This window comes from Cavia porcellus, unplaced genomic scaffold (genome assembly GCF_034190915.1).
Source record: "Cavia porcellus strain 051 isolate PalLab524CR breed Dunkin Hartley unplaced genomic scaffold, mCavPor4.1 scaffold_4, whole genome shotgun sequence".
Lineage (NCBI taxonomy): Eukaryota > Metazoa > Chordata > Mammalia > Rodentia > Caviidae > Cavia > Cavia porcellus.
This window is the reverse complement of record NW_026947487.1, coordinates 90,413,122-90,485,210: the sequence shown is the minus strand read 5'-3', so window position 1 is coordinate 90,485,210 and position 72,089 is coordinate 90,413,122.

Genomic DNA, 72,089 nt, shown 5'->3' with positions numbered 1-72,089 from the left:
TTTAAGGTAGCAAGAGGCATTATGGTAACCATTGTTGATGACCTGGTATTCTGTTTTTACATCATGTACTATGTCCATCTTTTTGATTTGACTGACTGTTTTGTTTTGTCACATTTAGTTTCATTCTCTTAAAAATGAAGTAATAAGAACTGTGGGAGTAATAAAACCCAAAATGTGTAATTGTTACTGTTAAAAAGAGAGGGAAAGAAAGTGCTCTAAAGGATATAACTGCATGTATATTTAAGTTTATAAGATGGAGAGCCATATTACAGAGTTTTGTTGGATCATTGAACAGAACTGTTTGCAGTCTCACTGTTTGAATATCGTTTGTATGCTTTAATTTTGCAACTTGAACATCTATTTCTAAGATGACAATCTGTAGTCTATTAACTAATGATTTCTTACTGTTTATTTTTTTGAAATTCTGTATTACTTGTACACTTTTTTTCTTTTTCTCTTTAAATAAAATAAAAAAAAATAAAAGAAATGTAGTATGAAGTTTTGAAAAAGTTGAAACCAAAACCAATACTGGTTCTTTTAGTAGGTATTGATGATCTCCTGGTTTTTTTAGGATCTGTTGTGATCTAATCCTTTTTATTCATAATTGCTTGAATTTGTGTTTTTCTTTCATCCTTTTCATGAGGGTCACTGTTGGTTTATGATTATTATTGACTCTTTCAAAGAACTAAATTTTTCCTATTGTGTTTTGTATTTTTTAGTCTTAATTGCATTAATTTCTGCTCTTATTTTTGTAATTTCCTCTCATATGAGTTTGGAGTTCAATTTGTTCTTTTTATAAAAATTTGAGATTCAATAATAGATCTTTTTATTTGAATTTTTACTGTTTTTCTGCCATGAGTGTCTATCATTATAAATTTCCTCTTAGGACTGCTTTCATAGCATCCCATAAATTTTAATATGTTGTACCAGCGCTACTGTTTAATTGTATATACTGTGTAATTTTATGTTAATTTCCTCTGTGACCCATTCATTTTTCAGAAGTGTCTCGTTTAATCTTCATGTATTGTGTAGTTTTGTGATTTCTTTTGTTGTTGATTTCCAGTTTCATTACACTATGTTCAGATAGTACACAAGGAATTATTTCATTTCCTCTCCATTTATTTAAACATGTTTTTTTTTTGTTTGTTTGTTTGTTTGTTTGTTTTTGGCAAGGAAAGAGCAACTAGGTTTAATTATTTTTTTTATTTAAAGAGAAAAAAAGAAAGGACATGAAAAAACAAAGGACATGAAAAAAAGAAAGGACATGAAAATACAAGTAATAGAGAATTTCAAGAAAAATAATATACAGTAAGAAATCACCAGTTAATAGGTTACATATTATATTCCCAGAAACAGTTGTCCAAATTACAAAACTAAGGCATATAAAGTGGACATTCATACAGTGACAATGTAGACAGTTCCATTCAATGATCTAACAAAAGTTCAATATTATGCTTTTCCATCCTACACACTTGAACATATCTGCGGTTATATCCCTTAGTCCACCTTCCTTTCCTCTCTTTTTTACAATAACAATTATACTTTTTGAGTTTGCTTACTCCCATGGTTCTTATTAGGTTTTTTTTTTTTTTTTTTAAGAGAATAAAACTAAACGCGACTAAGCAAAACAGAGTCAGTTAGAACAAAAGGGTAGGCATAGTACATGATGCAAAAATAGAATACCAGGTGATCAAAAGTGGTTACCATTGTGCCTCTTGCTATTTTTAAATTGAGTTGGCTATATCATCAGGTATAATAGAATTGATCAAAGCAGTACAGCACAAGACCAATAAAACCTACACTGGAGACCTTACAGGACTTCAAAAAAAGGATAATAGTCAAACCATAATGGGCATCATAACCACTTTGAAGGCAATAAGATAAACATGTTTTGTTGGCCAGTATGTAGTCTACTTTGGAGGACTTGTGTGCAGTTGAAAAGAATGTATATACCGATATTTTGGTGTGGAACATTTTGTAGACTCTACCAAATTCATTTGTTCACAGACTTGGTTTAATTCTGATATTTCTTTGACCATTTTTTGTTTATTTGATCTACTGAGAGAGTATGGTACTAAGGTTCATCATTACAATTCTGTCAGGGATTAATTGATTTTTCACATCTGTTAAAATTTGTTTTATGTAGTTGGGTACACTAGTGTTTGATGCAGCATTTTTCTACTCAGTAGAGTGAGTTTACCCTGTTGTGGAGGAGTTAAGAGGGGTAGGAAGAAGACCAGAGAGGCAAATGCGGTTAGATATAGTAGGAATAAATTCGGTGGGCAAAGGATGATCATCTGAGTTTTGGGTAATTGTAGGATACAAGAAGAAGTTGGAAGAAAAAGTACAGAAGTATTGAAATGGACCAAAAAGGAAAGAGACAATGTTTACCCACATGAAAGTTTCCTAAAGTCAAGTGAGATAGCTGATGAAAGTGAGGAAGAAGGTGAGTAGAATAATATAAAGTGAAATTACCTTATAGAAATCTAAATTATAAACAAAAGGGAAAAGAGAAGCCAGAAAAATAGAGGAGAAACAAAGAACAGGCAAAACCATGAAACCAAAGTAATGACACACTGAAAATAAAATAACAAATACATAGAAAGAAAAGCAAAACAGGCAAAATATAATGGAGAGAAAAGGAGAAAACAAGAGAAAAAAACACAAGTGAACAGCAACAATAACAACAAAATAACAATAAACAGAGCAAGACACATTAGCACAGGAGACTGCCAGGAGGAAAAACTATAAGATGGAGAAGAATAAGAAGAGAGATTCCTCTAGTGTCTACAGTTCTGTGTGGGCCCAAGATTACATTCTCCAGCCAAGATTGCAAGTGGGTTGGTGCTGGGTTGGAGAATGTGTTTAATTTTCTGTAACTGGAGCTCTCCCTGGTCATTTCAAAAAGAAAAAAAAGAATGAAAGAGAGAGAGAGAGAGAGAGAGAGAGAGAGAGAGAGAGAGAGAGAGAGAGAGAGAGAGAGAGAAGAAAGAAAGAAAGAAAGAAAGAAAGAAAGAAAGAAAGAAAGAAAGAAAGAAAGAAAGAGAAGGCATCATTACCTGCTCATTTCTATTCCGTGTGTCTTTGTCCCTAAGCACAAGGCTGGTCCACCTGGCTTACCACCTACTGGCTCATACTGTTACTGTTGCTTCAGAATTTTCCGCCTGTCTATCTTGTGTGTACTAGCTGGAGTTCTACAGTGTAGCTGGTTTCCTGCTGCTGCCTGTCCCTCAGTCCCAGCGATGGAGGGAGCAGGATCCTATCGTGGACTCCTTCTTGCCAGTTGTAGTAGCTTTTGGTCCGGTTTTAACATTTTCTTGGATTGCATTCTTAATCGACACAATTTTATGGGTGAAATGTGATAGTTTGATTCACATACGCACTGTATAGTGAGCATGTGGGGGAAAGCACATTCATCACTTCAAATATTTATCAGATTTGTGTGTGTGTGTGATGAAAACATTTACATTCATCTCTTCCAGATATTTTGAAATACACATTGCTTTATTGTCAAAGATAGTCACCCTGCTGTGCCTTAGGGCGCCAGAACTTCTACTTCCTGTGTAACTGACACATTGCCCTCATGGTCCCACTTCTCACACCTCACATCTCACTTCCTGCCCTGCCCAGCCTCCTATTACACTCTGTGAGCTCTATTTCTTAAAGCTTCCACACATGAATATGATCAAATTGCATTTGTAATTCTGTGCCTGATTTAATTCTATTAACCGAGTATCCTTCAGGTGCATCCATGTTATTGTAAAATATATGATTTCATTAATTTTTGTTGGATGTAAAGTATCTACCATATGTATAATATTAAATTATTTCACCTATTCATTTGTTCATGAAATTGTGAAACTGAAGTGATATCTATCTACACTTCCTGTGTTTACTGACCAGAACTATAACAGTCAAGATACAGACTCAGAAAAGGTATTATATATTGTTTTATTCTAATATGAAAAAAATAGGAACAATGTAAAATAGGAAACAATTTGAATCAATATGAACACATGGAAAAAGTAAAAATCTTATTTCATTTACCTAAATTATCTGTTGGAAGATACAAATTTAAATTTAACGACTCATGCAAGAACTTTCTGCAAATATCAGAGGTTGGTCTTCAAAGAATTTCACTAATCCTTGAAACTCTAATCTGACAAAACAAAACAAAACAAAAAAAGACTACAGCACAGTTAAGAAGATATACCAAATAAAACCAAAGCTCTCTCCAGATTTTTTCTGAGGAGTTTCTAAATTACAAAAATTTTGGGAAAAGGCTTTTTAGGAGTGCCTGCAACAGTGTGTGCCACTGATAAAGACAAATTAGGGGACACATCAAAGAATTGCAACATGATTAAAAGGAGTTACTCCTGTAGACAATATATTTTCCTTCAAGTTTCAAATTTTAGTGTTATATTCTTCTTTATTGTGTTACTGGCAAAATAACCATGATTCTCATTAACAGTGAGTCTCCCTCCTCCGACAGATGTGCATCTTAGAATCAATGATCTTGCATTCTCAGACAACAAGAAGACCTGGGGACTGCTTCTCAGCTCTTGCAATATTAGAAGTAGGGAGAAATCAACTCTCCCTTCTGATTATCTATTGTGATCAACAAGCTACTACATCACAAATTTATGACTCCAAGCATCACCTTATTGTAGTGAGGCCTCAATACCTTTTGGGAAAGGACACATCTTGCCTGGGGTGGCTGGAAGGTGGGGTGATATAAATACCTCACCTTGGTATATCTCCTATGTCTGCCTCAGCCTCTGTCTCTCTCTTTTTTTCTTTCCTTTTTCACGTGTGGCCTCTCCTTCAGGTTAGGCTGGGCTTTGTCACAACATGATAGATGCAGAGCAGTCAGACTATTCCCACATGTTCAGCTGAGATTTTCCATGGATGGAACGGAAGCTGAGAAGGTCAGCATCTGCACTCACAGGTCAGCTCAGGCGTATCCCACACGTCAGTGCAGAAAGTGCCATGGTTTTTGTGGCCATTTGTTTACTACCATACTCTTGCTTCAAGCTAATTCTTATTTAGAATAAATGCCAAATATATTTTCAAAACGTTCTCTTCAAATATTGCTCTTTTACAAGATTTGGTGAGGGAAAGAAAGGAGTAAAGAGAGAGGAGAGAAAGTATCAGCAAATGAAATAAAACCACTTATATGGGATTAACTTCATTGAAGTCGTTTGACTTTGATTTTTCTATCAATCAGTCTTTATGCTTTGAGTTCTTGTAGGTACACTGACCATCATTTCTGCTATTACCATGACGTTTATGTAAGTACCGCTGTTACATGTTTTTGTCTTGGTTTCCATTGAAATAACTTAGATTCTAAGTTTCACTCAGAATCAGGCACTGATGGATATTTGCTTGATCAAATTGTGATTTCATATGTGGAAAATTCTAAAAATACATGTACCGATCTCCCAAGAAATTTCATGAAAATTTGCTGAATAATTTTGTGACCTGTAATACAAAGTGTCCACTAGCAATTTCCAAATGTTTTGTGAATGTAGGATGATGAAACACATATGAATTAAGCCTTTTGGTGGTTGTGATAGATAATTGACTGTGTCAACTTAAGCAAGCAATGCTAAACTAAATTGATTCAGCATACTTGTAGGTGTGAAAAGCCCACCCTTGTGAGGAATGTTGTCACCACAGTGGCATACAAGGAATAGAAGAAGGATGGTTTTTTTCTGTTCATTTGGAGGAGCTCCAGTGTTCACCTCACCATGAACATCATCTCCTGCCTTCCAGCACAGGTTCTTTACTTTCCTAATACAGACTTGCAAGTACACCGTATTGAGCTCCAAGCCTTTGACTGGACCCTTCAAATCTCCAGTGTACAGAGAGACCTTCTGCACTCTTTCATACCTCGCTCTGTGAATGGTCACTGTAAGCCAAAGTTGTAAAGTATATATATATATATATATATATATATATATATATATATATATATCCAATACAGAGGTGTAAATGAATAAACAAGGAACAATACTTATCTTTCCCACTTACCCTATTTTTTAACCTTGCTAATAGCATTTATTCTCATAGTATAACTATCAGTTTTATGCTGTAGCTATTAAATTTTCCTCTCCATTGCAGATATACTGTTTATTGTTTAACTCCAGATTGGGGTATACAAAAATTTTTTAAACTTTATATGTCCAACATTCAATTTATGTCCTGAGAATTTTTTAAACTTCATGGTTTGATCATGTAATCCCAAAAACAGGGCACTGTACAGAGCACCAGAAATAAAAAAAAAAAGATGAGAAAAAACAAGGAGGGTCAGAGAGAAAGAGAGAGAGAGAGAGAGAGAGAGAGAGAGAGAGAGAGAGAACATTTCTATAACATTATCTGCCAAAATATCCTATTAAATATATCCTACTAAATATTTTACATCTAATTTCAGATTTGAATATGTTCATTTGTAGCTAAAAAGATATTTCATATATGTAGAGTTTAAATTGTTTAATCAATTAAAGTATGAGTGATTTTTACAGCCAACAAAGAAAATTTAATTAGAATATGAGCAATTTTGGCATTAAATATAATGCTCTACAGTGAGCTGCCTTCTGTAGATTATTTTTCACATAGAATTCTTGCCCTTTCATGCACAGTTTTAGCACTTTAATGGTCAAATATCTATTCATGGGAGAATATTATTTAGTCTATTATCTGTATCTTTTTTCTAGATACTAGATATATAAAACAAACAAAAAAGGTAATATCTTCATTTAGGCGATTATACAAAACAATATACAATAAATGAGCTGGGTGAAGTGGGCAAGCTTTGAGGAATGGATTTGTTACATCAGTGATGCTTATTTTAGAGTGCCTGAGTCACCCATTATTTAGGAATTTCAGGGTAATCATTTAGTGCAATCCTCAAGTGAACAGGCAGAATCTCTGTAATTCAGTCCTGCTTCTGCCAGTTACTATCACATTAGGAAAATTATAGCACCTCTCTAAGGCTCAGTTAGACATCTGAGAACACATATGCTGTGAACATTAAATGACATAATACAATAAAAGTCACAGGCAAATGCCATGCATGGTGAATAGTCTGATGTCACGCAAAATTAAAAGACAGAGAGTGAGATGGGAGTTGGGAGAATATTCAATGAGGACTTTGTAAACTCTGTAGAGAAATACAGACTTTAATATGCAAATGGATGGATGCCTTTGGAAGGTTTTCAGCACAAGATTGCCATTCCTGGGAGTAGATATAAGAAAATATATGACACCTTCCAGGAACAAAGGTAGCTTTACTCAGAACCTTCTAACCAGCCACCTCGCCTCATATGGAAACATGGTTTGTTGGAACAATTAAACTCTTGGCAGAAGTCTCTTCTTTCCATTATATAAAACTTTCCACAATCTTGAGTTTTTAAATATCTATTTTGAGATTAAGTCTGAAAGGACCTTCCATACTTGTACATTCTCCAGGTGTGGATATGACAACCTGATTGTATGCTTTGGATTTCGAGTACAGAACCAGATTTGGAAACACTTTCTAATTATAAGGAATGCATAGTCCAGGTTACATTTTTTTCCTTATTCAAAAAGAAAGGTCCACTTTGTGTATTCAATTATGACTATTCCCTTGCAAAACAAACAAGAAAATTTCCCTCCATTTTTTTTGTGTAGCCTATAAGTATTTTTTATGAATTCGCTTAGAAAATTAAATAGAAGCACTTGTCTATGTAAAATGAACTTAATTTATTTTATGTTCTACACAATTAAATTATTTTGACTACTAAACTCAAAATCTAAGGTGTGCTATAAACCCAAGTAAGTGTCCCAATTCTTGTCATGTTATAAAATGAGAGCGTTTATAGAGTGTCAGAGAATCATGTTTCCCATCCTCAGATCATTCCTTGTAAATAAGTGCATAACGGTCTGAGAGTCTAACCAGGTGAAACTCACATCATCTCTTCTTGGGTAGAAGAGATTCAAATTTAGGAGAGTAAACATCCAGCTGCTGTAGATTTAATGAGATACAAACAAAAACAGGTAATTGTGGTTGTGTATCCAACACACAGGCTGTGGAGAGCATGCATGACTGAACAAGAAAAACTGTGACTTTTACCTGGCAAATGACAAGACTGCCAGACAAGTGTGATGCAAGCAATTTACACATGAAATTCGATTACAAATCAAAGGATTCCCTTTCTTCCCATGCATGTTATGTGCGGAAAAATCACGAGTGGTTTTAATTAAAAATAATCAGCAGCTGATTGGCAGTTGGGCATTAGGTTGAAAACTGGCAGCAGCTAACAGGAGAGGAGATGGAGAATTAATTTCAAATGAAAGCATCTGAAAAAAAGGACTAGGTGCCGCCTGTCAGTCATCCATCATGTGCTGCCACAATCGGCAATTCTGGAGACACAGCCTGCTCCGCTGACTTCTGCAGGGAGGCAATCAATATCACTCTTCTCTAACGTGGTCTCAAGCGATCATGGGCTTTGGCAATGGTACGCAGGTGTGGATAAGGCAGAACTTCAACTTCCCTTATTACCAAATGATTCAGTCTTCTCTACCTTTATATTTTTCATGAGAAGCCACTCTAACAAAACTATTATCACGTTGCTACTGTGATTGTGAGGAAGAGGAAGAATTTGAAGATGATAAGGATGATTAGTAAAAGTTTCCTGAAACATTTTAAAAGTCAGACAATGCTTTTACTAGTCTGTTTTTTAAATTAAACTTTGTGTGATCCAAGATGAATTTTAGATAAAAATGAAAAAGACTAAATACAAATAATCTGAAAGTATATCATTAGGAATAAATATTAACACAGGAATGAGAAGAAATGATACATTAACATTTTTCTTCCCGTATTCTATTGCACACACATACATGATCATGCAAGATAATCTCAGTGAGATTTGTGCTTTCAGTCTTATTTTGTGGATTTAAAAAAACTGAGAAAGAGCAGTATTAAAAATTATGTAAAATCTCCCTAATCAATTTCAGAATTAAAGAAATGAGACTAAGATTGACAACTCAGAATAATGCAAATATTTATGTAACTAATGATTGAAGATTACATTATCTTTCTCTAATATGAGTAGAAAAATAAAATGGGGCCAGCTGCTAAGAGGTGACTTAAGAGTGTAGCTACAGTTAAAACTACTGTAAGAACAGGCCTGAAGGGATTTCAATCAACAACACCAGAATATCAAACCTGCTTTTGTATTACCTTGTGCTAATATATAAATTTCTTTATAGATCTTTAGTTTCTTTCTTGACTTTCATATTTCTGTCATATAAAATCATATTCTGGGCTTTCTGAGGGCTTCTGTTATTTAGGAATATAAGAGGAAATACATTCAATAAGAGAGGATATTACCAACCAGTAGAATTTCTTTAATAACTTTTCTGAATGCCTCAATGGCTGCATCACTGAAATCTTCCTAGGGAGTATCTGTGAGGGAGGTTTTAGCTGAGGATGTAGTTCAGAGGTACAAGCACCTGCCTGGCAAGTGCAAGGTCCGAAGTTGATTCCTGGTACCAAAAAAAAAAAAAAAATAAATAAATAAATAAATAAATGAATAAAAAATAGAGAAAGAATGAGATAAAATTTTCAAATATGAAATAAAACTTACAATATCCAAATTGTTTGTATAAATTCACTGAGGTTCAACTAGTCATGAATATGAATTATCCAATTCTATTTCACTAAGGGTAGAGAATAAAATAAAGAATTCATATGAATAAATAATGAATCATTCAGAAATAAAAATGGTGCTTAGAAAAAAAGTTATGCAAGATGAATGGATGGTGGCTTTAATTCGTACCTAGACCTTCTTTTGTAGAGTGAAGGAACACCTTTGGGTCTCCATAACAGTCTGCAAGTGCCTTAGATCAGTGGTCTTTAACACGTTTGGCACCAGGGCTGATTCTGGTAGAAGATAATGCTTCCAACTCTTGGAGAGATGGCTTTTTTCCCCTTAGTTTCTCTTTTAAATTAGTATGTGTTGGCAAGACATAGTGATTACATTTCCTAGTAGTATTAGCATCATTGCCTGACCCGCATAAGATTCCCTTCACATGCACATTACACAGCAGGGTTGGTGCCCTACAAGAACCTAATGCAGTGCTGATCTGACAGTGGAGCTCATTGAGCAGTGAGGATCAGTTATAAACACAGAAGATCTTCCTTGACTGCCTGACATTCACTTCCTCTGCTGTGACCAGCTTCCTAAGAGGTCATGAACCACTGGAGATTGACGACTCTGCCTTTGAATTACACGACACCTCAACCTGTAAAACAGAACTTCTCTCATTGTCTTCTTAGGCCTCTACTTTTTCTTCCGTGATATTATTTTTCCCTTCCCCTTCTTTCTGCCTTTTAATTTTTGTTTTCTTATCTCTCTCACTCCTCACCTGAAAAATAAGCACTATTAGTCAGTTTAAGAAAAATGGAAACTTTTAATGGGAAGAGAAACTACATTTCACTTAGTGAATGACATAGCTGGTACTTTTACCCAGCTTGCTCTGCAACCAAGCCCCACATTCCAAAATATTTCTTCACTACTCAGATTTAGCCTGCTTCCCAATTTAGTCATTTTATGGATGGAGTTATCAAACTCTGGTTACTGAATTACTGAATAGTACAATAGTTTCACTTGGAGAATTGCTGACATATGAGCGTAAATATTTTACAAACCTTACTGCCAATGCATCAAAGTAACCTTTAATAAAACAGTATTTTATTTTTCTTACATAATTCTTTGGGGATAGCAATTTATGTGAAACAAATTCACAGGTTTCTCGTCTCTGTATCTGTATTGGGCAGCTTTTCCATCACTGAGACACAATACTTGACACCTACAATTTAAAGGAGGAAAAATTTATCTAATTCACAGTTTCAGAAGAGGCTGTACATGTTCAGCAGACTCTAAGGGAGACACGGGACTGGGCAAAACAGCAGAACAGTGCCAGAAAAGAAAGGCTAGGGGACCGCCTGCATTACACCAGGTCACGGCTCCAGCAGCTTCCCAGACCCTCCAGTAACATGCTTTACTGATTTGATGGGCATTTCTTAATATGATAAAATTGATATATCAGGATTAACAATCACATTGTCTATGTTTTTCCTTCTGAAGCCGTCTAGAGGATTTTCTTATAGAAGTACAACACAACCATTTTGACTGCAGCCTTATCCATTTATTTATTTATTGTTTGTTGGTTTGTTTGTCTGTTGTCTGTTTCAGTTTGTTTATTTATTTATTTATTTTGGGTACTGGGGATTGAACGCACAACCTTGCGCTTGCCAGACAGGCACTTACCCTGCTAAGTTAAACCCCCAGCCCTTTCCTTTTGTTTCAGTTTTTGGCACAGGATCTCCCTACGTGTTCCTCATTGACCTGAACTCACTCTGCAGTCCAGACTGGCCGTGACCCTCCCCTCAGCGATCCTACTGTCTCAGGCTCCCAAGTGTTAGGAGTACAGATGTGGCCCACCTCACCTGACTCAGTGCACTGTATTCTTCTGAGGATAATACCTTCTCTCATTTCTAACTTCCCTGCTTTCCTCCTCCTTCCCCTCATTTCTCCTCCGCCTCCCCTCCCTTCTCTTCCCATCTTCTCCTTCCCTCCTGTCCTACCACTCTATTCTTTCTTTATTTTTTTTAATCCTTTCCTTACCACTTATCACAATTGTTACTGCTTTTTCTGGATCTGCAAAATAGAGCCAGATATGGTCACCGAAGACCTGACTTCATAGCATCTCTACTTTCAAAAACAAATCCTCATTGAGCACTATCATTCAGGGTTCCAAATTCTTGAGAAGAACATGAGGAAGACTCTTTGGAGTAAGTTTTGTCTCCGATCCCACCGTAAGTGATGGGGATTCCTGTGACCTTCCGCACACTCACCTGAGCCTTCCGTAGCCCTCTTAAGATGGTGCTGAGGAACTGCAGCGTACATGGTTACCTTTTTAGGTCCAATGTTGTCAGAAAAGGAGGCTAGAAGGAAGATCCTAAGAGCTCACCAAGTTACTTCCAGTCCAGCGGAAGACTGGAAGGAACTAAAACATAAAGCTGAACAAATATATTTATAATTTACCTTGAAAATGTTTTTCATCCCTTGTCCTGTCTCATCAAATTAATTTCTGAGGAATAATGAGAAAGAATAGAATGACAGAAACAAATCAGGTATTATGAGTTTGGATATGTACATGAAAGGAAAACAGAAGCTAAAATGAAGTATAAAACACAACCAAGTGGTGAGAAAGAGTGAGGGAGGAAAAACCTAGAGTAGACAGGAATGCAAACCCTCAGATGAATGCAGGGACAGAGAGGAAATGATCATGGTGCTGACTCTGACTTTTCTGAGGAAGGTGAGGATCATTTGGATGAACTATGCTACCACCAATACTGAGGGTTCTGGAGCCAGCATCTCCTATAAAGGTGACAAAAGGAAGTTGCCCTGGGAATTTTCAAATGTGTTGAAGGAACAATGTCTGAATGAAAGTCAACTACATCAAAAACATTGCTTATTTTTACTTGCTCCTTGCAGTTTACTGATGAGCATTCTAAAGAAGCTGGTTATGTTAGTGATGGGAAAGGAGAGGAGTTGGGGGACGGGAAACATTAAGCCTCTTCCCCATACCCAAAGGGTAATTGCACCTTTCATGCAGTTAATTCTTCCCAAATCCCTCTGGGATATTTAACCCCCTTTTTGGATGAGGAACGGAGGCTCACCAATGCTATATCCTGCAGCTCTTAAGTGACTAGAAATTAACTGAAATCTACCGAATTCCAAAAGTCATGGCTACCCCAGTTTACTATTTTTCCCCTAAGGCATAGGAAAAAAAAATCAGATTTGCTTGTTGGGTCGTTTTCATTCAATGTAAATATATAATTAGTCAAAACTTGGTTTCTTGCTTACATAGTTATTTGTGTAGCAATGCTGTGAGCTAGGGATTATGATTTATATTCACACAAATTCTACCTTAGATCATAAATCTAGCTACAACAGAAAACTTTATAGATCTCAGACATTCTTAGGTCTTGACTTCTATATTTGAAACAGAAACCCCTATTCTAAGTTATATAAATAGAAAGTTTATGGGAATTATTATTTTTTTTTTGTAAAGCTAGACACCTTGGTGTAGATTCCAAATGGAAAATTTTCACATGTGTTGAGATCCTTATGGAGTCTCTTTTCCTTTCAAGAAGTAAAAGCACCAAGTCTCACAAGAGGCTAGTGTTTTTTTTGGGAACAGTTTAGTGAGTTTTAGAGCAAAGTTGAAATAACTGAGTCAAAAGCTTTAGAAAGGAATTTACCAAACAGAAATTTTGAAATCATGAAATTTAGAGTTATGTTTTTAAAAATTAGAGCCCGCAAGCTTTATGACTTCTCTGTAACTGACCTTAAGCAGGTGATAACTTACCTTGCTTTCATTTTCTCATCTGAAAAGACATCATTATTATTATTATTATTATTATTATTATTATATGAAATTTAGTTGGTTTATAGAGCTCAAATGCACTGACACCCAATCAGGCACATAGTAAAGACTCTCTAACATAACCTATTATCTTCATTCTGTTGTGTTATTTTTCCTCTTCACATTTTCATTCTTTTCTTGTTTTCTCAAGAGATTCTCCAGAAACTGGAGGCGGCAAGAATCCAATCAGTCAGAGGAGGTGGTGACGGAACTTGCAATCAAGTGTTGGACAAAGTAGTTGCGGAAGTCACGTAGAGGCGATGGGAGATATAATAAGATTCAAACAGACTTATTTGGGTTCCTGAGGACCTGGGGAGAGGAGCAATTGGAAAGAAGGGAAATAAAGAAGAAACCAAGAGTAGGAAAAATGGAGAAACCTGACAATAGTATGAAGGAACTCTAAGTCTTCAGAGACTGCATGCTGAGTCAGCATGTCCCCCTGACAGGTAGTGACAGTGATTTAGAAATGAGACACGTGGCATATATTTTGTACTTTTACTGTGTTTAGGGGGGACTCAGTTAAACTTCAAGCCCATTCTTTAATAGATAATATTGATTAGGATAAGATGAAAATATTTCTCGCTAAAATTAAGAGAAAATATGGAATCCAATTATAGAACAAAAGTTGAATTCAGATGATTATTTTATGAAACATCCAGAGGTTAAGATAATTTCTCAACAGTCACACAGGTTGAATTTTGATTCTTGTACTGCCCTTTCTTGGTGGTATAAGTGTACTTCTTACTTTACCTCCCAAAGTCTCTGAGTTCTGAATACAATTTGCATGCAGAGTAAAATAATATATTTAGTCTGAATATAATTAATTTGTTAGCTGTGAGGATTAAGAGGTTCATGCATTTAAGGCTTATGACAAGTTCCCAGTCTTTTCCTATCGTTACCCATTGAAGTCTTCCTTCTGCTCCCCAGAGGGGAAAAAATAAAGAAAACCTCTTGCCAAATCATGTTAAGGCAATTTTGTGACTGTCAATTTACAAAAAAAGCATTCTCCTCAGGTCAGAGCTGCCTGGAGAAAACTTTCCGTGGCTGCTGAGAAACTTCCCCTCCCAGCTGGATGTTAAGGGCAACTCCTGTGCTGCACAGACAAACCAGGTCAAGCCACCCCCTGCTCAGAAGGTGCAATCTATTGCCCTCCTGACATAGGCAATGGCCTTGGTGAACCTGGAGGATTTGCTTCTCTCCACAAGTCCACAGTTTGTGGAAGCTCTGCTTTCAGTCACTGCTTGACTTACAAATGAGCAGGAGCCCCAGTGTGCTTCTCTTATAATCATGGCTAGAGAACAGTTCTCAATATCCCTGCCTGGGGCCTGGCAGTGTCCAGTCCAACCCATTTCCTCCAGCTTGAAATGATGATGATGACATTTGAGTCATTTGCCCACAGTTCCTGTGGATCTGGGATTGACATTAAAATATGTTTTCTGTATTTTCCACACTTTATTGAGATTATCACCATGTTTGTGAGGTCACTAAAGCCTCAAAACTCCCGTATTTTTCCCTTAGTTAACACTATGTTTAATGATACATTGAAAATGTTTTTAAAAAAATCTTTGTATTTCATGTTTTATATTTCACCAAACTCTAGGATATGATATTATGTAAACAATTATGTTGTGTTTTTGAGTACTAAAAAAACAAAATTGGTGACATATAAAACATATAAAGAAATACTGTCTTATGGAGTCATATTAAACTTAGGCACTTATAAGAAAGAGATATGTGATATAAAAATCAATGAGTATAAATATGGTATCTTTTATTCAAGCATTTGTATAGAAGCTAGAAATTATATCTATGTTTGATTGATTGAAAGATCTGCTTTTCTACCTTGACACAGACTGTATTAAGTCTCAAAGCTCTGTCTAGATTATTTGCCATGTGTTCATATAATCAAGTGGTATAAATCTCAGGAAAAATAAGACACACAAACATACAGTGACTTGACTGATTACAAACATATCTGGACTCCCAGTGGTGTCATACTTTTGAAAAACACTGAACATTGTTATATTTCTGAGTTAAAAAAAAAAAAGTGAGAAAAAGTCAGTCATCATTTAGTCCAAACTTCGTGGTTCTGTTGGCTTAAACATTGCTCAAGAACTGACACTTTTAGTACCACTACAAAACTGAAGCCAGTGGTCAGGCCCAGAGCCACCATTCTCAACATTAGCCTCTAAGCAGTGGTTTCAGCTACTATGGTGTATTTCTTGATTTTACCCCAAAGCTCAGGTGCTCGTAGGTATGACTTTTGGGAGGTGCCTGGATCAGACGTGTGTGATAGAGTACTAACCTGGCCCACTCATCAGTTCATAGGTGGATATAATTTTGTAGTGGGAAGCCTGGTAGAAGAGGTGAGCCATGGTGAGCATGGCCTAGAAGGATATATGCATCCCTTCTCCTCCCTTAATGACTTTGCTTCTGTTCACCATCACATAAATTGTTTCTCCTCTGCTATGTTGCCCTACTTTGGAATCAGCAGGTTGTGAACTCAAATCTCGATAAACTTTGGGTCAAAATAAGCGTTTCCTCCTTTAACACTTAGGTGATGGATACTTCTTTAGTTTCTCAGCAGTAAGAAAAGAACTAAGATATAGCATCTCTCATGGCTTTCTCAGGCTATACCCCAAACGGCTTGAATCAGAAATTAGAAGGCCATGGGCCCCCAAACCTGAGTTTTTCCCATTTCTCTATATTATTTTTAAGCCTCATAAAGTTTGATACCATTAACTGATAATATAAAGATCAACAGAATTAGAAGAAGAAAAGAGATCCATTCTTTCCTGAAATGTAGTGTCTTGGTACCAGTAAAGCAAACCCAAGCAAATGTCTTGCTCCTCTTTGACTTCCTAAACCAAGGAGAAAATGCTACTGTGTTGGTTTGTCCATTTTGGGATCTATCTCATCCTTCTCCACAGTGTCACTGGTATTGCATTTCATATGTATCATAAGGAAGGCGCATCAGAGCAAAAGGAGTCAATTACACCGTCATTAGCAGGTCTGCTTTCTACCAGTCTGCAAAGACATGGATCAAAGGAGAAAAGAGGATCTGATTGTGGTGCTGCAAAAATGTGAGTCTTTGAATTGATTTGTGTTTGAGTTTGACTCAGTCACTCAGGGTAGTGGTCTGGTTAAACTGACGTCTCTGAGTTATTACAAAGCACAGGTGCCATCCTCATCGTTTCTGCAGCAGTGTTTTTTTTTTTTTTTTTTTTTTCCAGAGACAGGCCTTACTGTGCCAAGAAGGGAGCACCAGGGATGTCTGTGACAGAGCTTCTCGTTCACCTTGTTTGCCACAGTCAGCAGTAAAGAGTGCTGGTCTTGGCCAACAAGATGTTCAACGTGACTTCTCAAGAGAACCTTTATGACCTCTTCTTTCACGTTACACACACACATTATTCTCTGATGAAAAATCACATGAAGCATGTCTAAATATGTACAGAAAAAGGAAAGAAAAGCTAGGAAAGGAAATTGTTGAGCCTACTCATTTAATCATTTATGCTGGATAAATGATGGTGGATGGAAGAATATCCAACCTCATATTTTAGAACTTCTGGAGGTTTTCTATAAGGATAATGTCCCATCTCTTTTATTCCTCTAGTTTCCTCATTTTTATCATCTTTCCTCAATGCTCTTGTATTCAAAATATTTTCTCTGCTTTTTTTTTCCAGAGACTCAACCTCTCTTAGGCTGAGAAAAAGAAAAAACAAAAGCTCAGCCATCTATAAATCTTTCAATCAGATACCTGATGCTGCCTCCAGCTTTAACAAAATGTACTGGAGCATTTGTTCTGCTCAGTATTCAGAGGCATTGAAAAGAACAGTTCTGCATGGTGAGAAGAATTCAGAAGCTTTATATCTCATCAAGTATCTGCTCATCTACAGCTGTGGTCAGATTCTTCCTCTAAAAGTTATAAAGAGATCAGTCTATCCAGAATGAATATTTTGATTCAGGCACAATATGGTCTTTTTCAATTTTAATTTTAATTTTTTATTAAGTTTATTGGTACAATTTGGATACAGTGTTCTTCCAAATGTACAAAGTATATCTGTGCTATTAGTGTAATTTTGACTACTTTTATTTCTTGACAGATGATTAACTCTAGAATTGTGAAATTATTCTCATTGTATCTCACAACCAGTAGTGTTATTTAACCAGTGTTATTTAAAACCTCCACCCTCCTTAACATGCATGAACCAAATCAGAATTACTGGAGATTGGGTCTGAACCATTGATGCTGAAAATTTTAGAAATTTCAATCATACAAACAGCTTCTATGGCATGAGTGCCATAGGTTTGACACTACTGGTCTGATCATTAGGTATTTAAAAAGCTCCCCAAGTAATCAGTATGAAGCAGATGTTGGGAATCTGTTAAAGGAATAGAGTGTTTGGCACCTTCCTAGTATGCCTTTGTTAGTCAGCATTCAAAGGGTACTTAGAATTCCTGATTAATGCATTGCTCACTGGGTCCATTCTTTCTGATAAACAAAATTTATCAGAGAGAAAGATAACATGGATAAATATCAAACCTTCCACTGATCATTCAAAGTAAGAGAATTAGTCTTACTGGGGAAACCACCTCCAATATCTTGCACAGAGCTGATGTTTAACAAATGCGTAAATATGTCTTTGCCTTTTATCTTCTAGATTTTCATAAGACAAAAAAGAAAACAAGTTGGCAATAACATATTCCCAGTACAAGGACTGTGAAGGTGTTTCAGGATTGTATTAAAATTCGTACTATGTTTACCTTCCCAAAAGTCAGTTTCCTGGTGGGAAGAAAACTTCAACAAATCTGTTTTATGGGATTTAGTGAGAAAATATACTGAAAATTCTCAGCATTCAGGAGGAGATCAGCAAAAATTGGTGACCCCATCTTCTACGCCCCATCTTTAGCACAAGCTTCCTGCTAAACTGCCTGAAAGAGTCAATGTTAAGACTTCCATTTTCTATAGATTTAACATCACCCACAGCTCTAACAAATGTCAGTTCCCCCTGCTTATTTGTGGTGGCTCTAATTCTTGCTTATCTAAGCTGCCAGCTAGTGCTTTTAGCACTTACTAATAATCACAACCTTCACATCCCCATTAAGGGTTCTGAAATGGCTGTTCCCTTCCTCCTAACTGTGCTTGCTTTACAGGTTGCTAACTCAGTCTACACAGAGCAGGGTGAGGGGGTGAGCTTCATACTCAAATTTTCTAACTCACTTTGTCATATTACAGTCCACATTCCAAATAAAGATCTTTATTAACAAGCTTTCATTTTGCTTATGCCAAAGAACCACTTCCCTAAGGACACTGATCTAATCAAATAGAATCTAAGAATCCACCAGGTCATTCACTCCAGTTTATATTCTTATTTCTACTCTGACAGTTGACTCTAAATCCTGATTGTTTGCAGTGGTGCTTGCAACAGCCAGGAAGAAGTTAAATTGAAAATGTTGTTTCAGGGCCTGGGGATTTAGATGAGTGGCTCAAGCGCTTGCCTGACAAGTGCAAGGGTGTGGGTTGGAACCCCAGTACCAAAATAAATAGTTTTGATACATTTTAGGTTTCATTTTCTTCACTTCTCAGATTATTCCTCATTTTCCCTTCAAGTTATGATTCAGTTTTTCACAAGTTATTCAAGACCTTGTGACTTTTTTTTTTGTCAGCATATAATCCAATTCCACATGTATCCAGGAATCTCCGGGATTGGAAGCATTCTACACTTCCATCTAAACCATTGCAATCATGATAATTTTTTAAGACCCTCATCATTTGTATCCTAAAGCACTTCCTCTTAGTTTCTGGTCAGCTATCCCTCATCGCCCTTCTCTAATTACATTCTTGTCCTAGGTCTATTCTATACTCATTCACTCTACAGTTGTTAGATGCCAGCTTATATTCCAGACTAACTTGGGGAACCTTAGGCTGAGATAATGCCTAATAATTTATTACTCATCTGCTAAAGATCCTATCATTTCATCTCTAAGATTTTAAGAGACTACTTTCCTCTTGTATTTTTATAAATTTCTTAGATTTTTTGATTTACCCTTGTTATTTGCTTTACTTTCTAATGTCACTAAAGCCTCTTGTCATGCTTTAAATTCTATCTATCTATCTATCTATCTATCTATCTATCTATCTATAATTTACAAACCTAATTTTCTAGCCTACAAATCTCTGAAAAAGAAAACTATTCTAGGGCCTAAATAGATTAGATACTCACTGAAGTTATATATATATATATATATATATATATTTTACTAGGTGAATGAATAATTACTAAAATATATATCTAGTATTAGGAAATTGAAAAAAAATCAGTTGAAAATTCAAACATTCTTGAGAGCAGCATTACACAGTAGAAACAACTCAAATGACACTTTATTTTAGACTTTTCTAGGAAAAACATGCATAAAGCAAAATAAATCCATAAAATTAATTTTATTAGTATTATCCTAACTCATATCAAAGATATTATCAATTTAATTTGAAATCAATATGAACCATTAATAGGATGATATTTACATCTTTTATTACAAGCTTTTGGCATACAATGTACCCCCCCCCCCGGGAACATTTTGCCCTGACAGTTCCCCTAGGTTCAGTTTTTCAGTTAGGCTAATTACGTTTCTATTGCTAGTTTGCCATATGTGACAAGGGATAACAGCAGTTACACCGGACTATCCCAGTGCATGGGAGCCACTCAAGGTCCTTCAGCAAGAAACAATACAAGAAGATGAGCATTTTGAAGTAAGATAAGGATATTTGCTGGTACCATTAATCTTTTCCATTTTCTTAAACAGACATTGAGTTATCTTTTTGCAACACAGGAAAAAGGCTGCTGCACCAACAGGAGAAAATGGTGATCATTAAATGATACGAAAACTTTTAAAAAATTACTAAAGGCTTGGTCAGTTTGAAATGCATTTTCATCATGAACTTAAATATCAGATTTTGTTCTTCTAGTCCACTATGTCCATTTGGCCTTTGTGTTTTATTTCCATCTTGATGTGTATGATGCACTATAGTAAGAATTGGTCTTTCTTCTTTAATTAAAGCCATTTCTTATTTTTCCTCCACTCATGGTCATTGTCTATAACATCCTATAAGGGTTTATGGAGTGGAAACTGAGAAGCAATATGAATTGATCTGATCTGATAATGAAGTGTTATATTGCAGTTTAAAACTATTAAGAGGAAAACCGTACCATCGAAAGTGTGTTTCATGTTAGATGTGCTGCCATACAACCTTGATAAAAATAGCATTTTTCATTTGCTAAATAGTGCTGGGATTGAGTCAATGGCTCAGAATCATGCTGAGACTCTTTCCTAGTTTACTACACTAGTCAAAATGCCTCCAGCTTTGAGCTTACCTTGCTGTTTTTGACCTTGGCTTTGTCCTCACTTCCACATGTCAGATCAAGAAAGCCAGGCAACAGCTTGACTGGGCCACAGTGTTTAATACAAACACAATGAAATCTCTGCCCAGATAGCTCCTATGGATCCTCTGGGGCTTTAAGCCACGCCACATTGAGTCTTACCTTTTTTTTCTCCCTAAGAAAACTGACTGTTCATAGATTTTAGTGGATTTATATGGCCTTTGCAATCCACTAGGATACCAATTAAGAAAGTACTAATGCAATGTAAGATCGAGTGCCCTGAAATAATTAATGCAGCTCTGTGAAGGCCTAAATCCTCAGCAACATTATCCTCCAGAAACAGCCAGCTTGTGCAAGGTTCTGGGCCCCCTGAAACTGTGAGGGAGAAACAGGAAGGGGACTCCTTTTCTTCTGCCCCCTCCCCCAGTGTTCCCTTGTATCCTTTTGAATATCAGTCACCTTTTCCTATTGTTGATGAATGTGGGAAAAGAGAGATGGTATGATTTTCAGAGAGGGATCTGAGCACAGAGGAGAAGAAGGAGCGCAATCTGATCTTTTGAAATTCTATCAAGTAAAGGAAATATTCCGTTTCATTTGATTAATTGCCATTGCATTAACCGATACTGAAATTTGGTCATAGCTCCCTCATTCCTGAGAAGAAACTTCACATAAAAAATAGTATCTTCCATACTTATATGGGTCTAGAAATAGTCTGATTTCCTTCTAGATGGACAAAGTAAATGGGGAAAAGACTAGGAAAAAAAGATAAAAAGTATTTGGGGTTAGGGTGATTATTATTATTATCTGAAGAACAATAATAGGATTTACCAGAGATTTTGAGAGCAGCCATTAAAGAGAGAGATGTGAAGGCAGGTTTTGTATTCCACCCTTATTGAAAATTAAAAACTATGGGGCTGGGGATTTAGCTCAGCGGTATAAGCACCTGCCTTGCAAGCAAGCACTCAAGAGTTCGATCCCTGGTACCGATAAAAATGAAACAGACCAAAAAAAAAAAAAAAAAAAAAAATTAAAATTAAAAACTGCCTTAAAGGAGGGATGTTAATGTAATCTTTCCAAAAAGGATTAGACACCCATACATGGGAACTCTTAGAGGGAATTTAGCATCATGAGGACTATACAATAAAAAAAAAAAAAAAAAAAAAAAAAAATTAGTCTCTTCTAAGCCTGGAATTATGAGCTTATGTGTTTACAGAGACTGTGGCTATCAGCAATCACAAACAAACCTATTTTGAATTGATTGAGGAAGAAAATGCACTGGTGAGTGAATGGAAGCATGTGTGCCACCATCCCCACTGGGAAGAGGCTATCAAGGACAGTGCCATATGACAGGGCTGAGCACATCAGGGTTATGCTTACTAAATCTCTGAACCTGGGACAAATTAAAGGAAAATCATCAGGTGACTCTCAGAAATTGCCCTGCACTGTTAAAATTTCCTAGTGCAAAAAATAATTATGTGGTCTGAAATGGCACAGCAATAGCACTATGAGTGGGCCCTGCATGCAAGTTAAGCAGAACAGATTAAGGTTGGCAGTGGGAGACAAGCCTTTTCTAGAGCCATCAGCATCTGCTCAATCAGATGACCTAATAAAAACAACACACAGATGTATTTTATGGCCTAGGGGTATTTTCTGGGGAATGGATTAGATGCAGCTAATGAAGGCCAGGCAGCCAGCTTAATGCCTAGGCTGGCCCTGAGTGGTATGCCTGGCCAAGAAAAGCTCAATAACTAAATGACAAAGCAAACAGATGAGTCTTGTAATTGGTAAAAGAGGGCAGCAATAGGGTTGGCTGAGTTGGGTAATACAAATTTTAGTGTAATCTTTCTTATATACCCTGTGGTGCTAGGCTTCAATAGAGTGATGTTAGGTTACACTTCATCAGAATGTTAGCACTGGGTAACATACAGTCCAAATACCCACTCCATTGCTGAATTAATTTACAAAATATCCCTGACAAATAGCTCAATACATGCATGAAGACATGTGTCAGTGTTCAATTTTGAATCTATCAGCTCCATATGCAGTGTTTGCTATGAGTCAGACCTGACCTAGGAAGTAGGGGTGTATATAATTAAGACCATTTCTTATTCCTTAAGTGTGTCTGAATGATGAAGACAAAAACTAAACAAATACAATACAGATACTAACCAGTCAACCAATAAACATCTATAATAATTTCAAAGAGATCTAAGAATTGTGAAAGGCTGTTTAGAATAGAGAATGAGATTTGCTGCCCTTTGAACTTAGTTCATACTCTTTTAGGGATTGTGTATGACAGATCAGTGCTAATGATGTACACTTCTATGTGTGAGAAGGTTCATTTCTGTTTTTTCCTTCTCAGACTTTCTTTCACCTTTATATTCTATGCATAAGTCCAGTGGTCAGAAGAAACCGTTGCTTTCAAGGAATTTCAGTCCACTTTTGAAAAAGACAGAAACATCAACAAATGTCATGCATTGTTATATACCCAATAGTAGAATTTTGCATCAGGTACATATTTAATATAGTTGATGATGACATTCGTTTGTGTCTTGGAACTTATTAGAAAGACTACCAGAAAATGTGCAGGAGAGCAATAAGGAGGGAGTGCAGCTATGTCTGCAGAAATACGCAAACTTGGGATAGCAAGGGATTTCAAAGAGAACTGTGAGAGATGTGAGGACAAGTTAAGTACAAAATGAGAGAAATGGAAAAAAGGAAGATTTAAGAAAGAGGAAGTGTCAGTAGTCACGCATCAAAATGATATGTAAATGGCTTGGAATTTGTCTTATAAGTGATGTGAGGGTTTTAGAAAGTTTAAGATAAGACAGTGAAATAGTAGCAGTAACAACATGAAGAAAAAAGAAAAAAAAGAGAAAGGAGGGAAGGAAAGAAGAAAATGGAGAAAAAGGAGGAGGATTGGAAAAATAAAAAGGAATCATTTTTGCAGCTTTAGTATATTGGCAGATCATTCCATGAGAATATCACTTAATATTCACTCAGGTATTGCAAAAAATCATTTGAAGAATACTCATCATAGAGAAATTTTTAAAAACATTCTTGATCACATAACTTATCAGGGACAAAAAGCCTTAATTTAGAGTCTCTACCTTGTGCAATTCTGTTACAGTACCCATAGGAACCTGCCATTCTGTGTTTAAGAGCCATTTTATGCAGTAATCTTGCCCAGTGCATATTGATGAATAGCAGTAATGATTATGTCAAAGGTGGGGGCACAAGGACTCTGCAAGACATGAACAATGGGTCCAGAATATAAAGGAAGCTTGCTTCCTTTATCAACTCTAGTGAACCCCATTATACTGTGCACTTTTATTTCTCTAGGCTGCCGATAGTGAAAACATACTTCCTCCCTGTGTTTTTCTCCAAAATCTGTTGTTTTAGATTTGTGGGGGATCCCCAAACTTGATGTATTTGGGAGGTGATTAAATTGGGGGTGATATACTTCTCGGTGAATTAGTGCAGCGATGAGTTTACAGCTAACTTGCAGTTGGGCGGTGAGGTCTGGATGGCAGAGGTGGGTCACTGGGCATGTGATATGGAAGAACACATCCCCCACTGTGAAAGGATAGTTTTGTCTATTTCAACTGTCAAACTGTAGTACCTCCTTAGCTCAAGAATGTTTATCAGACCATTCTAGAATATCTTACATTTTCACATTGAATGTACTTTCTTCCTATCAAATTTACCACAAAGATTTTTGAGTTACATAAGTAAATTCTTCATTTTATAGCACAATGTCATGCAGTATCTTAGTTCTCTTGTTGCAGAGGCAAATATCAATATCCAAAATTGCAGAAGTAAAGATTTATTTGGTTCATAATAGAAGTTTCACTTCATAATAGATTGATTCCAAAACTGGGTGGCAAAGCATCAAAGAAGAGAAACAGTTCAATGCAAGCAGAAAGCAACAAGATAGCAAAGTATTGAGGCGGCAAGCAGTACGTGACAATAGCCACAGCAGCCCTCTTTCTGTTCACTATATTCTATCCAGGATTCTTTGAAGAGGGCAATATTCACACTCAGGGTGGGGGTGGCTTTCCAATTATGCCCTCCCAAAACTGTGCCAATCCAATCAATGAACTAATTTAGTACTCTTCCATCTATTAATGATCCCAGCATCACAGACACATAATCCTAGCATCACACACTCTTGATCCAACCACCACTGAAAAGTCCCACCTATAACTGCCTAAGGCTTTGTGGGAGATATCTAGACACAAACAGTAACATCCAGCCTTTTGATTGCTCCTATGTATAGTTTAAAGACTCTTGTGAGCTCTCCGGATGCAATATAAAATTTCTACATGGCACAATGTCATCAACTGGAATTAGGGACTCAGAATATCTCTACCCATCGTTGTTTTCTTGATTATGCTTTTATAAGATCATCTTCTTCTTAGCAAAATAATCCTTTTATTTGTTGGAAAGGATTGCAGCCAATATCCGTAAATCTACAATATCCATAATGCTACAAGTAAAATTGCTACAAAAAATTTCCAAATTGAAAAGGAAAAGTAACAAAAGATATTTATGTATGGGATTTCACAAGATATTTAATCCATGACCCTTTATCCCTAGCAGCATGTTTAAATTAAGGAAACTTTTGTAAAGTACAAAATTACGTCTACATGAATGTTCATATTTTCTGTGATAGATAAAATCAGGATGAAAAGGTTCATCAGCAGTAGAATATATTAATAAATTTTAGAATAACTATATAGGATTGAAATGAATAAATGTAACTACCTATAACAAATTAATAATGTTATTTACATTTAATTGAGCACTAGAAGGGGATTATAAAGAATAAACCTATTGAAAAAGAATACTAGTTAAATTTATAAATATGTATCTCTTATAGTTAATATAAGTGAAATATAATGTTTGCTTGCACTAAAACTCTAAATAAAATATAAATGATTATCATTAATGACATGATAAGATTGCCTTTTGCAGAAATAAATCTTCTGTTGGTTTAAAATATGTAGGGACTTTTGCAATGCTGTCAATGATGAATCATTAACTTGAATAACACAGAGGATTCATTACAACTGTTTTTAGTTACAAGTATGTTTATTCATGTTGTTCTGTGTCATGTTAATTGGGTAACATTTGGCAAATTGTTTTACTTCTTTGCTTGTAATTTGCTTTATCACATAATTGAGATAGTAAAATAATGGTGGTATTAAAAATAACCATAAAAATGGTAATAACTAAACAAATACATTAATGGAGTTCACAAAGTTCTTAGGTCATATGTGATTATGCATGAGAAAATAGATAATAATTTTACATTCACACTTAGTATTCAATGGAGTACAACAATATCTGTACTCTTTTTTACTGATTATTACAATAGGGAAAGGTTTGCTAAATATATGTCTCTGCCCTTTCTCTTATCACTAGGAGCCTTCCGATTATTTAAGTTAAAAAATAAAATTACTTATTTATGCATCTATAATATACCAACTGTGTTCAATGTTGCAGGTCAGATATTATGAAATACAATGCTAGTGTAAAATTTTTGCTGTACAGTTTGGCGTTTTTGTATCTCTGTTAGAGTATCTTTGTGCATATTATCACATGGCCCTATGATCTTGAAAATGTTTTAATGTGAGGATATTAAGTCCACAATTTTTGAGAATATCTTTACCTGTTTGAACATGTCTGGTACTATAATTTAACTCATGTCAAATGTCAAGAAAATGGTTATGGATATTGTTGCCATTCTGCTAAGGGGAAGTAGAATTGAGACGATATTTATATGTAGATAAATTAGAGTTTTGTGACTTACCATTATATCTAAATCAATTACGTGTTTTTTATTTCATTTTTATGTTATAGAACAAGCTCCCAAGAATATTCAAAACACAAATTTTGCTGACTCTCTAACATCATGGAACAAAGTAGGGACATATACCATTTTCTAATGTGAATGTATCATATATATATGTTATTAACTGAGTAAGAAACAATGTTTGCAATATGCAGAGTTTGAAGATAAACTAGTAATATTAAGTCACTGAAAATATCATAAGGCCTAACTGTAAGTTCAAAATTTAATTCTCATCAATTCCTAGTTAAATCAGATCACTTTCTTATCAAGAATATACCAGGTATCTCGTACATAGCATAAATATATAAAATAATAGATAAATGTTCTAATATAAATCACTTGGCGTGTATTATATCTCTTGGATTAGTATAGCATGTTATTTAAAATATTGCATGAAAAAAAGATTTATACCTAGGGTTTGGTATTTTAGCCACTTGAAATATTAATTAAAGAGAAATTACATTAAATAGACTAGAGCAGTTAATTGCTATATGTAGTCTTTCAATATATAATATATTAAAAGTTTGGTATCTGAATAGGTTTACATCTAAAAAGAATATACACATCACCAATCAGCAAATATAAAGTGCACAATACCATTAGCTGTTAAGAAAATTCAAATCAAAACCACAAGAAGATGAAGAGGTATGAAGAAAATGTATGGGCAATAGGAGACATCATTAAAAGAGAATTATTCAGATCATTAGTGCTCAAAATAGACTTGAGAATGTCAAAGATTTAAAAATTTTAATCAAAAAGTTAATGCCAGAAGACTTCCCAAGGCTACAGGTATGGTAACATCAGTTATCATCAGTGATATGTAACTGAACCAAATCTACCCTCAAATATAGTGTGAGCAAGCTCTTAAAGTAGAAATATAATGAGAAGATTTTCAAGACTTCAAGAGAAAAGAAACAAAACATAAAGTGATATCATAATTTGCTTGACAGCAGACTTCTTGGCAGAGGCCATATAAGACAGGAGAGAGGTGGGAGATCCACACGGTAAGAAAGACAGGACGCTCTGATAACAAAGGTACTGTCCCTAGCAAAGCCATCACTTGGCAATGAGATATAAAAACATTTCCAGACAAAAATTTCCCTTAAAAAGTGTTGAAGAAGATGCTGCAAGAAAGGAAGAGACAAGAATAAAAATAAACATCAGAAGGTATAAACTCCATAGTAATTATACCAACAAATTCATTTGGACTACTGTGACATTATAAAGATACTACATAGACCATTCACATTTTTAGCATGAAGACTGAAAAACAACAAATGTAAAATAATAAACTACATTAAAGTTCAAAACAATAAGCAATATTAAAATTGAAACATTGGGAAGAAATAATATAACTGCAGAATATTTTATTAGTATTTTTGTTCGTTTTAAAAGTAATATTATATTGCTATCATTTCAAAATATTTTTTGTGAGAAGCAAAATACAACTTTAAACCTAATAGAAACTATAAAGCAAAATCAGTAACAAAAAACCCCAGCATAATAAACAAGGAATTAAAATATTTTGCAAATTATATAATCACAAAGGAAGATATAGAAAGAAAAAAGAAAACTACCATAATTTTACAAAATGACAGTAGAAAGGCTTTATCTTAATTTAACTGTAAATGAATTAAATTGTTAAATTAAAAATCAAAATAACTAAATGACTAAAACTCAAGACCCATCTATATGCAGCTTATAGAAACTTGTTTCAGATGAAGGATACACCTACAGTGAAAGCTAATTGAAGAAAAAAAAATTCTATACAAATGCAAATCAAAAGAAAGCAATGGTAGTGGTATAAAACAATAGACATTAAATCAAAAGCAGCAGAAAAGAAATAAGGTAGGTCATTATAAATGAACGTTGATATATTATATATATATATATATATATATATATATATATATATATTCCATATCAGATCATTTAAGCCCTAAAACACCAGATGAACACTAACAACAAATGGGGGGAATAGCATAATCAAATATGCAGAAGATTTTAACACCCCACTTCCAGTAATAAAAAGGCATGCATGAGAAAAACAGCAAAGAAATAGCAAAGTTAAAATTGTACCGAAGAAAAAGAAATCTATGGGGCATTGCATTTAACAATTTCAGAATGCATACATATGCTTCTCAACAGCCTTTAGGCAGTGTTGCACTATACAACAAACTACAAAATAAATCTAAATTATTTAAAATATTGAAATATTTATCATCATTTCTAACTATAGTGTTAAAACTAGAAATCAAATAGGGAAAAATGGATATTAAACAATATACACCTTAACATTCAATGAATAATGAATGAAATTAATAAAAAACTTAAAAGATTTCTTCAAACAAATAAAACCAAAAACACGACACACCAAAATTCATGGCATGCAACAAAACATTACTAAGAGAGAAGTTTATTGCAATAGAAAACTTAAAGAAAAATACAGAAAGACAAATAATTTATAATCACATCTTAAAGAACTGGGAAAAAAGGAAAATTTGTCTTAGGACAAAAATCAATGAAAAGTAAACTAACAAAAAAAGAATTCAAAAGATCTGTTTCTTTGAAAAAGATAAGCATAAATTGTCAAGTACTTAGATTAAGAAAAATAAAGAATGCAAATAAAATCAGAAATGCAAAAGGAGACATTACAACTGACACAACAAAACACAACAAAAATATGGGTCACTAAAGAGCATTGTAGACAACTGTACAATAATAAATTTGATAACCTGGGGGAAATGTAAAAATTCCTGGACACTTACGACATACCGAGATTCAATCATGAAAAACAGAAAGCCAGAGGAGACCAAAAATAACTAGTAAGACTGAATTAGTAACAAAACTCGTATTAAAGAAAAGCCCATGTGGCGTTGTTACTGAAAGCTAGCAAATATTTAAAGAAAAATACCAATCTTGAACTAATTCCAGTGAATTGACAAGGAGAGAATTCCCCCAAACTCACCAGGTCAGAAATATGCTGACACCAAACTTAAGACAAGTGAACAGCAAATTAAGAAAGGCTCACAATAGCGAGGTGAAATTTATTCTTGGTATGGAAAGATGTTTCAGAAAACACAAATTATGCAGCAGGAATAATGCTATACATTAACAGAATTAATTCTTCAATTAATAATACTAAAATTCATATAGAGTTGCAAACAATTCAAATCAAAGCAATGTTGAGCATAAAAAATAAAACAATGTGCATTATAATAATAGATTTTAAAATATATTACAAAGCCGTAGTACTCCAAATGTAGCAGTATTGGTATTAAAACTTACTCATAAATGAATAAAGTAAAAATATAGAAGTATACTCACATACTTACAACCAGCAGAATTTTGATAAAGTAGTTAAAAACCAAAGAAGAAAATGTCTTTTCATTAAACAGTCACATAAAAATTGAATATCTACATAGAGAAGGAATATAGACTCTTATATATATATATATATATATATATATATATGCATATATCTTAAATTTGATGTTTTAAATGTTTGTTCAGTAATAAAGGCTGTGTACTTATACCTGAGCACCGTAAGGATGGTAAGTGACCGATAATGCTTTTTTAAGAAACTTATACTTTCCTATTTGTTTCTTTAAAATATTTTAACTTTATTATTATTAATACATATTTGTCTTATATGCTGATTGCATTCATCATGGGGAATTGAATCTGCATTAATTATTTTTCCCTTTCTATTGCATCAGTTCAACAAATTAACTCAAAATGGATTAAAGCCTTAAATATAAGACTTGAACATGTGAAAAGTAAAAAAAAAAAAAAAAAAAAAAAGGTAAATCATTCTGGATATTGTAATGGATAAGAATTTTCTCTCTTTTACTTATTTGTTTATTTACCAGATCACAGAATATGAGAGAAAAAATAAGCAAGCAGAATTACCACAAATTAAAATACTAATATGATGTAAAGGCACAAATTCCCTATGATGAATATCATCATTATGTATATCTAAAATGTACCAATAAAATAATATTTTAGTAAAAATAAAATACTTCTGCATAGCAAAGGAAGCAATACATGAAGAGATACCTTGTTAAAAATAAGACAATACTTACAAATCTTGCATTTGGAGAGTTACTGTCCAGCTTTTGTGAGGAATTTAAAATACTCAATAGCAAATAAAATAAAATAAAATAAATCCCTATTACCTCTTTGGAAAATGGGCAATAGGACCCTAAACAGTCACTTCTGACAAGAAGACACACAAATGACCAAGACCTAGGAGAAAAACGCCAAATGCCATTAATCACCAATGAAACAGAAATCAAAACAACAGTGAGATAAATGACAATTACATAATGAATGAATAAAGAAAATATACATATTTACAGTGCAAAACTATTCTGCCATAACAAATATGAATCCCTGTCAGTTGTAACAACATGGATGGAAGTGGGAATTGCCATGATAAATGAAGTAAGCCAGACATGGAACACTACTACTGTATGATTTCATTCTCATAAGGTATCCAAACAACCTGACTGGACAGAAGTTCAGAATTGCAAGCTGGGGAGGGCAGGAGGAAAGCAAGGATGATGAGAAACTGAATAAAGGGCGTTAAGTTATAGTTACATGGAGGTAAGACAATCCAGTGTGCTGTTACATAGGAAGGCGACTACAAAAATTATGATGTAGAGTACTTGATATTTCAAATATCTAGAAAAAGCATTTTGAATATTTTAACTTAAACACATGAGAAATGTATGAGAATAAATTCTTAACTAAATTTAAATATTACAGAATATATGTATGTATCAAAATATCACATGGAATCCCATGAATGTGTGCAGTTTTCATTAATAACTATCAAAAATCAAAGACCTAAGATCTATAAATGCAGAATGTGTTTCAGAGTTTCTGTGTATTTATCCAAGAAAAGTAAAACCATGTCCTCACAAATACTTATAAAAGAATATACATAATCCAGTTATTCGAAATAGCTAGAAACATGAAAAAAAGGTATTATTACCTAAGTCATGGACGATTAAGTTCAGGTATATACACAGAACAAATCCTGAACAATTAAAAAGCTAAGCATTGATATATGCAATGGTGTGAACAAAACTTCCTACACAGTGTACTGAGCAAAAGAAGGTGCAAAAGGCTACTTTTGTAGAATTTTATATATATGGTTTCTAAACTCACATGTTTAGAAATTAAAAAAAAAAAGATCTTTTCCCTGAGGCTGTAAATTGTTGAGGAATGGAAAGCATGCTGCCTCCAAGACGTGAGGAAATTTTCATGTTGATGAAAATGCTCTTAATGTGGATTACAGTGATGGTTATATTATGCATATATTTTCTGAACTCGTTGAAGGGTACACTTAGGATGTATAAATTCTGTTATTCTAAAATTGTATCCCACAAACTTTTTGAAATCTGTGCTTTGGAAATAGTATTTTGGAATCTCTAAACTCAAATTTATTTTATGCAAACTTCAGTGCCATGAAGTGATGTGTGCGGCTTTGCAGAAATGTGCATCTCATTTATAAAAAGTGAGAGTGATGTTTTCCTCTCCATTTTGATGTAAGAACGACAGAAATCACGTAAACGAAAGTGTCCCCTACATAGCGTTTCATCAGGTTCTCTGAAGCCTTCCCCCCCCCCCACCCCGGGGTTCTGTTCAGGTCTTTGTTTTACCTGGACTTACAAAGGATTTAAAGTAATGGTGCGGCTTCCTCTTCCCTACTACATTTTCCAGCCCAGCATTTGCTTTGCCCACACCCACGTCTTGCCTGGCACTCTCTCTGCTTTGCAGGCTTCGGTGTGAGGGCCACAATGCAGGAACCATTGTAGTTAATTTCAGCTTTGAGCAGTTCATGCGCAAGGCTGTTTAAACAGTTGCGAATCCATAGTCTCCATTAGCAATGACAGGTACCAACCAAGTTGCCTCTAGTAATTCTTCGCAAAGGTCAGATCTAAATACATTTATTCCTGTACATCCTACCCTCCCCTCCTCCTGGCACCTGGCCCAATTACTTCTGTTTTGTATGTCAGTATCTTCATCAGTGCTGAACAGCAGAAAGCACAATAGTCTTAAATGACAATTTTTAGCTGGCGGCATATCTGATTAATGAGGCAAGGCTGAAATTAACTTTTCCTCATGTTACATAGATTTCCAAAGTCAGGTAAAATTCTGCTTGTTATATTACCCGTTAATATCTTCACCACCAATGACCATGTTGAAATATAATGTCCTTTTTCCAGCAACAGGCATCCAACCATGACCTATTATCCCTGTAAATAAAATGTGACATGATTCGATATTAACACAGATAAATTTGCCCATTTAGAAAGCATTTTAGTCAGTACAAAGTTTCCAGATTGCATGTCTAGTATATACATACTCAAATGGGCATATTATGTTAAAAACAGTAGACCATCATGACAAGAATGAAATACAGAAGGGGTAGAAATCTTTGACATGTAATTATTGTGAATGGCAGCAATGGTATATACACTGAAAAATAATCAACCATATAACAAAAAGCAGAATGCCTTTCCCATTTAAAATTAATTTTCCAAAAGAACTCCAGTAAGCATGTTGAAATTGTTTTTGCAGTGCAGTAATAAAAATGGTAAGTGCTCCAGTTCTGCCTTTTATCTGGCTATCTTTAAGGAAATTCATTTGGCCCAGACCCACAGAGCTTAACAGCAAGTGTTAAGTATTACCATGTAATTAGAGACAAATAAATTATAAATCTGCTAATGGAAGATGAGTGCATAACAGAGTCTGCAGAGGAGAAATCAGATTTCTAAAACAAAAACTTTAAAGCAAACACTTATTTGCTTCTGGGCTATATAAAAACACTGTAATTTTTCAAATGGGAACCTAGCCTAAGAACTATTAAAAGGTCATTTATAGGGCTGGGGATTTAGCTGAGTGGCATAAGTGCTTGCCTTGCAAGAGCAAGGTCTTGAGTTCCATCCTGGGTACTGATTTAAAAAAAAGGTAGTTTACAACCTGCCATTAACTAAAATACAGCAAATGATGAAATTTTAGATTCTTTATCTCTAACAGAGCAAAAAAAATTGATATATAATATAATTAGAATATTAAGTAACATTTTTAAACATAAATCATTTGAGAAATTACTTGATCTATTGTTAATGACCAGTAAGTATTAGTTATTGATTATGATTATTAGTATTATTATGTTAATCATTCAATTCTGTTTTGTGAAGCCATACTGCCTCCTATTCTAGTCTGGTTTATAAATGGTACATTTATACAGTCTATTCTAAGTTTTGCCACAGAGCAAAGTTTGGCATTGAGCAAGTTCACTGATATTTTGTCATGTGTTTTGTTCTACTTATTGAGGGTTATTTTAGTGTAGATAAAGGGCCTTTTATACTCCTATGGAATACAACTAATTTAATGTTTGATATGTATTAAAATGTTTCCTAAACCAAAAATATGTTTGCACTTCCGTAACACTTTTGCTGATCCAACACAAGAAATGATACCTTATCGATCACTTTTCAGATCTTATAGGAAAATAACAGCTGTAAAATTTCCCAGGTGCATTCTAACATCCTGTAAACCTTATCCTGGTGTATTCTAACTCAGCAGATAGCCATCCGATTATTCCCTCCACGTGAAACTAAGACCACTGAATGCACATTGAGTACAAATTGCATGATAGGCCAAAGCTGCTTATGAACCCTATTAGAGAAGTATGTAAACTGAGGCCCACAGAATTTAAATGTCATATTTTGGCATAGAGAGAAAATGAAATTTACTGTTCCAGCATTCCATACAGTTGTCAGTTATTCTCCAGGCACGGTGGCAAAGGCCTCTACTCTCAGTACTCTGGGAGGGAGAAGGAAGAGGAATGCAGGTAGTAAACACCCCAGTGTCTGACAGATTTTGTGAAATAAAAATACACAGATGGTTAAGAACAGTTTTTTAAAACTTGTAAGCACCCTGAAAACATGGGACATGCTGAGAATAAAAATAGTTTATTGAACAAAAAAGACTGGTTGAGAATTCTGTATAACTAAATAACAAAGCCAGTGTTTCTCAATGTCTTCTCTTGAATCCTATAATTAGTTTCTGGATGCATTAGTACTTCTGGGTGGAAATTGTTCAAGGGCAACTGCTTTGAATGATTTTTTCTTTCCCTCCTACTAATATGTGCCATTCATATTGTCACATTAAATTATCAAGCATTTTTTAACAATAAAGTAAAAGTTTTTCATTCAATGTTCATCAATTTTCTCAATAAAAATATTGACAACGTTTCAGATTCAAATATTAAATTTAGCATTTGGTTTATTATAAACTGCTAGATTATATGTGATTAGAAAGGATTTCGGCTCCTTAAAATATCAACTCAAAAATGAGACACAAAGATTGGGGCTGGCGGCAAATCAGAAGAGCCAGGCCTCTACAGCCAGGCCGCCTTCCTCTCTAGAGATAAACAACCAGTTGGTATTAGACTGTAGTTAGCGCCATTTGCTCCAGTAGGCCTAAATGAGCACCAGGCACATAGGCGGGTGATCAAAACCTCTAAAGGCATATATACTTCCTTTACTTTCTTGGAATGTTTTTATTCTTTCCACATATGCTTGCTTTGTGACTTGCTTCCTTATTTGATCAATGTTAGTTGATATCTATAATCCTGGTTTAGCTGCTGCGCCTAGCCATAGGCCTGCAGAGGAGGAGCTGGGCAGATCTGGGGTGCCCTCACCGGCCTCTCTGCGTGTCTGGAGGACTCTGGATATCTCCGCTCAGACTGCTGGAGTTCCCCCAGGCTTCCAGGTACAGTGAAGGGGAGAGGTGGGTTTGAGGCTTCCACATCAGCCTCCCCATTCCGGCTTCACTTGGAGAACTGCTGAGCTCCCGATAGGTGGGCTGGCCCATAATATCAGCCTAGCCCAGCCTGTTTAGCTGCCTCGCCTGGCCATTGGTCTGCAGAGGAGGAGCTGGGCAGATCTGGGGTGCCCTCACCGGCCTCTCTGCGTGTCTGGAGGACTCTGGATATCTCCGCTCAGACTGCTGGAGTTCCCCCAGGCTTCCAGGTACAGTGAAGGGGAGAGGTGGGTTTGAGGCTTCCACATCAGCCTCCCCATTCCGGCTTCACTTGGAGACCTGCTGAGCTCCCGATAGGTGGGCTGGCCCACACTACCAGCCTAGCCCAGCCTGTTTAGCTGCCGCGCCTGGCCACAGGTCTGCAGAGGAGGAGCTGGGCAGATCTGGGGTGCCCTCACTGGCCTCTCTGCATGTCTGGAGGACTCTGGATATCTGCACCCAGACTGCTGGAGTTCCCTCAGGCTTCCAGGTGCAGTGAAGGGGAGAGGTGGGTTTGAGGCTTCCACATCAGCCTCCCCATTCCGGTTACACTTGGAGAATTGCTGAGCTACCGACGGGTGGGCGGGCCCACACTATCAGCCTAGCCCAGCCTGTTTAGCTGCCTCGCCTGGCCATTGGTCTGCAGAGGAGGAGCTGGGCAGATTTGGGGTGCCTGCATCGGCCTCTCCATGTGTCTGGAGGACTGTGGATATCTCTGCAACCAGGGAGGGTCCACAGGTTCCTGAAGCACTGCGGCCTGTGGTGAGTACCCTAACCTGGCTGCGATTGAAGAACTGTGGAGCTTCCAAGGGGCAGGTGGACACACAGTGTCCCTGAGGCCCAGCTTGTCTGGAACTGCGGAGTTCTGAGCAGGCAGAGGAGGGCCACTCGTTCTGTAGGTCCAATGGCTTGGGGTAGCGTGGTGCCAGAGTCTCAGTAGCTCCAAACATAGAAGGGGATTTTCAACAGATCCTGAGGAAGCTTTCAAATAACACTTGAAACACAGAAATATAGGAAAATTACAAAACGAAAGACCAAATTACAACCTCAAACCTCCAGCCCATCTCAAGAAACCCTAGGAGCGATGTATATAGAAGAAAATATATCCCATCCACCTCATATATCGGACACAATAGCCACTGAAATTGACAAGCAACTCCAGGAAGCTTTAAAGAAATTCAAACTCGAAATAATCTCCCAGATAAAAGAAGAAATGATAAAAGAAATGAAAGAGATTCTAAATATATCTAAAGAAAACACAGATAAAAAATTGGAGGAACTAAACAAAAAGATAGAATCCCTAGACGAGCAATATAAGAAACAAACAGAATACATAATGCAGATGCACAGAGATATACAGGAAATAAAAAACTCCACTGAAAGTTGTAAAAACCGCCTTAATGAAAGTGAAGATAGAGTTTCAGACCTTGAAGACAGGATTGCAGCTAGTGAACAGGAAAGGAAAGATCTTTTGAAAATAACAAGGAATCAGGAAACAACAATTCAACAACTGCAAGACGATGCAAAGAAGAATAACATAAGAATGATAGGGATTAATGAAAGAGAGGGAGACAACATGAAGGATGCCAGGAGAATATTTAGAGAAGTAATAGCTGAAAATTTCCCAAGCATGAGATCAGAAACTGACATCAGGATCAGTGAAGCATATAGAACTCCAAACAGTCATAACCAAAATAAAACTACACCCAGACATATAATAATCACCATCCCAGAAATCCAAAACAAGAATAGATTATTAAAAGCTGTCAGAGAGAAAAGACAGATCACTTATAAAGGAAAACCTATCAGAATCACAGCAGACTTCTCAGCACAAACGATAAAGTGAAGAAGAGCATGGAGTGAAGTATTCCAGATCCTAAAACAGAATGATTTCCAACCAAGACTGATATATCCTGCAAAACTATCATTCAAAATAGATGGTGCAATACGATACTTCCATGACAAAGAACAGCTGAAGAACTTCATGAACACCAAACCAACCCTGCAAAAAATATTGAAAGACAGTTTAGATACACAAAGGAAAAAAACACTAAGCAAAGCAAATAATTAAACACAACAGAAAGATAAAGATGCAACAGCAGAGAGATAACATTCCTACAATTAACCAGCATTTAACAGTAATAACCATTAATGTAAATGGTCTCAATGCACCAATCAAAAGAAACAGACTAGCAGAATGGATCAAGAAACAAAATCCAACCATATGCTGTTTACAGGAAACCCATCTAACCCAGAAGGATACTCACAGACTGAAAGTCAAAGGATGGAAAACAATTCTTCATGCAGCAGGAATCCAAAAAAAGGCAGGAGTAGCCATTCTGTTTGCAGACAATGTGAACTTTAAACCAACAATAACCATAAAGGACAAAGAAGGTCACTACATACTCATAAGGGGAAAACTCCAAGAGGAAGAGATAACTATCTTAAATATATACGCACCAAACTCCAGAGCACCCAGTTATATAAAACAATTATTAACATAAATGAAAACTCAAATTATCAGTAACACAATTGTAACAGGAGAACTTAATACACCACTGACACCAAGGGACAGATCAACCAGACAGAAAATGAGCAAAGAAATAACAGAACTGAATCACACCTGTGAACAAATGGGTTTGATAGACATATACAGAATGTTCCACCCAACAACATCAGAATACACATTCTTCTCAGCAGTACATGGATCATTTTCTAAAATAGACCATATATTAGCTCACAGAACATATTTAAGCAAATGCAAAAGAGTTGAAATCATCCCTTGCATATTATTGGATCATAGTGCTCTGAAATTATAAATTAATGACAAAAGATACTGCAAAAATTCTGCAAACACATGGAAACTAAATAACACACTCTTGAGTAATCAGTGGGTCACAGAAGAAATTAAAGAAGAAATTAAACAATACCTAAAAGAAAATGAAAATGCAGATACAACTTACCGGAATCTGTGGGATGCAATGAAAGCCGTTCTGAGAGGAAAATTTATTGCACTGAGTTCCCACATCAGGAAAACAGAATGAATACAAATAAATAACTTGATGCTACACCTCAAACAGCTAGAAAAAGAAGAGCAAGTCAAGCCCAAAGCCAAAAGAAGAGAGGAAATTATAAAAATCAGAGCAGAAATCAATGCAATAGAGACTAAGAAAACAATCCAAAGAATCAACAAATCAAAGACTTGGTTCTTTGAAAGAATAAATAAAATCGATAAGCCCCTAGCCAACCTTATTTAAAAAAGGGAAGAAAAAGCTCAAATTCATGCAATAAGAAATGAAAAAGGAGAAATCACTACAGACCCAATAGAAATACAGAAGATCATCAACACCTATTTCGAAAACCTCTACTCTCAAAAGTTTGATAACACAGAAGAAATAGACAGATTCTTAGAAGCATATGAAGTACCAAAGCTAGATCAAGAGGATATAAAACTGTTGAATAACCCAATCTCTGCTAATGAAATTGAAAATGTAATTAAGTCCTTACCCACCAAGAAGCGCCTAGGCCCTCACTGCAGAATTCTCCAAGAAATATAAAGAAGACTGAATGCTGACACTCCTCAAACTATTCAATGAAATTGAAAGGGAAGCAATCCTTCCTAAGTCATTCCTGGAAGCAAATATTACTCTAGTACCAAAACCTGAGAAAGACCCAACTATAAAAGAGAACTATAGACCGATCTCCCTAATGAACACAGATGCAAAAATCCTCAATAAAATATTGGCAAATAGGATCCAGCAAATCATCAAGAAGATTATACACCATGAGCAAGTGGGATTCATCCCACGAATGCAAGGATGGTTCAACATACGCAAATCAATAAATGTAATCCACCATATCAATAAAGCCAAAAATAAGAATCACATGATCATTTCTATAGATGCAGAAAAAGCCTTCGATAAGGTCCAACACTTATTCATGATAAGAACTTTACAGAAAATTGGAATAAATGGTCTTTACCTCAATATAATAAAGGCCATTTATGACAAACCAACAGCCAGCATCATAGTAAATGGCCAAAAATTGAAAGCCTTTACTTTAAAATCGGGCACAAGACAAGGATGTCCTTTATCACCACTCCTATTTAATATAGTACTGGAAGTACTAGCCAGAGCAATTAGGCAAGAAAGAGAAATAAAAGGGGTAAAGATAGGAAAAGAAGAAGTTAAATTATCATTGTTTGCAGATGACATGATACTCTACATAGAAGACCCCCTAAACTCCATTGAAATACTCTTAGATACAATAAATAAATTCAGTAATATGGCTGGATACAAAATCAATACTCAGAAATCAATAGCATTCCTATACACGAACAACAAAATTACAGAGAGGGAAATAAGAGAAACTGGACTATTCACATTAGCAAGCAAAAAAATGAAATATTTAGGAATTACTCTTACGAAAGAAGTGAAAGATTTATACAGTGAAAATTATAATACACTGAAAAAGGAAATTGAAGATGATCTCAGAAAATGGAAAGACATCCCTTGCTCATGTATAGGAAGAACAAACATTGTGAAAATGGCCATTCTCCCAAAACTGTTATACAGATTCAATGCAATCCCAATAGAAATACCATCAACATACCTTATAGATCTAGAGAAATCACTCCTAAATTTCATCTGGAACTAGAAGAGACCTAGAATCGCAAAGGCAATTCTAAGCAGCAAAGACAAAGCAGGAGGCATCACAATCCCTGACTTGAAGTTATACTACAAAGCAACAGTAGTAAAATCAACATGGTATTGGAATCAAAACAGAGCCGAAGATCAGTGGAATAGATTAGAAGATACAACCACAACTACGAACACAATCAACCACCTTATCTTTGATAAAGCAGCCAAGCAGGTTCACTGGAAGAACGACAGTCTCTTTAATAAATGGTGCTGGAAAAACTGGCTCTCCATTTGCCGAAAACTAAAGCTAGACCCATGTCTATCACCATGTACTAAATTAAAATCTAAATGGGTCAAAGATCTGAATATTAAAACAGTAACACTAAATCTATTGGAAGACAAATTAGGTAGAAACCTTTGAGACATAGGAGTAGGTAAAGAATTCATGAACAGGACTCAAACCGCACGGGAAATACTTCCCAGAATCAATAACTGGGACCACTTTTTATTAAAAAGTTTCTGCATGTCAAAAGAAATCTCCAGCATAGTGAAAAGAAAACCCACAAACTGGGAAAAGATTTTAGTGAACTCTCTCTCAGACAAGGGCCTCTTGTCTAAAACATATAAAGAATTAAAGAAACTCAGACCTCCAAAATTCAAAGATCCAATCCAAAAATGGGCATCTGAGATGAATACGCAATTCTCAGATGAAGAAATGCAAATGGCAAATAAATACATGAAAAAATGCTCATCATCATTGGTCATTAGAGAAATGCAAATTAAAACCACACTGAGATACCATCTCACTCCTGAAAGAATGGCCAGGATCAAGAAAACCAACAACAACAAATGCTGGAGAGGCTGTGGGGAAAAAGGAACTCTCCTGCACTGCTGGTGGGAGTGTAGACTGGTACAGCCTTTGTGGAGATCTGTCTGGAGATTTCTCAAAAAGTTGGGACTGGAAATCCCATTTATTCTAGCTATTCCACTTCTAGGCATATTCCCAGAAGAACTGAAAGCATCATACCACAGTGATATATGTGCACCTATATTTATAGCAGCACAATTTGTAATCGCCAGATATTGGAAACAACCCAAGTGTCCATCAACTGAGGAATGGATAAAAATGTTGTGGTATTTCTGTACAATGGAGTATTATTCAGCTATAAAGAAGGATCACATTGAGATATTTATCAATAAATGGGCGCAGCTTGAGACCATACTCATAAGTGAAATAAATCAATCTCGCATGTGTGAATACCGAATAGTTTCCCTAATGTAAGTAATGATTCAAATATATAAAAATATGTGGTAATCATGATTCCCCATTATGTGGCCTTGAAGCCTTATAAAGTTTTCACTCATTAATTAGAAAGGCTTTATTCTGGGCTTCTTGATATGAAAATATTTGAAGCTAGAGTATATGAAGTTTTATCCAAATATTTCAAGGAAAAAGACACTATGGTAACTACTATTAAGTTGGGTTATATGGTGGTGAAGTACTAGGTTGTTGAAACAGTCATGCTGTGACCTCTATTGTTATATTGTTATGTCCTGTTTTATCTCAATCTCCCCCTTATTGTTTTAAAAAAATTATTTAGTCATTTCTTATGTTTGTCTTAATTAAAGAAAAAATTCAAAAAATTAGGATATATAAATAGTAACTCTTTTTGATTACCTATTAACTTGTTTTGAAGTCCTGTAGTACTCCCACGATCTTGTTTTGACTGATTAGACTCTGTTCCATTCTATATGATAGTATCAAGTTTGAAGACATAGGCAACTACTTTGAAGACAATAAGATTCACTAAGATACCCATTCTGGTTTGACTATTGTCTTCTTTGGAAGTCCTGTAATGTTTACAGTGCCTAAGTTTTATTGGTCTTGTTCTCTACTGTTTTGTCCAACTTTATAATATCTAATGAGATAGACAATTCTTTTTAAGGAAACAAGGGACAACGTTGATAACCATTGTAGATAAACTTGTACTCTGTTCTACACCATGTGCTATGTCTATCCTTGGTATTGACTGACAGCTTTGTTTTGCCATATTTGACTGTATTCTCCCCCCCCAAAAAAAAAGTAATAAGCACTAAGGAGTAATAAAAAAAATAAAATAAAAAAAAATATCTATAATCCTACATGTCATTTTTAGTCTGGCCCCTGTTGTAACCACACTGTGATTTTACCCGTACAAATGACCTTAGACAAACAGCCTCAGTGGTCAACCACGGGAGCCCTTCTAGCAGTCCTGCAGCCATTCTTCTCTCTAACCTCTCCTGGGGTTTATAGGAATTACTGAAGAGACACTCTGTAAGGATATGCGTTGTTTTGTTTCATTGTTTTCAAATACCAAAGGCAAATAATGAAGTGTTTATAAGAAGTGAGACATCATCTCTCATTCCTTTTCATGTTGATGAATTCCAAAAAACCTCTCCTGACATCCTCCTTTGGTCTCTGACTTCATTCCGTGATGTTATGAGGCCATGAACACATCTATCCTTTAATAGGTTGAGAACTATATTTTTCTATATCATTACTACTTAGATTAGCTTATAAAATTATTAATTTTAAGTAGATATTTGCTTATTAGACAAATCTACAGAGATTTTGTACATAATATTCAATAAGCACTTACTTTGGTTAGACACTTTAAATGTTCCCCCACTCCACTATATTTGTTGATCATGGTTTTGGAGCAAAAGCGTGGAGTGAAATCTTCATTTTAGAAGGAAATAATTTCCAAGCACTTTCTGTCACATTGGCTGCTACCTATTTCATCCTTGGAAGCTATTAAGATAAAAAGCTGCAAACCAATACTTGCAAGCTACTTTCTAAAATTTATTTTTCATTACAAAATATTCTAAGAAAAACAAAAATTGTTTCTGAGCTTTACCTGTACAATCAGGACCACAAAATGATCTGAAGTTTCCTTCCCCCATCCTTCTTAGGCCACTTCCAGTTCCTTTTATTTCCTAGTCCCCTTCCTTTTGTATTCATTGGCATTCCCCACCTCCATTCCCTGTGATTCATATCTGGAACTCATTCATACTTACTCAATAGCTTGGGTTATCTTTTTTACTTATGCAGGAATTCATCAACATGAAAAGGAATGAGAGATGATGTCTCTCTTCTTATAAACACTTCATTATTTGCCTTTGGTATTTGAAAACAACGAAATAAAACAAAGCATATCCTTACAGAGTGTCTCCTCCCTAATTCCTGCTGTTGTTGTCAGTTTCAGACTGCCTCCTGCCTGCACAGGAAATGTCTAGCAGAGAGAGACAAAGAAAGGGAGTTAGCCATTTTTACTCTTCTCAGACTTGGAAGGCAGTCTAACAGCTCAGCTGTCCTTGCTCTCTGGCCAGTGCCCAGGCCAAATGTGCCTCTCTTGTTTTGGGTATTAGTCCTCCTGAAATCAGGAAGACCAAGGAGTCAGCCACAGAGTGCAACCAGTCACTTTGCCAAGACAGCACCTGCCCTTCAAAACACAGCTTTTCTTTAATGAGAACATCCTGTGTGCATGACAGCTGGACTCACTGTCTTTGCCTAGCATATCCCAGAAAGTGTTTGCCTTACGTGTATCTTCTCTGCTTCTATTTTTATTATCACACACTTTAATGAAAATAGACTTTTTTTTTACCCCATCTCAAATGATATTAGTATAGTTTCTTAGACTTGCCTTTTTCTCATTTTTGTTATTTCTTTTCATTTACTACATTAGATCTACATGCAAATAAAATGGAAGTTTAAAGAAGGACTTTGCTGTAGAAATGACAGAACAAGCTTGATGTCTTTATTGTCACTTGCTCATTTTGTGACCTTGAACAAATAGCATGTGACTCTATACCTTATTTTCTCACACAGGTGAAGGAGGAAGAATAATCCTCAGTTCATTTTAAGAGCAAAAATGAATATGTTAGGGTCTTCCAATTCACACTTGGTGGCTCAGATCCATTTTTCTCTGCTCTTCTTTGCTAAACAAATTATAAATCCTAGAAATATTCAGGAAACATAATTCAAGCAAAAAGAAAACCTTGAAAAGCAATGAGAAGGTGAACAAGTTTGGAACATCAAGGATAGAAGAATATCTCAGCATCATGACATTTTAGGTTTCCCCATTCAGCAGAAGGATACCCAGACTTGGCATCACCCCGACCTTCAGTCTGGCAAGGAAAGGGAGGTGGACAGGCTCATTTATCTCCTGGATAAAACTGAGTCCTTATGGCAGCGTCAGGTGAACTTGACACTAACACTGCCAGCAAAATGTTCTATCAGGAGTCTGTCACAGTACAGGCAGGGAGAAAATTTTTCTTCACATGGAGGTTAAGACTTTTATTTTCCAGTGAGAAATAGTGGATGGGAAGATAGGAGGAGTAGGAGTCTGATCATTACAAGCAATTCCATTTGGGAGCCCCTCTGTCCCCAAGTGCTAAGATTTCTTCTTCGCTCTGGCCTTGAATTCCCACCTGAGTCCAGAACCGGTGGGAATGGGGATATAACGACAAGGAGGAATTTAGTCACAGCGAATGGCTAGGTACAGTCTGAGTCATTGTGCCCAGGTATAGAGGCACCAGAATCCTTGGACAGAAACCAGAAGGGTCTCATAGCAGCAAGCTAATTGAACTTGAAATCTTTGACTCAGTGGGGAAGAACTTCCTTATATTGAAAACGAATAGGCATCTGGAAGGGGAAGGTGGTGGACTTAGGGATGTCACCGTACCTTTCCTCATGAGGAGGCACTGAGCCTTCCAGGAAGGAGATACCCTCTCTGTAGACACAGCAAGCACCTGAAGAAAGCAGTGGAAGCCCCACTGGTGTCAAATAAACTAAGCATCTCAAACTACACCATGCAATTTCTAAAAATTAAACTTCTGCCAAGGCATCTATGCTAAACCAGAAAAGGGTGGCTTATCTGCTAAAGTCAAATATTTAAATAAGGCTCAAAGTCTCTAAAGACAAAATGTCAAAAAGACAGAAGGAAATCACTCATCCTATCAAGCACTAAGACAGTAACTTGCATGGGAAAAGATAATGAACTTGTGGCAACACCCAGATAAATCAAATTTTGCAATTATCTGACAAAGATTTTAAAAGCCCAAATCATGAACGTGTTTCAAGAATCAATTATTATAAGCTTCCTTGAAACAAGTGAAAAAATAGGAATGACAGAAAGTAAGTAAAGGTTATATAAAAAGAAGCAAATGGAAATTATAGGACTGAAAAACACAATAACAGAAATAAAGCTCACTTAATGAACTCAATAGTAGCAATGATATGACATGTGAAAAACAACAGCAAATATGATGGCAGATCAATGCAATTTAGCCAATCTAAACAACAAAGAGGAAATCTACTGAAAAAAAAGACTGTACAGAATTTCAGAATCCTAGGGTACAATAACACAAAATCATTGCAATTTTCATATTGGTGAAGTATCAAAAGGAAAGGACAAAGAACAGAGCTGAAACTGTGAAGAAATGATTAGTGAAAAGCTTCCATATTTCAATCTATACATCAAAGGCTCTGAGCAACCTGAAGTATGACAAACCCCAAAATCCTACACTAAGGCACACAAAACTTAAGCTTTTGAAATGTGAAGACAAAGAAAAATTCTTGAACATAATCAAAGAGGAGCAATGTATCATCAAGAAAGAACAGCATTTTAAAAGTCAGTGAATTTCTCCTCTATGATCTTGGAAACCAAAAAAGTGCCAACATTTTTTCAAGTGGTATTGGAAAATAGCTGCTAATCAAAATTCTATATGATATAACTACCTCTCAGAAATGAATTAAAAATAATGAAAAATCTCAGATAAAGAAAATGAAAGAAATCTGTTCCTAGCTGATTGATGAAATAAAATTCTTGAAACAGAAAAGAAATAAAAAATAAAGAAATTTGAAGGATTGTTAAGAACAAAGAAAACAGAAAGTAAATAAAATATGAGTTACATGGACTACTCTTTCACCATGAATATTATAACTCATGATTAAAGCAAATTTCAAATACTATTACTTGTGGCCATTCATTAATTCATGTTTAATTTGGGGACTGAGCTTACAGCCTTTGCAGTGAGTTGTAGCCTCAAATTTTCTTTAATTTTAGTTTTCTTTGGAAAGGTTCTAGCTAAATCTCTAAATTGTCTGGTCTGGGGTCGAACTTCTGATTTTTCTGTCTCTTTCTCCTTGAGTGCTGGGGCTATAAGCATACACTGCCACACCTTGCACAAAGAAATTCAAAAGTGGGGGAAGTAAAAATTTCAAAACAAAAATTGAGCATCTTCAAATAAGAGATGTAGAGTTGGAAAAAGCAGAGAGGAATGGAAGACATAGAGGACAAAAAATAAGACATCATATCTACATAATAAATGTATCTATTATGTCCTAAAAACATGCACTAATAAAAATTAAATTAAAAATAAAAATAAAAGGTGGTAAGGTTTGTACATTACTTGAAGAGGTAAAATACTTGATAACAACAGATTAATCCACCCTATCTTTGTATATCTTAATTCCCAAGGCATCCACTAAGAAAAATCCTACATAATGATCAGCTAACACATATGTAAAATATAAGTAGTGTAACTAAACAGAATGAAAAGGAAGATTGTCAGTGTGAATAACAAATACAACTCACCTGTCATCTGTGTATACAAAACTAATCTAGAATTCAACATTTTATGTAGACTGAGAATAAAAAAAATAGAAAAAAATTTATGCAGATAGCCACATAAACATAAACTTCTAAAATTTCTGATAGAATAGAATGCAAAGCAAGAACTTACAAGAGATGAAAACACTGTGACAAAATGGCAGAATGATAAAATACAGGAATAACAAATCTGATTAGCAGGAGAACCTCAAAATATATGAAGCAATGACAAAAAGTTAAAAGTAGAAATAGACAAATAAAAAACAGTTGTTGGAAATTCCAAATTCCTTTCACACCAACAATTGATATAAACTAGAAAGAAAATCAGCTAAAACAAAAAAAGAATCTAAGGAATATATTAAATACAACATAATATACCTGATGTTTATAGAACATACATATCCAAAGATAGTAGAATAACTTTCCATATACTGAGATTTATGCTGCATCTTTAATAATCACGCAGTTATAATTACTGAGGAAGAGAATCATAGGGCTCAGTGGGACCAAATGCAGAAATCAGAATTAGACTCCTTCGAATGTGTCCAACATTTTTTGAAAAAGTAACACATGCAATTCAATGAAGAATGTAAAGCTCCATTGACAACCATTTGGAAAATGCTGCACAAAAAAATTCAACACAAATCTCACATCATATGCCAAAAATCAACCCAAAATAAATAATGTGCTTAAATTTAATAGGTAAAGCTGTGAATTTTTAGAAAAAATAAAGAAGATAATACTTAGAACTTATCTCTGGGCAAAGAAATAGAATATTTGATACCTCTACGCCCCCCAAAAAACCCCACACAATTCACAAAACAGTTAATACATTGATACTCAACAAAACTAAAATATAAAAATAAACATTTATTTTGTGAAAATGAGTGTGAAGAAAATGAAAAGAAAAAAATGAGGTGAATTATTATAGCAAATGACAAATTTAAAAAAATATTACTATTTAAAAGTATATAATATCTTCTCAAACCTAACTAGAAAACACTATTCTTAAAGCACAAGGAACAGATAGACAGTTGGGAAAAAATCCATAAAGAGACATTTGATACAGTTCATTAGCCACCAGAGAAATGCAAAATAGCTTCATCACATCACTGCACCAGTAACTAAAATAAATAAGTAATCATTGCAAAGCAAATCCTAGTATATGGAGAAAGTAAATCATATATGAATTGCAAGCAAAATGGTAAAGCTGTTCTGGAAAAAATGCTCACATTTTCTCCTGAAAATAAATATGCAATAGCCATATAGCCCAAGAATAACTATCTTAGTTGCTTATTTCTCTGTAATGAACATATCTTTCTACTTATGTGCACATACACACATACATACACACCAAAATACTGTGTACAAATAACTGTAGTCTTCTGATAGCCAACATTGGAGTCAATTCACCTGTCTGTTAAAAGTATGTTAGTCACTTCCCTGTCACTGAGACACAATACTCAACGCACACAATTCCGAGAGGTATATTTTGGCTCAAAATTTCAGTCTATGGCCTGCTATATTCCAATGCAGAAATAACATGGAACAGGAGCATGGTGGAGGAAAATTCCCAACACATGGCAGCCCAAGAAGCAGAGAAAGAAAAGGGGATCTCAAGTTGAGCATGCATCCTTCTCACAGCCCTGTAGTCTCAGAACTCAGGAGGCAGAGACAGAAAATCGTCATGAGTTTTGAGCATAGTATGGCCTGTGTAACCAGTTCAAGGCCAGACTGAACTGCCAAGTGATGCTCTGTCTCACCCTACAATAAAAAGAAATCCTTGTACCCCCAGTGATCTTTGCCCAACCAGGGGCTACTTCTTATTCATGCATTCACTAGTAAGCTTATTGAAGAACGATTCATTAATGAGTAGTTATCCCCCCATGACAGAGTCATTTTCCATACACATGGGCATTTGGGGGATATTTTAGATTTAATTTATAACATTGTGCTTCTGGCCAGCAGACAGACGACTCATGCTCACCTCATTATGCAAAAGCATTTAGCCCATCTCTGGGAGTGCCAGTATCTTAACAGTCTTAGTAGTTCCAGTATTGCTAGAATGTCCAAATGCCAAGTCTCCTGAGAACCAACACAAAAAATTAGCTCTGAGATTTAGTAAAAATTAAAAAAAAAAAGAAAGTTAAATGCTTCCAACCTATGGTGGCACAGAGTAAATATTCTCATTTTTAAAGAGAGGAATATGGGGGAATATAACGAAATCAGACCAAAGGAAGACCAAAACCTACAACAGCAAACATTACATCACACAGTTCTGTGTCAACCACCTAGGATATGTTGTGACAAAATGTGATCTGAAAGATTTGAGCTGCCTAAAATGTTGCTGGTTACAGCACTTATGGCCTCTCACCTAAGGCAGATCCACTCAGGGGCTATGGTATTCCTCGGTACATGTTCTACGTTCCTGGCATCTCCAGCTTCCTGGATTCTTCACTGAGGTTCCAGCTTTCCTCTCTCAGCTCCATGTACTGTGTTTTCAGACATACACTGCCTACCTTCACAGACATTCCTCTAGAATTTGGGTAAAAGACCCCTGTCCTCTCAACCCTGGCAATCTGCAAACCTATAAAATCAGTAACATGTGAATGATGTCAGGGATTACTGATATACTGAGCAGGGCAGGAGCCAGATCTTCTTGGAATATGGATGCAGTGGTCTCTGTACCTGAATGGCTGGGCACTGTGAAAATAATCCTGGCAATCAATTTCTTAGGCAGAATTCTGCATAAAAAGATCTCAGGACTGTCTTTCCAATTGAAATTTTTGTACCTGTCAGCCTGTGAAGAGTGATGTCTTTTTGATTCATGACATGCCCACAAGCCATGTTTCCTATTCTCCTGATAGAAATTACCTGCCTTGTTTTTAATGCTAATCTCAGCAACCATGTTCTTCATGGCTTCAACTTTGCAGGTGCTTTCTTTCTGATAAAACTGCAAACTTTTCACCCTTGCTTTTTGCTCCTGCTTTTTACTGTAAATCTATCTAAAAGGAGCCAGCAATATTGATGCTTCAGCTTGAATGTTAAGCTGCTTTGAAATTTCCACAGCCAGATGAATTAGCTCACCTTGCTTAATATAATTTTTTTCACAAAGTTTTAAGAGATATGGAAAATGTATGGACTCTGTCTGCCACAGTATCCACTTATACAGCCTGTCCAATTGCCAGGGAAGTCCTTGCTCCCAACTGAAATGACCTCAGCCCATTCTTTACTGACCTCATTTCTGTATATAGATCTTCTAAGCTCTGACCAGAATCTCACATTAAGATCACCTTACATCAGTCTAGGGATTTTCTATCTGGTATTTCCAAAATTTTCTAAGCTCTTCCAACAAATAAGATTCCAATGCTCCTGAACTACCTGGTCAGATATTGTCACAGCAGTGACTGCAGTCTTAGTGACAAAATCTGTCTTAGTCAACTTTCCCATTATTGAGACAATACCTAATACCCACAATTTAAGTGAGGATAATTGGATTTTGTGTCACCATCTTGGACCTTGATCAGCGGGTGTCAGGGCAGAAACAGGATGGCAGAGGGACATGGTGGTGGGAAAAGCGCTCATCCTATGTTTGCCAAGCAACAGAAAGAGAACAGAGGAGGTAAGGACAGTATGTCCTTCCAAGTCATGCCTCTAGTGACCCACTTCCCAAGGCTCTATCTCCTTACAGCATATTGAGCTACAGAACTCACTAATGGATAAATTCCCTGGTGAACACAGAAGCCCCCAAGATCTAATCACTTTCTCCACACTTGAGAATTTGGGCGGGGGGGGGGTGGATTTTGAGTTGAAACCGTAACACTGTGGTACATTCAGGGAATACTGCCCCTAAACAAACATCAGTGAATCCTTCATAAATAAAACATCTTGCATGTATTTGTGGAGACCATTTTTATTTAAATCTTAAAAGTTTGGCTACAATGTGATTTAATTTATATAACATTTTTAAAATAAGGCAGCTTTGAAATAGAGATCAATGGCTGCCAAGATTGATGGTTGGTGATGAGGCGTGAGAGTATGGGGTTGTTATACAGCACACAGGATCCTGTGATGATGCAAGTTTGCCATGGTGGTGAATGCATAATGGACCCAGGTGGCAAACTTATTTGAAGCTCGGTATACACTCGAACAAGTGAAACTGGGAAAATCTAAATAAGATAAATAGAATGTACCAACGCTGCTATTGTTTTGATATTACACCATAAGTTTTCAAAGTGTTACCTTCAGTAAGACTGGACAAAATATCCCAGGCATAATTCTCTGTTAGTTCTTAAGAGTGACATGCAAATCAGAAGTACCTATGGGGCTGGGGAGCTGGGGATTTAGCTCAGCGGCATAAGTGCCTGCCTTGCAAGCAGGCAGTCATGAGTTCGATCCCTGGTACCGATAAAAAAAAAAAAAAAAAAAGACAAAAAAAAGTATATAAATATAAATTTCAGTTTAAAATAAAAATTTTAAGAAGGATATTTTAAGCAAACGCTTTGCATACAGCAGAGACTTAAAAGAGCAGACTACAATCAGGTGGAGTTTTTATCTGTACTATTTTTCCGCTCAGTAGAAATTTCTCTGCCTTATTCCATTTCATCCTTTATATAAGCATGCATACTATCTTTTATTTATTCAATGAACAATTCTAGTCAGCACACTATTATAAATTGTAAAATTTTCCAGTACAGAAATTTAAAATAAAAGAAGAAAAATACTTGAAGAAAAAAATCAGAACAAATATTCTAAATCTGAAATGTCTTTATTGTAATGCTATTACTGCAAAGAATTGGTTTTCATCTTCTCAGAGTATATGCCTCAGATCAGTGTTATATAGAAGAATACACATGAAATACTTATGGGAAATTCTAGTGTTTGTTTGTAGAACTTAAGCTATTATTAGAAACTTGTAATTTTTTTAACTAATGTAAAAATATTACATTTATGCCAAGCATTTGAGGAACAAATTACATTGCATATTTTTCCACTTGAATTTTAAATAAAATACCCTTCACAATGTTTAACATGCTCAGGCCTCTGCTATTTTTTTTTTTTAGCTCAATGTCTTCATTCATGTTGGAGTTTTTATTAGTAAAGGTGGTAAATAATACATTGTCTTTTGAAAGTGTTAAAATATGTGTGCCTTATCAATATTGTACTGCAAGAAATCCATTGTTATATTTTAAAATTTAAAACTCATTTATTATTGACCAATTTTGGGAAAAAATCAGGTTATGTTTTACTTCTCTTGTCAGATGTTTCACATAAAATCTATCCTGAGTCCGAGCATTGTCAATTGACATAACAAATGCTGGATCAACTGTGTTAACATGAAAGTTCTTATAAAATTCAAAATCTTGAATTTTAAACTTATACCACTTCAGTTATGTTCTTTCTTTAATACCTTTAATATTGTTTTTATGTTTCCCTTTTTAGAGGCTAACAAAAATGCAAACATTATATGTGCACAAGTCTGTGTAGTGGAAACATTATAGACTCTGGAATATGGCTTGTGTCCAGATGTCCTCCCAAAGCTTAATGCAATCAGAAGTGGTTGGATCTAGAGTGTGTAAGGCTGAGATCAAGGATGTGTACTGGCTAAATTAGTTCACTGATTGTTATTTCTTGGAGGATTAAGGGTGCCCTACCTGGATATGAGTGATACTGGCCCTAGGGGCATGTAGCCTGGATAACACAGAAGGGACAGAAAGAGGGGTGCTGGGGTCACTGCTTACCGCTGTTTCACTACTTTGCTGCTCTGCAGCCCTCTGCTCGCCATGAACTGTTTCTTCTCCGCAATGTCCCTCTGCCAGGGAAGGCTACCTTGGTGCCAGCCAACTATTAACTAAACTGTCTATAAATTCTGAGTTTAACAAAATGTTCCTCCTCTAATGTTGGATATTAATAAGAAAATATGTAGCACATTATGTATCTCAAGTTTATTACTTTCCAGAGAAAGCTAAGTTCTGTTAAAGAGACATTGATTTATAGCATTGCTTTAAAAAAGTTCATGAAAAGGAAGTGGACATTATCATTTTAAGAAAATCATTTGAAATATATGTTTAACATTGAAGCTTTATGTAAAATTTAGGCAATGGTCCTGCCTATCCATAAACTAAAAGAGACAATGCCTGAAAGTTTAATATTTATGATTATCTCTGTCATGCATGATGTGTTCCAGAAACTAGTCCACTGAAATAACTCTCCAGAAGTTTGTATGCTACGCAAGTATTTCTTTTCTGGAATTAGACTGCCTAGGATCAGAATTAGGATCATGAATTTACTACTTGTCTTTTTAAGAAAATGTTTAATCTTGTATGTCTTAGTCTCCTCGGCTGCAAAATATAAATGCAATAGATAATGACAGTGCCCATCTAAAAGACTTTTACAAAGATAAATTATGATCATATACAAATTCAACAGCATTCATTATATAATAACTATTAATCTCTTCCTAAATTTTCACACCAGTTGTGTTGAGAAGTGAATGGTATTTTCAAATTATAAAAGAATATTTTTGAAGCTTAGAGAAATCAAATCATTTGCCTAATCAAAGAGAAAAAAGAAGAGCCAGGCCTCAAACACAGGTGTGTTGAGGTCCAAAACTTAATCTCTTTCTACTCCAGCCCTGTTTTCCCTTGGATTTGATTACGTGGAAAACAAAAAGACAAACAAAAATCTGTAAGTACCAATTGCTTGCCATCATGTTAGTTCTATCTCACAGCTAAATACAAACTGTGTGAATCACAAGCTGTTCTTGGTAAAATCATTATATTTTTGATTTTCAATATAATTCACATGTCTGTTTTACATGCATTCATCATTGAACATTTTCAATTGGAGAGGTGTTATTAAGACAGGTTGATGATTTTAATGGATTGCATCATGTGAGCTAGGTTTTTAAATGGAATACTTTGCTACAATTAATCAATGGTAAAACATATTACAGAGAAAGGAGATCTCTAATTTCTAGGTTAAAACAAAACAAAAAGATTGGTTATTCTTTATGGACACCTTGCTTTGAGAATAAATTCTTGTATCAATCTCATTGAGAGGATTACAGAGTTTGTGAAAGTGGAACTTTACTGGAATTGGTTGGATTCCTTCTCTCTTGACACTACTTGTCTTGGAAGGACTAAGGACTCTTCACGTTTCTGAGCATTTGGGGCAATGTCTGGAGAGAAAATTTGTCATGCTGCATGACGCTGAATGTTGCAGTGATGCTTATAGGTATTAACACAGGCTTCCACATTATTATGTGTTCCCTTCTTTGCCCTTCATTGATGTATCTTATTTTTGAAACAAGAGTTTGTTTACCCCCAATTGTAAAGATTTTCCTTTACATATCATCATAATATTTCATTAGCAAATAGTAATTTTCTTGAGGTATCTAAAATTTACCATTAGTTGTATCATTTATTTGAATTTTAAGAAAAATACAAATTAAAGAAGATATTTTAGGGCCCAGGAATATAGCTCAGCAGTGTAGCACCCACCTGGCAAGTGCAAGGTAATGAGTTCAATTTCCAGTACCCCACCAAAAAAGACATTTTATGATAATAATGTTTAAGTATGCTAGGTATAAATGGCACGTTTCAGTTCTACTTAATCAGACATTTTAGAATACCAGTTATTTATCTTATTGAGAACTGAATAAATATTTCTTGTGTGCAAGTTCATGATACAGCTACTAGACAGTGAATAGTCCTGATGGGACGTGTCCAGGATGTGACCATAATTCTTTTCAATTCTTCAGATGCCCTTAAAATTTTAATCCTCTTCTTAAGACCCTAAGATTTTCTACAGGTCTTTTAGAATGTGCTGTTCAAGTTTTACATATTTCAACAATGATCTTATGAAAGATAATATAACAGAATTATACCAGCCACTTTCTTCGCATCCAATGCAAAGTCATTTCTGAATTCCTGTGCAATAATCTGAGAGGTTACCAGTGCTCAGCTTATCAGAGAGTTTTAATTTTAATTATCTATGTCTGAAAGCTCACTGCAATTTTATTGTAATTAGCATACACAATTAATAGTGGCATCACCTTATCTGAGAGGCTGGCCTCACATTGTTGTGCACCAATATCCTGTGGTTCAGTGAAGAGCCTCAGGATGAGGGATTCTTTTAGGGAGCAGCGCAGAATGGCTACCACTGTCCTGCCCCTCCCACCTGAGGGCATTTTGTGTGTCAGCCTACATTTCCCATGATCCTCCCCTTGCCTACAGTGTGCATGATATAAGCACCTTCCCACTTCAGCCTACATATCCCATAATCCCCTCTTGTTGACATCACTTCCGCTTACCTGTGTGCCTACATGTGACTTACTGCTAGTTTGATAGACCCGTGGCATATGAGGAGATACAAGCTGGCCCATCCTGTGAAGCCACATCCCCTTTGACACTATATAAGTCTGAATAAATGGGACTTGATTGGAATTGGTCATCTTGTCCTCATGTCTCTGTTCTCTTGCCCAGCCCTCCATCCCCATCCCCTCTCCAGGCGAGGCCTACAAACTGATCCACAGGCCGGATCAGATTCTGTTTTAAGTCTTTATAGTCTATTTTTTCTTTACAACCTACACTGAACTCTTTAGGCAATGCACACTGAAAATCTTGCAGAGGGCTTTTTTGTGACTGAAATTCTTAGCTAGTTTCAGGCATTGGAATATTGACTGCACTAATCAGGTTGAGTGTCCCTATGTCTTAGGTCAGGCTCATGGCAAAGTCTGAGACCAGATTTCTAATGGAAAATTCTTTGTTGAAAAAACTTTCACAGAAGAAATACATAGACAGAGAAGAGGGAAAGATAGGAGAATGACCTGGGAAAGGATGTGGTTTTCTGTTTCTAGTCTCAATGTCTTACACTCTAGGGTATAACCATATTTGATGAATCTATTTGGAGATAAGAGGTCCAGTTAGCTGTATTTCATCAGACACTATGGAACTGTGGGGTAACTTAGGGACATGGGGTACATAACTTGTCAGCATCAAAGACACCTCTGATCAAAGTGGATGTTCTAGTGAAGTCAGGTTCAAGTTTTATCCATTAGTAATGAACTCCAAAGGCAGCTTGTGAATGGAGTGGTATCCTAATAAAATAGATGAAGTTAGGAAACTAAAAAAAGCTGACTTACTCAGAATAGGAAATTATAGGGTTATTTATCTTCACACTTCCTGAATACAAGAATAAGAATTGAATAAGGATGATTAAAACTATAAAAATAAATGTCTAAATTCAAATTATATCTCTTCTATTGATTTAAAATGCCAAATATGAATCTTCTTATTCTATCATATTGCAGTTGCTCAATGTTCACACAGCTTTGGACTCTTCTTTCCCAGAACATCTAAACATCCGTACAAACTGCCATTTTAGATTTCTGTCTTTTTTTTTGGTAAAAACTCATGTAAATATACAAATAAGTCTGCAGTTCTGAGTTCACTTCTTTAAGCAATATCTTTTATTTTTCTCAGTCCTGATACATTTTTTATGACATTGAAAGTCTTAATTGGTGAAAAGATAACACATACTAGAGTAAGAATAAGCTGCTAAAGCAGAAAAATATTTTGTATAAGTCATATCTACTTCTTACACAGAAAATTGCCTGTGATTTATATCAGTGTGGAATTTTAAGATTTAAAACATTCTTTAAAAACACTCCGTTTGTTACCTACAATACTAGCTGTAATAAATAACTCTGATGTCTACCAATTAAAATTTTTATCTACCTCTGAATCCAGTGTAAAGGATTTAGTTCTCTATTTCTCAATGTCAGTTGTGTAGTCATGTACTCTTTTTAATAGTAAATATGAGCACAAATTATATGCATCACCCCAGGTGAAAACATTCATTGTTGATACATAATCTCCAAATCATTCTTCCCCTGAAAAACCTTTCTGGGAGCAGAGTTAGGGAGAAGTAGCCAGATGCTGAGGTGGATTGTTGGTCTGGTATATCACCTAGATCACGTAGATCAACATCTAGGTATTTGTTCCATTCGTGATGAAAATTTCTTTCATTACGTTCCATTACAACAATGAGAACTTTTAAAGACAAGTGCCAAAAACCAAAATCTGCTTACTTATTTCAAAATGCTAATACTACAGTTAATTCTAAGCACTTCATTTTTAATTTAGAAAAAGCAACTTATGCGTTACAGTTTTTGCCTTAAAAGAAAAACAAGAAACACAAATACTATATGTTCACCACTACTGACCTAGATTATCTTTACTATTTCAGAAATTAAAGCATTCATTTCCCTTTAAAATATAAAAGGACATCTAGCATTGTACAAGTTACACAGAAGAACAGTAAAGTTTCTAGAAAGCTATATGATTTTATTGAAAACAGTTAGATAGAGACAGATAGAGTGGGAGAAAAAAAGGCTTTAAATTTAGTGTGATCTGAGTCTAAAACCATTCTCCATCATTTGTAGGATGGGAATAGAAGGGCATCTGCATTGTCTCTTCTAGTTGGTTTAGTGATACAATAATCACTTATCGGCATCCTGATGAATATCCTCAAAGACATATGAATGTTTGATCCTCATAGTTTTAGAGATAGCAATGAAAAATTTTAAAAAACCCTCATTTTTATAGGACTGTACAATAATCAATGATTTACAAGTCTATACAGTTAAATAAATTTTAATCCAAATACAATTCAAATCTAAATGAGGATTAGAATAAAAACAATCATAAAAAATCAGCAAAATAAGAACTAATTCTTCATGGCCTGCTACTATTAACTTTAGTATTATTATGATTACTACTTATAATATTTTTACTGGTTAATTATATAATTTAAAGTTCATCAAAATATTATAACTCAAATATTGTGACTCACAATTTCATAACTAAAAAACCCTGGGGATTAAAAGAGTGTGAATTGTATTTCTAAAGTCCTAGATTTTCTGAAGTGGAATATTCAAATACAATTTTTTTTAAAAGGAGCTCCTGATGGATAGCTTTACCACTTCCTTAGTGGAGGATCTCAAACGCATTCTTTAACCTTGTTAGTCAAATTTTGATATAGAAGTAGAACTAATAACAGCCCTTTAAGCTGTTATTTTGGGGAGGGAGTATAAAATGATTACACTCATCTGGAGGCACTTGTGTATTACAAGAAATCATATTAAGTGATTTATGATTACAATTATTGCCAATAAAGTTTTGTATATATCTGCACAAACACTTTATTCTTTTGTATCATAGTTTTTAAAGAGAAGCATTTTAAATATCTATCTAAAAATTGTTTAGTTGGCAGGTTTAATTGGAAAGTTAAATGTGTTTTCAGTTTTTTTTTTTTTTTTTTTTTTTTTTTTTTTCTGGAGTACATTTCAGGCAAATAACTATGTGGCTCATCGGAGCAATCCAAATTAAAAATGTATATGTGAGGCTCAAATACTCAAAAATAGCTCAGAGGTAAACACATCATACTGCTTAAAATTTTAAAAGATGCAATTATCTTTTTTGGCAATCTCTAAATATCTTGTGAATTTTTGGTGAATATAAAATACTTTCAAACAGTAATTTTAAAGGTTCTGTTAAATTAAAATACAGATGGATATATTATTTTTCTCTTGTACTGCAATCTCTTCTTCAAATTCCCTTTAGAATATTCATACTTTCTGAAAAATATATTTATTCATTCAAAATAAAAAAAAATTAGTGTATTTGTTAGCAAAGGTACTATTTAATTAAAAGATAGTGAAACTCTAAAGGGTGCTTTGATATTTTTGGACATAGTAATGGTTGTCTATATTAAAATGTCTAGATCTGGAGTAGTAAAAATATAACACAGAATAAAGTTTGCCAAAATAAAGGCATAGCAAGAATCTGTAACTTTTAGTGGTGACTTCTTCAGTAAAACCGTAAATACCCCACTAATATTTTTTTTTTAAAATTTTGTAAAGAGAGTAAAACAAAACACAGAAAAAAAAATCAGAGCAAAGCAGAACAGAGTAAAACAATGCAAATAGCCCAGTACTTCAGAAAAAGACAACAGGAAATCAACAGTGGCCACCATAATGTCTCTTGTTCTCTTTGAAATAGTTGTCCATACCTTCACACAAAATAAGTTAATACAAATCAACATAGCATGAAAGCAGTCAAAACACAAGAATGTGAGCCTTAAGGGCCTTGGAGACCAGACACTAGGAAATCAAAAATGGTTTCCAAAATGTCTCTTGTTCTCTTCAGAATAACTGTCCATATCTACATACATATTGAAATCAAATAACTGAACAGATTAAGAACAGTCAAAACTAAGAAGAAAAGCATTATTGGACTTCAACACAAACTGATAAGAAATCAGCAATGACCACCATGATGTCTCGTTTTCCTCGGTGTAGTTGTTTATACTATCACACATAATAAAATGAATTCTTAAAAACCCTTTAAAAAGCTCTTGGCACGTATAAACCTTTACATATACAACTATCTTCTCACTATTAAAGGGAAAAATAAAACAACAAATACATAACTGTAACTAAGAGCCCAAAACAATAGCAATGTAGGCTTTCAAAACAAGGTGGTAGGAACGTAATAAATTTTGGTGTTTTGCATAGTTATCTTCAAAAGCATTAATCAAATTACCAGACACAGTCATGCAAAACTGATCTAATCTTATAGATGTTAACTGTTTTGTTACAAGGAATTATAGAATTAGGAGTATAAACATCTCAATAATCTTAAGTGTAAATATACAAATTTATCTTATTTGTTTTCTCTTCCTTCTTTCCTCCTTTCCCTTATTACTACTTTTCCTCTTTGAACAATTTCTTACCCTTACACAGTATTCATTGTAGATTTTGGAACATATATAACTTTTTAATTTCTTATATGGGAGAGACAATATGGTATTTATATGTGTGAGCCTAATTTATTTAACATGAATATGGTCTCAAGTTTTATCCATTTAACTTAAAAATGTCTTGATGCAATCTTTCTTTGTAACTGAGTAGTACTCCATTGTATAAAAATAACACATCTTTTTTATCCATTCCTCAGTTGTTGGGCATTTGAGTTGTTTCCAAGATTTAACTATTACAAATTTTACTGCTATAATCACGGGTGCACATATATCATTGAGATATTTCAATTCTACTGGGAAAATGTTCAGAAGCAAGATAGCTGGGTCAAATGAAATCTCGAACCCTAGCTTTTTGAGGAACCTCCAGACTGACCTCCACAGTGGTTGCACCAGTCTGCACTCCCAACAACAGTGCAGAAGAGTTCTTTTTCCCCACAGCATTTCCAGCATTTGTTGTTGATAGTTTCCTTTATCCTGGCCTTTCTTTCTGGAGTGAGATGGAGTCTCAGTGCGGTTTTAATTTGCATTTCTCTAATAGTCAATGATGCTGAACATTTTTTCATGTTATTTATTTGCCATTTGTATTTCTTCATCTGGGATGTGTGTATTCATCTCACATGTCCATTTTTGAATTGGGGATTTGAACTTTGGGGCTGATTGTTTTTTTAAAATTCTTTATATGTTCTAGATAGAAGTCCTTTGTCTGAAGGACAGTTGACCATGATTTTTTCCCAATTCATGGGTTCTTGTCTTGACTCTACTGGAGATTTTTTTTGACATACATAGCCTTTTAAATAGAGTAGATCCAAGTTGTTGATTCTGGTAAGAATTTCCCACGCAGTTTGATTTTTGTTTATGAATTCTCAGCAGAAACCTATGACTTCAAGATTTTTACCTACTTTATCTTCCAGTAGATTTAGCATTTATACTTTAATATTTATATCTTTTATCCATTTTGATCTTAGTTTAGAGCATGATGATAGGCATGGGTCTAGTTTTACTTTTCAGCATAGTAAAGCCAGTTTTTCCATGACCACTTATTAAAGAGACTATATTTTTTCCAGTTAATGTGTTTGTTTCCCTTGTCAAAGATAAGGTGGCTGAGTGTGTTTCTAGTTGTATTTTTATCTTCTAATCTATTCCATTGATCTTCAGATCTATTTTTATTCCAATACCATGCTGATTTTATCACAGTAGTTTTGCAGTATAACTTCAAGTCAGGCATTGTGATGCCTCCTGCCTTGCCTTTGTTGTCCAGAATTTCATAGCTATTTTAGGTCTCTTCTGGTTCAGGATGAATTTTAAGAATGATTTCTCTAGATCCGTGAGGTATATTTTGATTAGTATCGCATTAAATCTGTATAACAATTTTTGGAAAATGACCATTTTCATGATGATTGTTTTTCCCTCCATGAACAAGTAATTTTTTTTTCCATTTTCTGAGATCCTCTTCAATTTCTTTTTTCAGAGTACTGTAATTTTCACTGAATAGATCTTTTACTTCCTTTGTTAGATTGATTCCCAGGTATTTCATTCGTTTTTTGGATGCTATTATAAAGCATGTGATTTTTTTTTCTTATTTCTCTCAGTGGGTTTGTTATTGGAATGCTATTGATCTTTTGAGTGTTGACTTTGTATCCAGCTAAATTATTGAACTTGGTTATTACACCTAGAAATCAGTGAAGTATTGGGGGTTCTCTATATGAAGTATCATGTCCTCTGCAAATAATGCTAGTTCAACCTCTTTTTTTTTCCCTAACTTTATTCCTTTTATTTTCCTCTTTTATCTAACTTCTCTGGCTAATATTTTCAGCACTATATTGAAAGGAGTAGTGACAGTGGACAGCCTTGTCTTGTTCCTGATTTTAGAGACAAACCTTTCAGTTTTTGACATTTAATATGATGCTGGCTGTAAGTTTGCCATAAATGGATATCATCAGATTGAGGCAAACACCATGCATTCCAATTTTCTACAGGGATCTTATGAGTGTTGGACTATATTAAAAGCTTTTTCAGTGTCTATTGAGATGATCATGTGATTCTTATCTCTGGATCTGTTGATCTGTTCTATTGTGCTTATTGATTTGCCCATGTTGAACTATCCCTGCATTTCTGGGATGAATACCTCTTGGTTGTGTTGTATAATCTTCTTGATGACTTGCTGCCTTCTGTTTGCCAGTATTTTATAGGCAATTTTTTCATCTATGTTCACTAGGGAGTTTGGCCTGTAGTTACCTTTTTTGGTTGGCTCTTTCTCTGATTTTGGTATTAGAGTAACACTTGTTTCCAGGAATGAGTTAGGGAGAATTGCTTCCCTTTCAATTTCATTAAAGATTTTGAGAAGTATTGGCATTGTCTTCTTTGAATTTCTTGTGGTATTCATCTGGGAATCCATCAAGATCTTGGCTTTTTCTTTGTTGGTACAGTTCTAATTACATTTTCAATGTCAATAACTGAAATTGCGTTATTCAGCAGTTTCACATCTTGATTCAGCTTTGGTAATTCATATCTTTCTAGGAATAAGTCTGTTTATTCTATATTATCAAGTTTATGACAGTAAAAGTTTTTGAAGTAGGTATTTATGATTTTTTGCATTTCCACAAGGTCTTTAGTGATTTTACCCTTTACATTCTTTGTTGCCTGAATTTGAGATTTTTTTTTTTCCTTTTTAAAATAAGGTTGTCTAGGGGATTAGCAATTTCTTTTATTCTTTAAAAGAACCAGCACTTTGATTCGTTGTTTGTATTGTTTTCTCAGTCTCTATTGCTTTGATTTCTGCTCCAATATTTATAATTTCCTCACTCCTTTTGGCTTTGGGTTGAACTTGTTCTTGTTTTTCTAGAAATGTGAGGTGTAACATCAGGTTATTTGTGTTCTGTTTCCTGATGTGGGAGTTCACTGTAACAAATTTCATTCTGAGGAGTGTTTTTATTGCATTTCACAGGTTCCAGTAAGTTATATTTGTATTTTTATTTGCTTGTAGATAATGTTTAATTTCTTCTATAACGCATTGATTTTTCAGGAGCATATTATTGAATTTCCATGTATTTATGGAGTTTTTGCAGTTTATTTTGTCATTAATTTTCAGTTTTATAGAAATATGATCAGATAATATGCATAGGATAATTTTGATTATTTTGCATTTACTTACGCATGTTCTATGAGCTAGTATATGGTCTATTGTAGAGAATGTCCCTTGTGAAGCTGAGAATTATATTCTGATTTTGGTAGATATACACTCTGTACACATTTACTAAGTCTATTTGTTTTCAAGTTTGATTACATTTTGTTTTTTCTTTGGTGACGTGTCTAGTTGATCTGTCTCTTTGTATCAAAGTGGTGTTAAGGTCTCCTCTTATAATTTTGTTATAGTGTATTTGATTTTTCATTTCTATTAATAATTATTTTACATAGCTGGGTGTTCCCAGATGCATATATATTTAGGATTGTTATGTTTTCCTCTTGAAATTCTCTCTTAACTAGTATGCAGCGACCTTCTTTATTTCTTCTGATCATTATTGGTCTGAAGTTCAGGTTGTGTGCAAACAATACAGCTGCTCCTGCTTTGTAAAGGATTCCTGTTGCACAAAGTATTGTTTTCAATCCTTTGACTTTCTGCCTATGAATTTCCTTCTGGGTTAGATGGGTTTCTTGTATACAGCATACAGTTGTGTATGGTTTCTTGATCCATTCTGTCAATGTGTTTCTTTTAATTTGTGAATTGAAGCACTTCACAGTAATGCTTATGACTGATTGTATTGGCCCATTTTTGTCATGTTATCTTTCTGTTTTTTTTCCTCCCCTTTTTATTGTCTTCCCTGCTTAATGGCTTTTTTTTCTGTTGGTATTCTTGAAATGCTAGTTATTTTTATGTCTCTCTAGTTTACCATTCAGTATTCTTTTCAGGGTTGGTTTTGTGGTCATGAAGTTCTTCAGCAATTGTTTGTCATGGAAGTATCTTACTTCAACATCAATTTTGAAGGCTGGTTTTGCAAAGTATATCAATCTGGGTTGGAAATTGTTATCCTTCAGGATATGAAATACTTTACTCCATGCTTTTTTTGACTTCATTGTTTGTGTTGAGAAGTTTGCTGTGATGCTGATAGGCTTTCCTTTATAGTGTTCTGCCTCCTCTCTAACACCTTTTAATAGACTGTTTTTATGTTGGATTTCTGGGATATTAACTATTATATGTCTAAGTGTAGATTTATTTTAGTTACAGGTAATTGGAGCTCTATTTGTTTCACTTATCTGTAAATCAGTTTATTTTCCCATGTTTGGGAAATTTTCTGCTATTTCTTCTATAAATAGTCTTTTGATTTTTACACCTATCAATTTTATGTTATTTTTCTTTGCATCATCTTGCAATTGTTGAATTGTTATTTGCTGATTCTTTGTTATTTTTAAAAGACGTTTCCTTTCTTGTTCACCAGCTGCAATTTTGTCTTGTAGGTCTGAAAGTCTATCTTCACATTCATGCAGACAGTTTTTCCAGCTTTTGATGGAATATCTGATTTCCTGGATATCTCCTTGAGTCTGTTTCATGCATTCCATTGCTTTATTATATTGTTCCTGCAAGGTTTCCATCAGTTGGCAATGTTCTTCCCTTTTTTTATAACTATGTCTTCTTTAGATGTATTTGGCATTTTTTTTATTTTGCTTATCATTTCTTCTTTTACCTGGGAAATTAGTACAGCTTCGTAGAGTTGTTTCTTTACCTCAGTTGCTATCATTTCAGAAATTTCCTGTATATGGCTTACACTTTCTTTTATGTCTGTGTCTCCTGGGCTTGTTTGGGATTGGCTGGATGTTTGAGATTGCATTTTATTCTTTCATTTTGTTATTTTCCTGTATTCCTGATGTACCTAGTGGCACTCAAAGGTTCTTCAGATAGGGAAGCTGTGCACTGGGTAGGCCTTCAGCACTGCCCATGTAACTCACCAAAGTTCCTTGGCTGTTTGGGGGCACTGAGCAGGGCCCTTCCAAGTTCTGAGTGGCGTACTAAGGCTGAGTAATACGTGGATTACAGTGGGAAGGCCTTCAGTTCGCATCATGTGGCACACCAAAGCTCCACTTCTTGGGGTCTCTGGATAGGCCTTTTCAGGTTCCCAGCAAAGACCTGTGGCTGTACAGCTTAGGTAGAGTTCACTCTAGTGGGCTTTAGCTCACATGTGATGGCTCCTGGCTCCCCACTGAGTTTCCACATCAGGAAAATTGAATGAACACAAATAAACAACCTGTTGCTACACCTTAAACATCTAGAAAAAGAACAAGTAAAGCCAAATGCCAAACAAAGGGAGGAAATTACAAAAACCAGAGCAGTAATTAATACAATAGAGACTAAGAAAACAATCCAAAAAATCAATGAATCTAAGAGTTGGTTCTTTGAAAGAATAAATAAAATAGATAAGCCCCTAGCCAACCTTATTTAAAAAGGGGAAGAAAAAGCTCAGATTCTTGCAATAAGGAATGAAAAAGGTGAAATCACTACAGACTCTGCAAATACAGAATATCATCAACACCTATTTCAAAAACCTCTACTCTCAAAGGTTTCATAACATAGAAGACAGACAGATTCCTAGAAACATATTAAGTACCAAAGCTAGGTCAAGAGGATGTAAAACTGCTGAATAACCCAATTTCTATTAATAAAATTGAAAATGTAATTAAGTCCTTACCTACAAAGTAGAGCCCAAGCCCAGATGGATTCACTGCAGAATTCACAAGAAATACAAAGAAGACCTAATGCCAACACTCCTCAAACTTTTCAATGAAATTGACAGGGAAGCAATCTTTCTTAAATCATTCCTGAAAGTAAATATTACTCTAGTACCAAAACGTGAGAAAGACCCAACTAAAAAAGGGAACTCTAGAGCAATCTCCCTAATGAACAGAAATGCAAAAAAGAGAACTCTAGAGCAATCTCCCTAATGAACAGAGATGCAAAAATCCTCAATAAAATATTGGCCAAAAACTGAAGGCCTTCACCTTAAAATCAGGCACAAGACAAGGATGACCCTTATCACCACTCCTGTTTAACATAGTATTGGAAATACTAGCCAGAGCAATAAGACAAGAGAGATAAATAAAAGGGATAATGATAGGAAAAGCGGAATTTAAATTCTCATCATTTGCAGATGACATGATACTCTACACAGAAGACCCTCAAAACTCCATTGAAAGACTCTTAGATATATTAAGTTCCTGCAATGTAGCTGGATACAAAATCAATATTCAAAAATCAATAGCATTTCTATATACTAACAACAAAATCACTGAGAAAGAAACAAAAGAAGCCACACCCTTCACATTAACATCCAACCTTATTTTAAAACAATGAAATACTTAGGAATTAATCTCACAAATGTAATAAAAGATATACAGGGAAAACTATAATACCCTGAAAAAAGAAATGGAAAGATCCTTTGTTCATGGATAGGAAGAATAAATATCGTAAAAATGGCCATTCTCCCAAAACTGTTACACAGATTAAATGCAATCCCAATGAAAATACCTCAACATACCTCATAGATCTAGGGAAATCAATCCTAAAATCCATCTGTAATCAGAAGAGATCTAGAATAGCAAAAGCAATTCTAACCAGCAAAGGCAAGGCAGGAGGCATCACAATCCTTGACTTGAATTTATACTACAAAGCCAGTGTAATAAAATCAACATGGTACTGGTATAAAGACAGAGCTGAAGATTAATGGAATAGATTAGAAGATACACTCACAACTATCAACACACTCAACCACTTTATCTTTGATAAATGGGCCAAACATGTTCATTGGAAGAAAGACAGTCTCTTTAGTAAATGGTGCTGGAAAAACTGGCTCTCCACACAGCGAAAACTAAAACTAGACCCATGCCTATCACCATATACTAAACTAAAATCTAAATGGATTAGAAATCTGAATATTAAAACAGAAACACTAAATCTGTTGGAAGATAAATTAGGTAAAAATCTGGAAGACATGGAATAAATAAAGGGTTCATGAACAGGAATCAACCTGCATGGGAAATACTTCCCAGAATCAATAGCTGGGATCACATCTTCTTAAAAAGTTTCTGAATGTCAAAAGAAATCTCCAGCATAGTTAAAAGGAAACCCACAAACTGGGAAAAAAAGCTTAGTATACTGTCCCTCAGACAAAAATATTTCTGTATAAAACATATAAAGGATTAAAAAAAATTAGACCCCAAAATTCAAAGAACCAATCCAAAAATGGGGTTCTGAGATGAATACACAGTTCTCAGATGAATAAATGCAAATGGCAAATAAATATATGAAAAAAAATGTTCATCATCATTACTCATTAGAGAAATGCAAATCAAAACCACACTGAGATTCTATCTCACTCTTGAAAAAATGGCCAGGATCAAGAAAACTACTAACAACAAAGGCTGGAGAGGCTGTGGGGGAAAGGGAACTCTGCTGCACTGTTGGTGGGAATGTAGACTGTTGCAGCCATTGTGAAGATTCCTCATAAACCTGAGATTGGAGGTCCCATTCAACCCAGCTATTCCACTTCTAGGCATATCCCCATAAGAACTGAAAACATCATACCACACTGATATATATGCACCCATGTTTATAGCAGCACAATTTGTAATAGCCAGATATTGGAAACAATGTATGTGTCCATCAACTGAGAAATAAAAAGCAGTGGTATTTTTATACAATGGAGCACTACTCAGCTATAAAGAATGATCAGATTGAGATATTTATAAATAAATGTACAGAACTTAAGACCATAATCATTAGTGAAATAAATCAAACTCACATGTATAAATACCAAAATCTCCCTTGTGAAATAAATGGTAAGAACACGTAAGAGTTTATAGTAATCATGATTCCCCATTACATTGCTCTGAAGCCTTATAATGTCTGCATTCATTAGGTGGAATGATTTTATCCTAGTTTGTTTGATTTTATTATCTGTGATAGGATAAACAACTATTTTTAAAAAAGACATTAGAATAGCCAGAGCTGACTTATTAATCATCTTACTCTGAAGTCCTAATGTGCTTTTGTTTTTCTGTTGACTTTGGTTCCATCCTGTTATAACTTTTTGGATGTTATTATGTGTGATAGTATAAACAAATTTTCTATGGAAAATGAGATAATATGGTAGCCATTGTTTGTTCTCTGATATTTGGTTCTGAAAGCCCTGTAATGCTATTTTGTTATGCTTGATACTTTCATATATAAAGCTATGCTCAACTATTTCAAAGAGACACTATGGTAGTTACTGTTAATTATGGGTTGTCTTGTGATAAAATACTGTGTTACTTGCATTGTTCTGATCTAATGTGCTTTGTTATGTCCTCTTTTGTCCTAATCTCTTTAAAATAAAAAATTAAAAAATAAAACAACACACAAAAATAATAAAACTACACATACACTTCTAATAAATGGGACAGAAATATCACAAGAAAAAACTTAAACATTTCTAATTAAAAGTAAATATATGGCAAAATGTTGTGAGAAGTAGATAAAGTAGTACATTATTGGAAAAGTACATCTTTAAATGTATAAATTAAATATGTGTATTTCAAATAATATTAAAATTAGCAATTTAATTTCCTTACTTCATAAGGAAACAACACAAAGAAACAGTACAAAATTAAGAATTCAGAAGATGATATAGTGCAGACTTCAATGATACATAAATTAAGAGAACAATGCAGAAAGATCAATGGACATTAAAACTAGTTAGTTCTTTGAAAATTTTCAGTAAATATGATACATTTCTAGCCAACTTAGTCAAGAAAAGACAATAAATAGCAGTACTAGAATGAAATTGCTATCATGTTTTGTTGCAGTGCATCTGAACTCCTATAACAAAATATGTTACATAGCACAATTTAAAAACAGATCTTTACTTACAGTTCTGGAGTCTAGATAGCAGCAAGCTTGGTGTCTGTTAGTAGCTTTTTCTCTATTTTAAAGGCAGTGGCTTCCTATAGTGTCCATCTGGATTTCCTCCTGATGGTTCCATTATTCTGAATGTACCATATTTTAATGTTATCAAACTCGATATCACATTCTTACACATGAATTTGGGAGTGGTAGAACACATACACTGAGGCTATAGTATTTGTCCACAAGACTTTAAATCCTTCTTACATTCAAACTGTAATAATTCCACCTAAATAAAACTTTTAAGTTTCCCAGCACCAAATTACAAGTCTGAAATCTAAGATTTCATCTAAACCAGAGATGGAAAAGACATAATTCAAACTGGCCTGTGATACAGACCTGTAACCCCTTTACTCTTGGAGGCAGGTGGATAGCAAATTGTGCAACTTAGAGAACCTTGCTATGAATCTTACTATAAATAAAAATAAATAAATAAGAAAAAAAGCTCAGTACAAATTTCCTGGTTTCGATCCTCACAGAAAAATTTTAAAAGTTATAATTTATCATTAGGAACAATTTTCACCATCTATGAACCTGTGATGTCACACAACTTATTTGATCTTAACATCCAGTCATGGGACAGGCATGTGATAGTCATTTCCATGCCAAAAGGGAGAGTTATGAAATTAGGAGTAAATTTAAAGAGCCCTAATCAAAGCCAAAACCCAAGGAAAAACCTTAAAGGTCAAGAACAACATTTCATTTGCAGCTCCGCATGCTGGGCACACAGGGGTGGCAGTGATACCCATCCTTTGGCTTTGCTGGGTTCCACCCAGGCTGCAGCTCTCAGGAGTAGCTGGGCCTCGCTCATGACTGTGGCTTTCCCAGACTGGGTTCAAAGCACGGTGCTCCTGTGACTCCTCACTGTGAGGGTTTCCTTTAGTGGCTCTGTGTCGGTTATCTCAGCCCCAAGCCCTCCTTTCATGGCACTCTTGCAATCTGCCAGGGTGTTGCCTCATTCACAGCTAGCACCTTGTACTATATAGTCTGTGCCTTTCAGAGGGACAGCAGGTTCTGGACTTTACTGAGTCCAGCCAGGGTAGCCAAAGAGTGCTACCAAGAATTTTTCTCTTCTCAGGATCCTACTGTCCTTCGCCTGTGATGAACTGGACCAGATAAGATCCCTGAAAATCCCTGTGGAATCATTTCATTGTCTTGAATAACTCAGGGCTGCTGGAACTCCACACTTAGCTCCTTATAAAATGACCACTGGCCACATCTTTGTCATTTTCCCTGAACAGGATTTTTATTCTTTATGACATGACCAAATTGAATGTTTACCAAATCTTTAAGTCCTGATTCTTTCATAAATTCTTTCTATAATTTGGTTTTCTCTTCTTGCATGTTGCTGTAATCAATCAAGTAAAGCTACTTCATACCATCAAAATCTTGATTAAAAATTTGTTCTAAATGACATTCTATTTATTTGCTTCCAATTCTGCCTTTTATGAAATACTAGGAGGTACATGATCCAGCCATGTTATTTGTCACTTTGTAACAGAGATGGACTCTCCATTAGTTTATCATAAAGCATTGCTGATTTCAATGTGAGACCTTGAAACGAAGATTTTAGCATCCACCCTCCTAAAAATACTCTACTCATGACCTCATAAGTAATATCTACAAAGATCTAGGCTTCCCTATAATTATGCTACAATCCTTTGCCAGATTCATTTATGGACTGCATAGAGTGGTAAAGGGATTAGCCAGTGTGTCTAAAAAGGCACATATTTTTTCAGTCTATTTTATAAGGACAAATTAATGATTTATAAGGTAGAACACTATCAATTCAGTCATTTCCCAAAACTCTACTTCCAGTAGTTATTGTACCTATTATTTTAGTTTGTAACATATGAATTTGATTTGCAGTTTTATAAAATAAGAACCACTAATTATTCACATAGATATAATCTAACACTAGATAAACCCAGAAACCTATCCAGCAAAATACAATGTTTCTGTGTTAATCTACAGTAAGATTAAAAATGTGATAAAATTGCCAGCTTTACTTTTCTATTCCAAAGTATAGAAGTGGACACTGTGAATTATAATCAGGAGCAGCTCTCTGAAGTTATGGTGCAGCATCTAGTGCTACAGAGAAGAATTGCTAAAATGGCTCAAAAATATCTTCCAAGTTTAAAAACTCTTGAAGACCAGAATAACAAAAGCTGACAATTTATTTGGCAATTAAGAGATATTGAAAGTTGTGGGGTAGGCAAATTACATGATTAGAGTTCATGTCAAGATTTATTGATTTTGCAGATATGTTATAGGTCTAACTATTGTTATTTTTCAGTCTAAGATTTATTTTTACCAATTTCTTGGTGAAGTGGCTCATTTTTCTTTGGAAACCCATCATTTCACCAGTGACTAAAAGAAAGAGGAATTAGGCGGTTCTATTTTCATGTTGTTAATACTGTTAAGAAAACAGGGCATGGAATCCTCATTTGGGAGACATTGATGGGACAGATTCTGAGCAAATATTCAAAAGAAGAGCAGCAAGGAAAGAGGAAATAGAAGATTAAAGGATGGCTTATGCTAGATGATGTGAACATAAGGTGCCCATGACAAATTCAATGGTAAATGATGGAGAATTTATTTAGAAAACAAGAACAAGATCCTTGTCCAGTTATGTTATTATGTACCCCTAAGTGAACCCTCTATCCTCTATATCCTATAAAATTTTTGTGTGAAATGATGAGGTTGAAAAAAATCATTGCTCACTATCCAGATCTGAAGTCTATATTATAATTTAAATGACCTTTTTATTTTATCATGGAAAATTCAATTTCTTGGATGATTACTTATTATTTCAGATTCTTATGTGATCATAAAGTTCATTACATACACTATTACAAAAACAGACCCTAGTCAAACCTTAGAGCTCAGAAATATTGCCTCGTGTGCAATTTCTTAGAGCAATCATGAGAAACGACTATTTTGCAGTTCGGTGATAAGTTTACTATTGCTTTTTGGCATATCATGATACTTTTCTTTGGCTTCTCCTGCCCTCTTACATGGGGTACAGGGACCCAAATGTAGACATAGTGAAACTTCAAACCTATAATTATACCTTAAACTAAATTAAAAGCCAGTATTTTACATTATGAGTACTTATCATTAAATAAGCTATCTTGGCTGCGGATTTAGTTCAGTGACATAAGCACCTGCCTTGCAAGCAGTCAGTTGTGAGTTTGATTCCCAGTACCAATAAAAAATTAATCTATGTTGATATTTTTTAAATATAGTACGTGGGTATCTCTTTGATATTTGAGACCAAGTCACCCTTCTGTGTGAGAAAGAGAATATCAGATTAGATTTTGCATCTGAATTCATTGGATTCACCACAATATACACAGCTCCTAATAATAAAGTGCTCTGACCGTGTAAAAGACTGTTAAAAAACAGTAATTTGATTAATAAATGCTTTGTCTGTGCATCAATCAGTTGTCCAGAGACAAGATAATGTCTTAAATGTGATATCATTGCCACTGTGCTATT